Source organism: Alosa alosa, unplaced genomic scaffold, assembly GCF_017589495.1.
Source record: "Alosa alosa isolate M-15738 ecotype Scorff River unplaced genomic scaffold, AALO_Geno_1.1 AALO_1.0_unplaced_3, whole genome shotgun sequence".
NCBI classification, from domain to species: domain Eukaryota; kingdom Metazoa; phylum Chordata; class Actinopteri; order Clupeiformes; family Clupeidae; genus Alosa; species Alosa alosa.
The window spans coordinates 482,479-554,567 of NW_025962432.1; the positions used below are offsets into that span (position 1 = coordinate 482,479).

The 72,089-nt window shown below is 15.5% G+C and overlaps 1 protein-coding gene across 1 annotated transcript; it reads right to left on the reverse strand.

The window, feature by feature from the left end:
* Nucleotides 1–38,933: 38,933 nt before the first annotated feature.
* On the reverse strand, nucleotides 38,934–39,137 carry LOC125290252 (40S ribosomal protein S28-like; the record flags this gene model as incomplete). The annotated part of the gene is made up of 1 exon (XM_048237146.1): nucleotides 38,934–39,137. A coding segment is annotated over one exon (204 nt), but the record flags the coding sequence as incomplete, so codon positions are not given.
* Between the last annotated feature and the right edge of the window lie 32,952 nt (nucleotides 39,138–72,089).

Genomic DNA, 72,089 nt, shown 5'->3' on the forward strand with positions numbered 1-72,089 from the left:
TAATATAATTAAATAATTAATTTTAATTCTCTCTTATATATATTATTAAATAAAAAAATTAAGTATTTATAAATAAATATACTTATTTATATAAAGTTAATTTTTAAATTTGTTATATAAATATTATATATCTTTTTACTAAACAAATATATTGATTTATAAATATAAAAAATAAAAATAAAATCTCAAAAATAGTTAAAGTTACATATCGTTTGAATTATTTAATATTGGGTTATCATTCTAATAAAATCTTGATTTTTCATTACCTAAATAATAAAATGTCAAATAATTTGTTATAATTTTGTCGTTAATATATATTGAAATCATTATTCCATAATAATAACATATTTGAATTCTCATTGAAATCTTCTATATAATAAAATCTGAACATTTTTCTATTTTTATTGTTAATTCATTTATATCTATTATATCTATATATTCTTCATTAAATATTTTAAATGAATGATCATTATTAGACTTTATTCCTGAATAATATTCAATATTTGAATAAAAGTCTTTACCAGAAAATTTTTTAGTACTAAAACTAGATTTTCCTATATTTATATTTTTTATATGAATATAATTATTTGTGCGATGGTTAAAATCACTTAAAAAATAAATAGTATAATTGTTAATTTTTTCATCGTCTTCTATATATTGTATCTATTGTGGTTCTGCCATATTATCATCGTATTTTTTGATTATAAAATGATGAGAAAATACATTGTTAGTATCTATATCTACTTTAGTCATCTTTATGTTAAATTTATAATTTATTGAATTACTATATAATATATCTAAATCTATAGAATTCTACTCATTATTTTGATTATGAAAAAAAAAATTTGTTGTTTTATGTCAGACTTTTTTATAGTAAATAGTATTATTTATATTTTGATTTTTATATAGTAAAATATAACCACATGCGTTTTTATAATAAATACATATAATATATTCATTTATTCCTCCTTTATTATAAAAAACAATATTAAAATCTATATAAAATCTATATCCTTTTTTCCAAAATACTCTCTTAAAATTAGATCTATTTCAACTTATTCAACTATTTTCATATATATTCATTGGATTATTTATTTCATATAAAGAATCTTGATATATACTTAATATTAACGAATTTTCTTTTATTATATATTTATCATAAAATGATTGTATTTCTAATATCGCATCAGTTAATATAATCTAATATCTAACAAGAAAGACTTCTTTAAAATGACTTTTTTCTTTCGTTTTCTTCTTCTATAATATAATAAATATTTTTTCTTTATTTTTTTTATATTCTAATATGTCATAAATATTTATATCAGTTACTATTGTAATTTTATCATTATTTAATAATTTTATATAATTATTTATATATTTTTTCTATTTATACACAATTATAATTATTTTTCCTATATAATTATTTCAATTTTCAGGATTTTCCAATATATCTGTTATTTTTTTCAACTCTCTAAATATATAACATTTATTTATTATATTATCTCTTATAATTTTAACTTGAATAATACTATAAGTATTTCCATATTTTATGGCTTGGCCACCCGCGTTATAATCTACATTATTATTTAATTTAACTTTATGTGTTGTTTTGATTGTAAAAATATTAAATTCATTATATATTTTTTTTGCTTGAATATCAGAAGTTGAAGGTAATATAATATGATTTATTACAAAAACATTATCTATTTTTTCTATAAAATATTTTACGCATAAATATCTTAATGTTTTAATAATATTAAAATCTAATAAAGAAAATCCAATTGTAACAGGAATATAATTATTTTGAAAATTATCATCTATTTTCATAAAATATTTTTTTATATTTTTATTATATTTAAAAATAAACCTTTTTTCTTTATCTGATGTAATAAATTCCAAAATTTTTTCATCTTCATTACTACCATGTATATGTACCTAACAATAATAATCAGATTTATATAATTTCAATTTATTCATATATGATAAGGCCTCTAAACCTTCATAGTATACTACTATTATATTATTAATCTATACATTTTTAATATAATATATACTATCATATAATATACATATATTTTCCATAGTTATATCTTCATCAATATATTTGTTTAATATTTTATCATAATAAAATATTGTATATACCTAAAAAAATAAAAAAAACAGCATAATGATATTTATAATATATTCGTTAAAAAAGAATAATAAAAAATAGCATATATTTTATTTAGTTATTTTTTTAATTAGTGTAGAAGTCTTTTCTAAAAATCTTTAACTAAAAAATATGCTCATATCTTTTTATTCATTTCTAAAATCTTTTTATTTTTTTATTATATAATAAAGTAATATATCATATTTTTACAGTACTTCATTTAAAAATTTAATTTTTTATATAATTTTTATATTTTATTTATTTTATAAATAATATTTTAGAAATTTAACTTAAATCATTATGGGATCCACATCTATTTTGGTCCAGATCCATTCCGGGCTATAAATAATATTATCATGATATTTTTTTATTATTTAAATTGAAATAAATAATTAATTATATTATTTTTTATTAATTTTAAAAATCTAATCATCGGTTTGAATTTTAAAAATCTAATTATCAATAGATATTATAATGCCTTTTTCATATCTTTCATCTAAACTTAATAAATATCTCTTTTTATTGTATTGATAAATTATCTGGAATATTATTGTTTTTTAAATAATTAATATATTCTTCTATTTGTTTTTTATTTAATTTTATTATTATTTTTTTAAATTCATGTAAAATAATTAATAATTTATATATATATAAATAATTAATTATAAAAATATATAATATTATCAATATTTAATTAGTATTTAATTTTATTATGTTTTTTTTTCAATTTATATAGAATGAGATGAATGTGGACCACTACTAAAATAAACTCTAATATTTTCTATATTTTCATTAAAAATATTTATAAATTTTAAATAATAACTAAATATTTCCATTGGGTTTTTAATAAATATTATTTTTTTGTAATATTTATATGATTTTGATATAATATTTTACCCAGGATGGATCTGACCCCAGGATTATACACAAAAATAAATTTTAACCATAAAAAATAAATTAAAAATTAATTATTTTTAATTTTAAAAAATATATTATATAAAACTTTTCATATATTTTTATAATTAATTTGATTATAATCTTATAATCTTAATATTATTAAAAATATAACCCCGGATGGATGTGGAACCCACCAGTTATAATAATAAAATAATATTAAATGAAAAATATATAAATATATGATATTATAATGTTATACAGTGAGAAATTAAAGAATATTTTTTTGAATTAGATATAGAAATACTAAATATAATAAAAATATTTTATTAGAAAATTTTAAAATACTTAATATATTAAATATAAAAAAAATTAATTCTTTTAATGATTTTGAAAATATGCAAAATATAAAATAAAATATATTAATTATAAAAAATTAGTATATTGGAAAATAATTGATAATTTTTATTAGGCCAAATTTTGAAAATAGTTAAATTTTTTTGTTAAAATATTAAAAATAAATTATTTTAGCATTTAAAATATATAGAAAAAATTGTTAATATAATAAAATCAAATATAGAAAAAAAAATTTTATTTAGTATGAAGAACTTATTTATTATTTAAAATAAAATATCAATTAAAATATTTTCAATATTATTATAAAACTTATTGTATAACTCAAAATAAAATAAATAAACATATAATAGTAAATATAATAAAAATATAGATAGATTTAATATATTATCTATTTGAATTACATATGTTTTATATAGAATTAATTTAAGTATCTATTCTAATAGTGAAAATCTTTTATTATCTATTTTAAAATAAAATAATAAAATATTTGTAGTTTCAGAAAAATCAAAATTAACATATAAACAAACAATATCTAAATTATATTATATATAAAAAACTTAGAAAATAAATTAAAAAAATTTAATGATTCTTTTATTAAAAAATATATTGAAAAATATAAAATTTTTGAAAATAAACTAGATTTAGATTTACTTATAAACATATATAATAATGAATCTATATCAGAATTCAATATATTATTAGATAATACAAAATCTGAAATAAAGAATTTTATTATATAGATTAATTTAGAAATTAATTAGAAATATATTTTTATATCAAAAAATAATAATAAAAAAGAAATGGAAAAAATATTAACTGCTATTAGAAATAAATCAGAAATAAATAAAGAATTATCAGAATATATTAATAATAATAAAATAAATAATATATACGTATTTAAAAATTAAAAAATATTTAATATTAAATAAATTTATTATATTTTCTGATTTTTATTATTTCATATTTGTGTTAAATATAAAATATATAAAATTATATAAAAAATGATAGAAAAAAATATTCATAATAATTATATTCATAAACAAATATCAGATATAGATAATGAAATATTAATATCATGTAAAAATATGTTAAAATATATTTTAAGAACATTTTATAGTTGAGAATATATAATTGTTTTAGAATATATACTACAATATAATGAATATGAACCTATATTAGAAAAAACTATATTAGAAAATACTAATATAGGTTCTAAAATTATTAAAAAAATTTTATTTGAATTTAAAAAAACAGGTATTTTATAGTTTAAAAATACAAAAGATTTAACATAGTGTTATATAGATTACGAAATGGTATTTCTTAAATTTAAATATAAAATATATAAAATATTAAACTCTTTTACTAATAAAAAGGAAAAATCTGATTTTATAAAAATTAAATGTAGTAATAATAAATGTTCATAGAACATATCTTATGGTAATGAATTTGATTTACTTATGGAATATAATATAATTAATAATAATTAGTTTATATGTAAAAAATGTAATAAAAAAGCAGAAGTCATTACATTTTAGAATAAACAAAATAAAAATGAAATATTGTTAAGAAAAAAATTTATAGATGATATGGAATTTATTATAAATATACTAAATAATATAGAAAAATTATTTTTAAAAAAATTTTCTTTAGAAAATTTATATAGTAAAAATGAAAATTCTAATATAAATTCAACTAATATATTAAATAATTCTATAATAATACCGTGATATAAAAGTACTATAAATATAGATGATATTCAAAATAAATTTAATGAATTACCGCAATATAAAATAGATGAATTAAATGATAATGAATATAATATATATGTAAAAAATATAGAAAAATATAATAATGAATAAAAAATAATTATTTTCTTAAAATACTAAAATCATATACTTAATTATATTTATTTTTTATATATTTTTCTAAATACTACTATACTGAAATTAAATGTTTTGCTCCTATCAAAAATTTTTTTAGTGTTTCTTTTTCAATTTTCTATTTTTCCTATCCTAATGTTCTCTATATTCTATCAACAATAGTTATAATATCTTCATCTTTTATTTTTCAATATATTTTATTTTCTTGAATCATATTATTCCACTATTTTTTTATATTAGTATCATTATTATTTTCTTCTATTTTCTTAAGTGAATTATATAATTTCATTTCTTCATACAAATTATTTGAATCAAGTGAAACATCAACTATAAAATGACAAAAATCCCCAATTCAAAACTTATTTATCATATTTGATAAACACATCAATAACATTCCTGTGGCAATAACACCGTCACCATATTTTATCATATTTTCGGGTAAAACTGATATATTATCTTTTTTATTTGTTAATAACTATTTAAATATCTGTGTAAGAGATTTATCATCACTGTTTTCATATCCTATTTTACAAAAAATAAAAAATATTAATGATCAAAATCTACATAGATTTTTTGTATTATCAATTTTATAATAATCATCATCTAAGTCATTTATATTATCTACACTATTTCAATTCTATATATAATTTTGTTTTTTATTATTATTTATTTCATCTTTTAATCTAATTAAACAATATTTAACAAAATCTATTTCACTAGTTTCATTTTTATATAAATCGAATCCATTCTATAGATACTATATAAATTCATTATTCTATATTTTTTTATTTAAAATATTTTGATAATCATTCTCATTTGTAGATTTAAAACTATTTGTAAATATATTAGTCTAAACTAATTTTTTTATAGAACATTCTTTATTAATTAAATCTATAATATAAAATATATTACCTATTTCTCTAGAAATCTAAAATATTCTATCACATATATCTTTATATTCTGTTAAAAATTTTAATTTTAATTCAAAATAACCATAATAAATATAAACATTATATAATAACTATGGCATTGATATAGAATAACTTACTTTTAATATTTCTACTATAAATTTATTCAATTCTGGTAAAACATTTATAATATTATTAATTAAATATTCTATTAATAAATATCTTTCACTTTCACTTAATATTTCTAATATTATATCAACATGTTCTATTCCAAAATAATTACACTATTCTTTAATTAAATTTTTATATATTTTACAATATCTACCAAATGAATAATAAGAACTTAAAGACATATTCTACTAATCTTTATTTATATTTTTATTAATAGTTGTATCATAATTTTCACCCGTATTTCTATATCTCTATACAAATCTCTATGTTATATTGTTATATGAAAAATTCTATATTATTTTATCTATTATTTTATAACATATTATATTATACATTCTACTATAGTTCATATTTTTATTAAAATTAATATTATCATATAAATCCTCAAAATATGGAAAATTTAACTCTTCTGATATTTTATTATATGATTTTTTAATTATTTTAATATTATAATAATATTCTAATAATTTTTTAATACTTGCTATATTATTTTCTTCAAATTCTGTTATTAATAGATTTATATTAATTTTATAATGCTATAATAACTATTCTCTTATTAATTTTTCTAAATTTATATTTTTTCCTATTAAATTTATTATTTTATTTTTTAAAATAATTTTTAAATCTGTACTTTTTACATTTTTTAAAGGTTCCTGATTAATTAAAATTTCATCTGCTTTTTTATCTCCATATATACATGGTGCATATTGATATAATAATAATTCAGCAGATATATCTTTATAATATTTATATATTTGAATACTTATATAAAAAATAAACTACTCTAATGCTAAATCATATTCAGCTTTTATTTCTTCATAAAGATATTTTCTTTTATATACTTCTATTGATGTATTTATTGCATTGTTATATATTTCAAATGGAATAAATATATATTCATGTCACTGTGGATTATTTATTATATGTAAAATTAATATTCATGGCAATGAACTATCGATTGTAAAAGATAATGCTCTTGTTAAATCTAAATAATATTCTCTATATCATAAGTTTGAAAAATCAGATATATTATTTATTATTTTTATATAATCTAATAATAAAAATAAATCATCAATTAATCTATAATATGTTTTAATTTCATTTTTCTTATTAGTATTAATTAACCTATTACTAAAAATAAATTTACCAGATATTATATTATTGTCATTTAATATATGTTCTATAGTTGATTTAATAAGTATTATATGATTTTCATTTATAAAAAATATATCATCAAATTCAGTTTTGAGTAAATCTTTAAATAAATTTATTGTAAAATCTAATAAATCAATTGTATTTTTACTAAATTTATTATTTTTTGTCTATTGTATTGATATAAAAATTTTATTTATATTTTTTAATAAATAATAAATATATTTATTTGTATCTTTTTTATTTTTAATATAAAAATAAATACATCTGTTCTATATATTTTTAATATATATCATTGTCTATATTATAGCATTAAGTTCTTTATTATTTATATTATATTTTATAACAGATTCATATTGTTTCTATTCAAATGCTTTATACTAACTTTTATTTTTTTCTCTTTTTTCATATACTTCACTACTTATAGGTGTTGTATATTTATATATTAACATTCATTTAATACTATTATTACAAATATTAATAAAATTATAACAATTTTTATATAAAGATATCATGTTTTCTATATTAGTATCTACATTACTATATAATTCATTATAAATATTATTATATTTAGAAGTTAAAGTTTCTATTTTATATAAAATATTATATTCTTTACTTAATTTGTTTACAGGTACAATTCAATCATCATTATATTCATTTTTAAAACCAGGAAACTAATTGAAAAAATATAATATATTTCAACATAAATCACCAAATATAGGTTGTATAGAATTTTTCTTAACAAAAAATTTTGTTATTTTTAAATTAATTTTTCTATTATTAAAAAAAGATTTTGAAGTTATAGATTCACATAATCCCATTAAATAAATACATACTCTTGTATATGCAATATAAGTTGATTGAGATTTTAATAACTATTTTGTATCTAAATCAATAATAAAATTTATTAGTTTTATTATAATATCTACAGAATTTTCATTTTTCTTTAATTTTTTTGATAATTTATATAATACATAATTAGTCTAACAATTAGGATTATTAAAAAAATTTTCTATACGGCCAATATTTTTTTCTAATAATCTGCAATCCATTCTTTTAGATAATACGCTAATGTTTCTTTTATAAGTAACAAAATCATTTTTTGTATTTTTATAATCTTTTAATATGTCTATTACACATAGAGCATCTGTAAGTAATATAATTTTTTTAAATAAATCTTCCTACTCATATTTTTTATTTAATTCTATAAAATTAAACGAATCATTTATAACATCTATTGCTTCATTAATATAATCATCTATTTTTAAAATAAAATCAAATAAAGGCTCCAATATTTGTTGTATTGCTTGATATAATTCTGTTTTTTTATTTTCATCCATTTCAGGGGTAGTAGCAGGTAAACATTTTGCTATTAATCTCTATGTATAAAATTTATTTTGTATACATTTTCCTTCTTTAATAAAATCATTCATTTTTGATATTAATATTATTAATTTCTATAAATTGCAATTTTCATATAAAAAATCTTCTTTTACATCTAATTCAATAATATTATGTGAAAAATCTATATTTTCAAAATTATTTATATTTATATCTATTTGATTTTCTTTTAATTTTGCTATATTTTTTTCATATATTAATTTTAATTTTTCCAACATTTTGTGTTATTAAAATAATAAACTTATGATAATATTATTATTATAAAAAATGTATTAAAGAAAAATAAATATACAATAATATTATTCTTAAAATTATTATCTTGAAGAAATCCATATTCATTTTTATTAGTACTTCCTAAAGGACAAAATCAATTATCTTCGCATTTATTTTTACATTCAATAACTCTTCCAGTTTCATTACTTCATGTTCCGTTTTTACATTTTTTACAATTTTCAATATTATTTAATTTAGAATTAGAATATGTTCCAACTGGACATTTTTTACATATATTATTTTTATTTGTAAAAGGTGTTATTATTAAATTTTTCTAAACATAATAACCATCAGGACATTTTTTACAATTTCTTATATTATCATTACCTCTTATTTTAGATCAGGTATTAGAAGGACAACTATTACAATTATTAATTGATGCACTAGCTAATAAATTTGATCAAGTATTTTCTGGACATTTTTTACATTGAGAAAATTTATAAGAACCATATATATTATTATATGTTCCTTTTGGACATTTTTTACACTATTCATCATATTTATTTGATTGATTTAAATATATATATTTTCAATTACCTCTTGGACATTTATTACAAAATAATAGTTCATTATTAAATCAATCTAATGATTTATTTTTTATATTAATATGCTATTTAATATAAATATGAGATATATGTGTTCACGCACCTCCACAATTTATACAGTTATTCATTTCTTTATTATAATTTCCAGGATTACATTTATAACAATAGCTACTTCTATTACTTGAATAATAACCATTATTACAAATATTTTCTCTAGGTAAAATACTTGATTGTAAACAATAATGATTTGGAGAACATTCTCCATCACATTTTTCATTTATATTACCTCTTTTAAATCCGAAATATCCTTCTGAACATAGTTTTTCTTTACTACTAGTAGATCCTTCTGGACAGTAATAACCAGGCTAACAAAATCCTGAACATTGTTTTATAGTTAATCCAAATTCGGATCCATATGTACCTTCTGAACATGGTTTTTCTTTACTACTAGTAGATCCTTCTGGACAGTAATAACCAGGCCAACAAAATCCTGAACATTGTTTTATAGTTAATCCAAATTCGGATCCATATGTACCTTCTGGACATGGTTTACATATTTTACCATCATTCGAATATGTTCCCGGTTTACACTATGTACAATCACTATTATCTATATTAGTTTCATAACCAGGTGAACATATCAAACATTTATTACTTTCTTTTTTAGAATATGTTCCTTTTGGACATTTTTGCATTATACCAAATCCTAAACAAATAAAACCAGCTTGACATGAATAACAATCATTTTTAATTATAGATTTTTTATTAGATCATGTTTTTATAGGACATCATTTTATATCACTTTTTAACATACCTTCATTTGGACAATAAGATCCTTCTGGACATGAATAACAATAACTAGTTCCATTATTAAAAAATTTCTAATAAGATCCAGCTTTACATGTTAAACAATAATCTATTTTTTCAATATTATTTTCTTGATTAAGACCATAATATAATTTTTTATTTTTCATTCTTGGTATACATTTCAAAAACGGAACATAAAAAAACTCTATACGCATATTAGTATTATTAGATATACTTTCAAATCATTCTTCTTTTATTATTGAGAAATAATTATTAGATAAAATTAATGTTTTCAATTTTTTTAGATCTTTTAATATATTATTATCTCAAGACATTATTTTATTATTTGACAAGTTTATTACTTCAATATTTGTTAATAATTTAAATAAATTAACATCTATTCTTTTTAACTTATTATTAGATAAATCTATTTCTTTCAAATTTATAATATGTGAAAAAATACCAATTTCATTTTCTATAATAAAATCTTCTATATCGTTATTAGATAAATCCAATTTTTTAATTTCATTAAATCCCTATAAAAATAATTCAATACCAAAATTACAATTAAATATAACTTTTAATTCATCTAACTATTCTATATGAAAAAACATATCAAAATTAAATTCTATTATAAAAAATATATCGACTTCTATTATTAATTTTTTTAAATTAGATAAATATTTTAAAGTATTTCTATTTATTACATCTTGATTTTGTTTTGTCAATGTAATAGAAAATGAAATTAATTTTTTTACATTATTCATTCAATTAAGAAAATTTATATTTTTAAATTTATTTCCTAATAAATATAATTGATTTATTTCAGATAATCTAGAAAAAATAGTATCAGGTAATTCTTCAAATTTATTATATGATAAATCTAATTTTTTTAGAGTATCAAATGAATATAGAAATATATCTTCATGTAAATATGTTAATTTATTATATTGTAAAAAAACATATTCTAATTTTGCATTTGATATATTATTATTTTCAAAAGTAGTTATTTGATTATAGCTTAAGTTTAAGTATTTTAAATTTTTTAAATTTTTAAATGTATTTGATCCAATTTTTTTTATATTATTATTAGAAAAATCTATATATTCTAATTCTTTAAATTCTTTATAAAATGTTTCAATTAATATATCTTCTATCTAATTATAGCTTAAATTCATTGATTTTAATCCTATATTTCCTATTGTAAATCTATTATTTATAGTTTTTATACTTGTATTTGATATAGTTATATTTTTAATATCTACTAAATTTCCCATATTAACATCTTTTTTCATATTTTCATCATTTAAGTCAATATTATTTACAAATCTTTTTTCATATTTTTCATTTTTAAAATTTCCTGAAAAATCATTTTTTATTATATTATTATTCTAATTACTTATTTTATTTAAAGATTTTAATCTAATATCGCTTCTATTATTAAATTCCAAACTATAATTTATATTATCATAATTTATTGCAGTTATTTTTCATTGAGAGCATATGATATTTCAATTAATAACATTTATATATCTTTTTGAAAAAAATTCAATTAATCTCAATTGATTTTTAAATATATAAGGATCAGAATTCTATCATAATTCTCTAATAGCATATAATCGTCTTGGACAATGATATTTCATAACATTATTCAATAATAAAATAATATATTTTTCATCTTCAGGAGCATAATTAAATATTTGTATAATGATTACTACTAGTATAATGATTAAAATGTACATATTTTATTTTTTATATATTATTTAAAAATATTCCAAAATTAATTTATTTATTATAATAATTTTCTTTTAATATGTGATTTAAATAAAACTATTTATTATTATATAAAGGATAAACATTTTCTTCTATTAAATCTATATTTTTAAAAATTTCCTTTAATTCAATTCTTAATAAATTTGTTGCTTTATCATTGTTATTATTTATTTTAGGAGGATGAAAAAAATTTAAATATTTCTTTTTATCTTCTTCATTTTTATTAAGAAAATATTCTATTCATAAATTTTTTATTTCTTCATTCATTATTTTACTCAAATTTATTTTTATATTTTTAATATGATATTAAAACATGATAAATTCAAATGGAATACAATAAAAGAAGAAATATTAAAAATAAAAAACAAAAAAAATACAATAATCTTTCTATAGAATAATATAAAAAACGTTATAGATGAAAAATATGAAAAAATAACAAAATGATATGAAAATTATATTATTTTATGGGATGTTAATAAATCATATATATTAATAATAAATTTAATAGATAAAAATTATAATGAAAAAATAATATTTGATAAAATGGAAATTAATAATGAAACAATAGATATAAAAATTAAAAAATTAAAAACTTATAAAAATAAGATTTTTATTCTTTCTACTAAAAATTTATTATTTTATATAGATGATTTTATTTTAAAATATTTAGCAATAAAAGATTCTGTTTTAAGTATTGAATCATCTATTGATTTATTTATTATTTTAAAAGAAACAGGACGAGTAACTATATATCATGATTTTGAAGAAATACAAATAAAAGAATTAAATTTAATAAGTATAATAGAAATTAAAGCATCAAAAAATAAAAATTATTTTTTATTAAAAACAAAAAATAATTTTCTTGTTATTTTAAAATTTTTAAAAAATTTAACATATAAAATTAAAATTGTAAAATTTACAAAAAATATATATAAATTAGATTCTTTTGATAATTTCTTTTATATAATTACATATGATAAATAGTTATATTTATTTGGTAAATGTAATAAATTTTTTTTAGAAATACAAAATAAATTTAATATTGTTCCCATATTATATGAAGAATTATATGATTATAAAATAGAAAATATATTTTTTAATAATGATAGAATATTTTTCTTCTGTATTAAAAATAATGAAGAAATAGAAAATAATTATTTTCTATATTATATAAATAAATATTCTGGTTGAAATGCAGAACCTAAATTAATATTAGAAACAAAAAATATAATAAATAATATAATAATGTTTGATTATAATATAATAATATTAATTAATAAAAAGATACAATAATAATTGATAGTGAAATAATAGAATTAAATGATAAAACAATAGAAAAATATATAAATAATGATGAAATATTAATAAATTATTTATCTAAATGTTATAATAATATTAATATTATAAATCATTCGTTTATAGATTAGAATAATATTATTAGTTTAAATTTATTACAAAAGTATAATAATTATATAGACAATTGTCAAGAAATATATAATTCTATAAATATAAATTTATATTCTTTATCTACTTTATATTTTGAAGATTTGGATATTAATATAGATGAAATAACTGGAAATATAAAAGATTATTATTATTTTCAAATGAATTTTTATTTTTTTGCATTTTTTAATAAATATTTAAATAAAAAATAGATATTTTAGTTATTAAAAAATTATTTGCATATTTTAAATAAACTAAAAGAAAAATCTTTATTAATAGAATATTTAAATTCATTTTCAATAGAATTATATGAAAAATGTATTGAAAAATTTATTATATTAATTGAAGATAATCCATTACCTAAAATATCATTATTTTTACTTAATAATTATGATATATTAATATTAAATTTAATAAAAAATTATAGTTATATTATGGATTTTAAGAAATATAAAATTTTTTATGTTAATTATTATGAAAATTATAGATTTGATTTTAAATATTTATATAAATACTGAATAACTAGATATAGCGAAAATAATATATTAAATTTTATAGTAATATTACCAATTTATTTAAAATATTAGTTTATTTAGGCTGAAATTTAGTATACAAAAGATCAAATAAATAATAATACTAAAACAAAGGTTATTATAAGAAGAAATTTTTTATTATATGATTTAATAAAGTGAATTAAAAATGAAAAAAATTTAATAAATGATTTAGAAATTGGATTTTGAGATGAGATAGGTGAAGATTATGGAGGGATTAAAAGAGAATTTTTTACATTAGCATTTGAAGAATTTATTAAAACAAAACATTTTATAAAAAATAATGAAAATTATTTAATATTTAATAATTCGAATGATAATATATTTTATTATTTTGGTGTATTTGTTGCATTATCAGTATCTAATAATGTCTTGTTAGGATTAGATTTTCCTTTATATTTTTATAATATAATGTCAGATAAGAAATTAACAATAGATGATTTATATTATTATGATAAAGATGTTTATTATAGTATAAATAATTTATTAAATTTTAAAGGCACAATAGATGAATTTAATTAGATTTATAATGATATAAATTTTACTACTATAATAAATGATAAAGTTGTTTTATTAAAAGAAAATGGTGATAATGAATTTTTAACATATTTTAATAGACATGAATATATAGATCTATTTATTAAAAATAAATTATATAATTCTATAAAATCATCTATAGATCTATTTATCAATGGATTTTTTAAAATATTAAATTTGCCTTTATTTAAATTAATATTTAAAAATAATATGTATGAATCAGAAATATTAATTTGTGGAGAATATAAAACAAATTTTGATATTTTAGAAAGAAATACAATATATATAAATTATAAAAGAGATTCAAAATAGATTATATGATTTTGAGAAATTTTATTTTCATTTAATGAAGAATAGAAAAGAAAATTTTTATTTTTTATAACAGGTAGTGAAAGAACGCCTTTATCTACAAATATTTTAAAATTAACTATATAGAAAACTACCGATATTAGATTATTACCAACAGCTAATACATGTTTTAATATATTAAATATTCCTGTTTATGATAATAAAGAAATATTATATAAAAATTTAATTTTATGTTTAGAACATAATAAAGGATTTGGATTTATTTAAATAAAGGATAATTATTCGTAATGGGTAGAAAAAAAATAATTATACAACAATAGGAAAATATAAAAGATAAAAAACAAATATTTGATAGAAGGTTATTAACTTTGTTTAGAAAAGTCAATGATTTAGCTAATTACGATAATGATTGTTTAAGCTTTTTTATAGTAAAAAATAAAGAATTAGATAGAATAGTTTGTTATTCTTCTGATAATATTAATGAAATTCTTGGTCAATTTTTATCAGATACTAATGAAATTATTATGTGTAATAAAAGAGAAAGGGCTAATTCTAAAATTTAGTTTTGTCATAATTTATATTCAAAATCAAACATATGAACAAAATAGGGATTATATAATTTATATCAAAAAATTGATGAAAATAACAATGAAAATATATTAGAAAAAATAAACTGTACAAAATAGAAATTTATGTATAAAAATAAAGAAGAAATAAATGAAGCTGAAAAAACAGTATTACAATTTTTTAAATAAATTAGTTATTATATTTTTATTAATCATGAAAATTATTATAATATTTAATAATATTTCTTTTTTTGATTATAGTTGAAGTATTTTGCATAAATGTTTAATAAATATATGTGATTCATTAGTTTTTAAGAAAAAAGTAATTAAATATATATTCTTAATAACAAAAAATAGTATATATGAAATGAACATAAAAATAAAAATTCCAAGAACAGAAGAATGATTTTATAATGCAATAATAATAAAATTATTAGAAAATAAAAAATTAATAAATATTAAAAAAATAAATTATTAGAAATTATTAGAAAAAATAAATAATTATAAAATATATGGAATAAAAAATTCAAATAGTATACCTTGTTATGATTTAAATAAATTTAATAAAATTATTAAAAATAAAATAGGATTCTTTATAAATATAAATCAATCAAATTTTAAAAATAATTTAATTAGTGAATATATATAGATAAATAAAGAAAATAAAATAAAATACACATATTCTATTTTTAAAATATTGTTATTTATAGAAGAATTTTTAGAATTAAATGCATAATTTTAATATTTTTAAAACCTGTGTTTAATTAATTTATGAATAAATTTAATAACTCGAATATATTATTAAATAGTTTATTTAATATAGAATTACTTAAAAATTTAACAATAAATCAAAAATAGAATTTATTATCAGAGTCAGAAATAATTAAATTTAAAAAGAATGATATAATTGTTGAAAAGGAAAGTACTAATAATATATTTTATATAATATTAGAGGGTAACATAAATATTAATATAATAGATAAAAAATAGAATAAATAGAAAATATATATATTTGGAAAGGGTTACTATTTTGGTCAAAAATAGATTTTACTTAAAGAAAAAAAATATCCTGTTACAGTTATAGCGGATACAAATAATTTTTCATGTTTAAATATAAAAAGAAATATTTTTGAAAAACTTATTGATTTAAATTATGATTTAAGTTTTTCAAAGAATTTTGATGTATTTTCTCTTATTAAAAATCAAAAAAATAAAAATTATGAAAAAGATTATGATCAAATAGAAGATTTAATAAATATAATACCTTGAAAAAGATTTTTTAATATTTATTCATATACTCTTAATAGATTAAAATATTTTATTAAAACAGAAATATATATAAAAATAATACCTAAGAATACTATTATAATTAAACAAGGAGATTATGGAGATAAAATGTATGTAATTAAAGAAGGAAAAGTTAAAGTAGAAATAAAAAATGAAAAAAATCAAATAATAAAAACTAAAGTAATATCTAAAAAAAATTATTTTGGAGAATTAGCATTACTATATAATAGAAAACGAAGTGCTACTATAATAGCATATGAAGAAAGTGTTGAAGTTTTTGTATTAAAATATAATTCATTAAAGAAATTTTTATACTCATTAAATATATATTCTTTAAAAAATAAAATATTCTTTTTAAAATAGATACCTTTTTTAATAGATTATCAAATTAATAATATTAATAAAAATTATAGGTAAAAATGAAAACAAAGTAATTAAGTAAGTACAGATTTTTAAAACACAAATTAGATTAAATTATTAAAATTAAAAAATGTTAAAAGAAAATTTTTTGTCAATACAAACTATAATTTTTTAGTTATCTAAAAATGATATAGAATCTATAAAAGAATCAATGAAATCCCTTCTTTTCCATGTTTAGAATAATCAAGATTTAACAAAATTAGAAAAAAATACTATATTTTTTTCAATTACTAAACTTTTATCTATAAATAGAATTAAATTAAGAAGATTAATTCTTATTCTTATAGAAAAATATTATTTAAATAAAGAAGAAAATTTTATTATAATGAATACACTTTATAATTATACAAATAATGGTACATTACTTCATTATTATGCTTCTCGTTTATTATCAAAATTAGGAAAATATGAAACAAATATAACTCAAAATAATATAAATCAAAAATTAAATTTAATATTATGAAATGATAAAATAGAAATTACAAAATTTAAAAAACTATTGCAAAAATATCATACAGAAAATAATGATATGTTAATATATATTATACTAGATTTGCTATTTAAAAATAATAAAATAGAATTAATTATACAATTTATATTAAATACAAATATTAATCATACATTTTTATTTACAATTTCTATTATTTTAGATATATTATACCATATAATAAAAAAAGATTTTAATTTAACATTAAAAAATAAAATATTAAATATAATAATAAGCTATTGTAATATAGATGTTTCTTTTATATAGTATAAAATATTAAAATTATTTTTACATGAAAATATAATGAATGATTTAATAAAAAATATGAAAATAATAAATTTAATTAGAAATTTTATTAAAAATAATTTTGATACTATTACAGTACAGTTTATTGTAAAGAAAAATTTATTAAGTGATAATCAAAAATTTATAGAAATTATTAAAGATATTATTCCTGAACATCTTTTGATATATAATATAAATACTAAAATAACATCAAAAAATATAAAAAATATATCTATTAATAATAAAATAAATTTTTTGAATGATATTAAAAAAATAAATTTAACAGATATGAGACTTATTAATATATTAAAATTATTTTTTAAAGAAGATAATAAAAAAATAATAAAGATAATATATAATATTTTATTGAAATTATATGAAGAAAATAAAGAAAATAATATTATAGAAATATTATTAGTTGCTATAAAAGAAAATAATATTTTTCTATAGTTATCTTTAGAAAATATAAATTTATTTTTAAATTTAAAAAGTGATAATTTATTAATATATATAAAATATTTGACAAAAATATATTTTTTTTCTTCTTATGATATTAAATTATAGATAATAGATTTTATTTTAAATTCTGGTATAAAAGATAATAGTATTAAAAAATATTCATATAATTTTTTCTTTTCATTATATAAAAATAATAAAAATTCATTATAGAAATCAATGTTTTTTTCTTTAATATAGTTAGTTAAATAAATAAAATTATTTTATTATAAAAATTTTAATATTATATTTATTTATTTTTAATTTTTAAGTAATTTTCATATACCATCACCTAATATCATTATAATATTTATATATGATCCTTGATTAATATTTTTCATTTCTGTATGAGAAAGTAAAGTTTTACATATAGCAAAAGGTAACTATTTTTTACATCCTATAATTTGTAAATATTCATCTTTATTAAAATCATCTGAATTTTCAAAATCAATTCCAGGAACCATTAATTTAGCTCCTGATAATAATGGTTTTATAGCACCGTCATGTACAAATATTTTATTTAATATATTTAAATTATTGTATAATGTATTTAATGTAGGAATAAAATCATTCTATAACTAAATAAAATATGGAATTTTTTTAGTATTTAATATTAATAAATCCTTCTTATGTAATTTAACCTAAAATATATCTTCAAAAACAATAATATTATATTTTTCCTTTATTTTATTTATAAAATTTCTATATGACTAATTATTAAGTTTGTTATACTATGAATTATTTATTAATTTATTTAAAAACATTAGTTAATTTATAATGAAATAACACTAATTAAATTTATATTTATTTAATATTGGTTGTTGAATTTGTATATTTCTATAAAATAACTTTGCATATATCAATATTCTAATTTAATAAATATATATCTTGATCCGTTTCTTCTATTGTGTATTTTGTCTATTCTATTTTTTCTCTTATTTCATATAATTGCTGTTTTCTTTTTTCTCTATATCTTCTTGCACTTTTTCTATTTGCCTCTCTTCTTTTTTCATTCATTATATACTTAATTGTATGCATTTCTTTAAAATCTGATTCCTAAATATCTATATAACCCGGCTAATTAATATATTGTATAACTTGTGGCAATGGTTCTAACTATTCTATTTGTTGATTCAAAATATACTATGAAAAATATGGATCAATCTAATAATTAATATTTTCTTCATCAATTTTTATTTCTTTTGTAAATTTTTCAAATATTCTTTCCTCAGTATTATTCTATTCTTTATTTAAACCTTCTTTATTTAACATAATACTAATAGCGTAATTATGATAAAAATTAAAAAATGTTACTCTAATTAATTATGTGTTAAATATCATATAATTTAATTAGATAATGCAACAATACATGTATCAATAATAATCTAATTATTATTTTTTAAATTTTTATTTAAACATTCTCTAATATTTTTTTGATTCGTTTCACTTAAAATTGTACCTAAAGAAGCTGCAGCTTCATGTCTTATAATATCATCTTCTAATTTATTATCTAAAATTTTTATTAAAATTTCTACCTATTCATAATTTGGTATCTAACCTAAAATAAAACATATTTCATGTTTTAATAAAATATAATTTTTTAATTTTTCATTTATTAACCCATTAGCTATAATTTTAATTATTTCTATATTATTATTTTTTATATATAAATCTCTTAATCTTATAAGAGATGCATATTTATTACATAAATCTTCATTATTTATATATATATTTTCTAATTCGGATATATTATTATTATTTATATATTTATTATCTATTGGATCACTACCTCTAGTATTACTAAAACAATTTATACCGTTTTCTTTATAAATGTTTAAACATCTAATAGCTAATATAGCACTATCTCTTATTATTTCTATATCATGTTCAGTGTATTTTTTTAAAAAATCTATCTAATCTATCTATTTTAATGCTGCAATTGCTTCAATACCTTCATGTCTTGTTATAGAAGAAACTGATTCATCTTCTATCTATTTTATAATAAAATCTAAGGCTTCTTTATTTTTTAACTAACCTAAAACATATAATGCTTCATGTCTTACTAATATTGATTTATTATTTTCATAAATTTTAATGATTTTTTTAATATCTTTAAGTTTAAATAAACTATCAATATCTTTTATTATTTGCATAATTTATGATAATTTTAAATAAAAAATATAAAACTTAATTAATATAACATTCTCTTAACTAAACTATCTATTTCGTTTTCTCTATTACCATATGCTCCTCTTCCTGATACATAACTTTTTTTAGTACTTCCATTTCATCCACCTTTAGGTGCAGGTAATAAAAACGGTCATAATTTATTATTTATTTCTTTAAACTTTTTTTCAACATAATATATAGCATTTACCAAATCTTCTTTATTATTAATTACATATTTCTAAAATATCATTTTAACTTGTTCATTATTTTTTATTTTTATTCTATAAAATTTATTTTTTCTTGTATAATTAATTTTTACTGATATATTAAAAAATCCTTTTTGTTCAATTAAATTTTTTATAGTTTCTTTACTAGGATACCCCCATACAATACAATGCTCTATCTTCTTTATCATATTTAATGTAGATTTATTTATTTTAACAAATGTTGCACTACATACTTGTCTTAATCTAAATAATCTTAATATTTTTCTAACATCAGGTGATTTTTTAGTTATACCTTTTAATCTTATTACTAAAGCTAATCTTGGTTCTTCTTTTACTAATAATAAACTATTTTCATTACATGTTTTCTATGTTTCTTCTATTAAATTGTCTATTTCTTCTTTAATACAATACTTTTTTCTTAGTTTATTTATTTTTAAATTTAGTTTCTCTTCACTTATCATTTTTTGATATTTTTAAAAAATTAAAAATTAAATTAATTCTTTTATTTTATTATACTATGTTATTAAATTTTCCTACATTTTATGATTATTTGTTATATCTATTAATGTATTTATAGATATATTATTTTCATAATATAATATATAATTTTTATTAATTATAGAATCGATTAATTCTTTCATTTCAATTAATATTTTTATTTTATTTTTTGATTTTTTTATATTATTAATTATATTATTATATAAAATTATGTCATTATCTATTCAAATATATTTTTTAATAATATTATAACTTCTAATAATTTCTCTTTTATTATAATTTTTATTAAGTATATAATATAAATTAATATTTTTTGTAAATTTTCAATATGAATAAACATATCCTACTTGAATTTCTATACTTAAAACACCTTTTTCTTTATAATTTTTTATATAATTTTTTTCATTATCTAATTCTGTTAATTTATTCTATAACTAATTTTTTATATTATTTAATTCATCATTTTTTTTATTTATATCTATTTCATTATTATTATTATATAATTTTTCTTTTATCATTAATTCTCTATTTTTCTTTTCTAAATTATATTTTTCATTATTTATTTTTTCTTGTTCTTTTAATAATTCTTCTCTATAATTTTTCAACTCATCATATTGTTTCTTATTTATTTTTTCTTTATTTTCATAATATTTTTTTAAAAACAATAACTATTCATCAATATTATTTTTATCAGTTTCACATTTTAAATTATTTAAAATATTATTTAAATTCTGTTTTAACTATTCAACATTTTTTAATTCTTCTTGTATTTTATTTTCATTTTTTATATCTTTATCAAAATTAGATTCAACTATATTAATTTTATTCTCTTTTTCTTTTAATATTTTTTCAAGTTTTAATAATTTTTGTTCTCATTCATTTAAATAATTTATTTTATTCTAATCTATTATATTATTAGTATTAGTATAATTACTATTATTTAATTTTTTAAAATCTTGTATTTTTAATCATTCTTTTTCTATAAACTATGACTATGCCATTAATTCCTATTTCTATGTTTTTATTATTTCTAACTATATATTAATTTTCTATTCTTTTTCTCTTATTTCATTATTTTTATTTGTTATTTCTTCTAATGTTTTTTTAATTTTTTCAGATTTTATTTCTAATTTATATTCAATATCTTTTCAATCTTTTAATAATCTTTCATTTTTTGATATTTTTTCATTAATTAATTTCTCCTATTCTCTTATTTCTTTTTGTTTTAATGTTAATTTTATTTTTTCTTCATTAAAATTATTTGATATTTTATTTTTATTCATATAATTTTCAATATTTACATTTTTTCTATCTATCTATTTATTTTTTATATTGTTAATTAAATATTTTAATTCATTAGTAGCTTTATTAAATTTTATTTTTTCTTCATCAAATAATTTTTTATCATAATTTAACTATTCTATTTTATTTTGTAATTCTCTATTTATTTTATTTTGTTCTTCTAATTTTTTATTTAAATCAATCTACTAATTATATAATTGCTTATTATAATACTATTTATTCTATTTTTTATCATAATTTTTTGTATCTAAATTATCGTTATTATTTAATATATTTTCTATTTTATTTGTCAATGTATCTAAATCTTTCATTTTTTTATCTATTTCTATTTTTTTATTATTTTGTAAATTTTTATTTTCAATAAAAGATGGTTTTGGTTTTGGAGATACTCTTAATGTCTATGGTGTATAAAAACTTGTATTTATTTGTCCATTTGAAAAATTAGATTCTAAAATAGGTGATGAAAGTATATCTTTATTCATTTATTAAAAAATATTGATGTTTAAAAATAATATTATTTATTTTTATATAATTAAAAAATATTTAATATTAAATTAAAAAATTATTAATTAATAAATATAATTAAAAAATATTTAATATAATATACTTAATATTTTATTTAAAAAAATTAAATAAATTTGATAAAAATATAATTTATATTTTTATGTTTAAAAGAATAACAAATTTAATACTTGCTTTTTTAATAGTATTTAATAGTTTTTTTGGGTTTTTACCTCAAATATTTAATACAAATAATGAAACATCATGTAAAGATAATATAAAATGATGTACTAAACCTAAGTTTGATAAAATAATAGTTTTATTAATAGATGGTATTAGATATGATTATATACATGCAACTAAAATAAAACATAATTTTTAGAATAAATTAAATATAATAAAAAATCTAATTAATAAAAATCCAAAAAATACATATTTTACAAAATTACTAGCAACAAAACCTACATAGACACAAACATCACTTAAATGTGTATTAACAGGTGCAATCCCAAATTTAATAGAACTTATATATATAAATAATAATATTTATATAGATCATATTGGGAAGAAAATAAAAAATATTAATATTAATATAGGTGTATGTGGATGTGGTTTTTGAAAAGAATATATAGGTGAAAGTAAAAATATAGAATATGCTATTTCTAATTCATTTGATATTACAAATTCATATCTTACTGATGAAAAATGTGAAAAAAATATAGAAAGATTTATAGATGAAAAGGATTTTGTAATAGCACATTATGTTAGCGTAGATTCTCTATCACATTTATATACTCCTAAAGATCAATTAACAATAGAAAGAATTACTTGATTTAATAGTTTAATAAATAGAATATTAAAAAAATTAAAAAAAGATTATAATAATAAAAAATATTTGTTTATGGCATTTAGTGATCATGGTATGACAGATGATGGTATACATGGAGGTATTACAAAAGAAGAAATAGAAACTTTTTTATTCGCATATTCTAATAAACATATATTTAATATAGAAAAAAATAATTGAGAAAATAATATATAGAGAATAAATGATATATGTCCTACTTTATCATATATTTTAGGAATTCCTATACCTAATTTGAATATAGGATATATAATAGAAGAATTTATTAATTTAAAAGATAAAGAAGAATTTATTGATTATAATAAAAATCAAATAATTAATTCATTAAAAACATCTATATATAATAATAAAATATATAATTTAAAAGAATTAATAAATAAATTTGAAGTTACAAAGAAATATAAAGATTATTTAAATATAATAAATGAATTACATGAATCTTTATTATATAGAATTGATATTATAATTTTTACAATAATATTATCTTTAATTTATTTAATAATAAATTGAGATAAAAATTTACAAAATTTAAAATTATTAGATTATATTTGTTTAATATTTTATTTTGTTTATCCTTCTTCATTACATTTAATGAGGGAAGAGAAATTAACCTTATTTTTATATATAACAATATTGTTTTTAATTATTAAAGCTGAAATAAAAAATTTTATTATGTTATTTTTTACTTTTATATATGTTAAAATAACTAAAAAAATAAAATATATTTTAAATATATTTTTATTTGCATGATAGTATTATAAAAATATATATAAAATACATTTTTTAATATTTATTATAAATTCCATTCTTAAATCATTTAATTTATTTTGAAAAATTATATTTGATAAAGGTTGAGAAAATATTTACTGATATAAATCTATATTAAATATAAATTGATATGTATCATTATTTCATACAATTATTACATATAAAGATAATAAAAATTTATTAATATAGATTATATTAGAAGCTTATTTAAAAGTATTACTTGGTAAAACATCATAGGTATTAAATTTTTGTATAAAATACTTATTTACATCATATAAAAATACCGATAATTATAGAGAAAGAATATTTATTTATATTTTAATAACTTTCAATTATAAATTATTAGAAACAACAGGAGATATGACACATATAAATATAAAATCAATATTTTAGATATTTAATGCAGAAAATATTATTTCATTTATTTTTTTACTAGTTATAAAAATGTATGGTCCTTATTTATATTATATAATTTTATATAAAAAGATATATTTATATAAAAAAGATATTAATATGATTAATACTATCAATATATTAAAATTAATATTTTTATAGATTATAGTATTAATTAAAAAAGACTCTCCATATATATATGTTTATTTTTACCTTATTTATTACATGAAAATGTGCGATTTCTATTAATTAATATAATAAATATTTTCATATAAAATTATATATAATATAATTTATTTTAATTATTTAAAATTTTTTTTATTATTTTTAATTTTATTAATATAATATTTTTAATTTTAGAACCTAAAATATTATATATTATTTTACTAAATATATTATTTTCAATATCTTTTTTTATTTTATTTTTTACTTCATTTATTATTTTCAAAAATTCTTTAGATTTTATATATTCTTCATTTATGTTTATTTTATTAAATTTATTATTATTCTAATTTAACATATTTGTTTTAAACTATAAATATGAAGTTTTTAATTTTTCTAATAGTATATTATATTCATTTTCTATTAAACTTTTCATTTCTTTATATTTTTTCCTTCTTGAAAATAATACATTTTCATCACCTTTAAATATTATGCCTTCTTTATCTATTTTCTAAATTTTTCTTTTTTTATTTATACATGATTCATCTATAATATCTTTTAATTCATTTTCTATAAATTCTCTACTAAACCCATATATTTTATTTTTCTATTTTTTATCTTCTAAATCATCTTTTTTTATTATATTTGTTAAATTTTCATATTTAATAAAATTTGTATCTTGATTTTTTTCAAAATATTCTAATAAATTTTGTCAATTTATTATTATTGGATTTTTTATAAAATCGGGTAATTCAACAAAATAAGTTTCTTTAATAATAAATTCATCACTATATTCATCTTCATCTTCTTTAATAATAATTTCTTCTTCTGATTTATTATTTTCATTCATTTGTGTTATGTTAATATAATTTATAATAAATTTATTTTAATGAAATCTAATATAGTATATTTAGATGAATATAATGATTTTGAAGAACCTGAATGTAAATTAACAAAAATAGATTTAAATAAAAAATAGAGTTTTAGTGAATGTCTTAGTTGTTCTGCATGTTTATCTGTTGATAAACTAATTAAATTAGAAAATAGTTTTGAAATTATAGAAAATATTATTAAATAGAATTTTTTTGATAAGATATATGTTAATATAATGCCGCAAGTTTGTTCATCATTTGCTTTAAAATATAATATTGATTATTGAGAATGTTATAAAAAACTATATTTATTTTTTAAAAATAAAGGATTTATTGTAGAATCTTTTACAAATGCTATAAAAATTTAGATTCATACATTATTAAATGAAATAAATAATAAAAAATTTGTTATATTAACTGAATGTCCAGGATGAGAATTATATTCTAATAAAAATTTATTTAAAAAAATAAATGATCATTTATCAAAAATATTATCTATAAATGAAATATAGATTAAAATAATAGAAAATTATTATAAAACTAAAAAATATCTTAATATTTAGTTAGTACAATGTTTTGATAAAAAAATAAAATTAAAAAGAAATAAAAATTTATTTATAATAACAGCTAAAGAATTAGATATTTATTTTAAAAATAATAAAATAAATATTTTAAAATTTGATATTAAAAATTTAAATATTACAATGATAAATAATAATATATTATATAAAGATTATTTAGGATCAAATGGTTATATAGAATAGATTATATGTTGTTTATTAAAAAATAAAAAAAATAAAATAAAATATATTGAAGAAGAAATAAAAATAAATAGTACTACTACTAAAATATTTAATTATAGTATAGAATCAGATAATAAAAAATATAATTTTTATAGAATAAATGGATTTAATAATATATAGAAATTTATAGATATGTATAAAAATAATAAATTTAACGATAATAATTATTATTTTATAGAAATTATGAGTTGTTTAAATGGTTGTTTAAATGGACCAGGACTATTATCTAATAAAAATTATAATGAAATAGAATATTTAAAAAAAATTAAAGAAAAATATAATGAATATATTAATTTTAAAAAAGAAAATTATTATAATGATTTATTAGATTATTTTAAAATAAATAGTCAACTTTTATATAAAAAAGAAAATGAAAAAATAAAAATGAAAAATAAAATAACATTAAATGACTGATAAAAAATTAATTAGTTATTTTTTATTTTTTGTTCTATCTTGTTACTTTAGGTCTCGTTGAAGCAGAAGAAGGTTTAGTAGATGTTTTTGTTTCTGTTCTTGTTATAGGTCTTTTAGTTTGAGTAGTGGGTGGATTCTACTATTTACTCTACGATCTAGTCTCTCTTTTTATTGCTGTTTCTTTTACTTTAGGTCTCGTTGAAGCAGAAGAAGGTTTATTAGATGTTTTTGTTTCTGTTCTTGTTATAGGTCTTTTAGTTTGAGTAGTGGGTGGATTCTACTATTTACTCTACGATCTAGTCTCTCTTTTTATTGCTGTTTCTTTTACTGGTGGTGTTGAAATAGAAAGTTTAGATATTTTTGATTCTGTTGTTGATAAAGGAGTTTTGGATTTAACAATTTTTTGATTCTACTACGCAGGTTTCTAATTACTTATTGGTTTTGTAATTTTTACTTTTTCTTTTATTTGAGGGTTCTTATTTGTTTCAGATATAGTCATATTATTTTCTTCTAAATTAATATTTTCTAAATTAATCAACTCTAATTTTAATAATATTTTTGATTTTAAATCCTGTATAACCATTTCTTGTTCTTGTATTTTCTATAATAATACCGTAATTTTATTATCATAATTATCTATTTTTTTATCATGATTATCAATAAAAGATACATAAAAATCAATAATTTCAGATGAGAAATTATTTAATTCTTTAATATGTAAATTCAATTCTTCATCCTTATTTATTAATTCTTCATCTTTATTTTCTTCATTTTCTTCTATAAATTGTTCTTGTAAAAAGAATATTATATCATCTGCTAATTCTATTAATTTTTCACCAGACTAAGATACTAAATCTTCTCATTTTTTTATATTTTTTTCATGTTCATCTCTTTCTTTTATTATTATTTCAATCTAATTAATATATTTAGTCTATATATTATCTAAATTATCTTTTTTATCTTTTTTAAAATCATTTATTTCCTATAATATTTTCAAATCTTCTAACTTTAAATTTATATTTTCTAAAGTATTTTCTAAAAATTTATAATTTGTTTCCTTTTCAATCTATAATTTATTTAATATATTTAAATATTTTTCTTTTTCAGAATCTAAATTTTCACAGCTTTCTGATAACTATTTTTTATAATCTTTATATTCTTCTTCAAACTATAATTTTTTATCTTTTAAATTTTGTTCTATATTTTGAGCATTATTTTCTTCAGATATAACTAATATAAAACAACATATTAACAAAATATAATACATAATTATTTTTTATATAAAAATATTTAAAATAAAATAATTTTAAATATTTTAAAATATATAATGTTAATTTAAATTATTTATACGGAATATATATTTTTAAAATAATTTAAATTAATTACCGAAAATTAATATTAAATAATAAATTATTTAATTTAAAAACAATTAAAATATTTTATATATGATATGTCATTTATTAATATATTTTTATATAATTTTTTATTTAAATGTTTAATAATAATTTTCTGGAATATATTAATAAATTCTTCAATTTCCATTAAACTTTTAATTTTTAAAAAATAATAAAAAATAAAATCCTTTTCTTTAGTTTTATTTAATATATTTAAAGTTAAAAATAATAAATCGTTATTATTCAAATTAAAACAATCTAATAATTCTATAAAATCAAAATTAATATTATTTTTTATATTAATTTTTTCAATTTCTTCTAATAAAATATTATATGTTGTAAAATCTTTTAATAAATTATATAAAATTTTTTTTATTTTAATATTTTCTATTTTATTTTTTACATAATATAATATTTTATCTGTTATATTCATATTATATCTATCATTATTATTTTTATATTCTATTATATTTCATATAGGAATTTCTAAAATAATTATTAATTCCTATATTAAATTATTTTTTAATATATAATCTATTTTATCTGAAATAAATTGATTAAAAAAATCTTTTATTAATATATTTTCATTTTTTATTTCAATATTAAAAATAATATATAAAATAATAACATTTCATTTTAATAATATAATATTATTTTCATTTTTTGTAATATTTATATAATCTAATAAAATATTTATTAGATTATCATCTAATTTATTTAATTCTTTTAATAATAAATGTAAATAAAATAAAATAATATCTATTTTATATATATCTTTCTACTATTCTATATTTTTTATTAAAAATTCAATAATAATTTTTTGAGTATATTCATTTTGTTATATATAAACTAATCAAATAAATTATATGAATTTTTTTATTAAATTTTATTCTATAATTAAAATAAATATTTTTTATTAGAATCATAAACATATTATTATATTTTATATTATCTAATTTTAATATTTTTCTTCTTTTAATTATTTTATTTAAATATATATCTTGAATAAAATATTCATTTACATAATATATAGTTTTATTTTCTAATTTTAAAAAAGATAATATTATCTAATAAATATTAGATGAATTATAATTAATTTTTTTCATTATATTATCAAAATAATAATATTCTTTATAATATTTTGTATTTAAATAATCTAATAAATCGTTTATACTCTTATTTTCATTATTTTTAAAATATTCATTAACTATATTATTATAAAAATTATTTTCTTTTTCTACTAATTTTTTATAAAATAAATACTAATAAAATTCATTATATTTAAAATAATAATCTTCATTTCAAATATAATAAAAAATATTATATAATCAAAAAAGTATAATGTTTTTTTATATCTAATTTTTTATTAAGCATTTCTGGAGTTATATTGATTAAATTAAATATATTATTATAATATTTATAAAATTTAATTATATGTTTATTTATTATTGTTATAGGATAAATAAAAGATATATCTATTATATATAAATTTAAATAATTATCTACTAATATATTATTTAAATTAAGATTAGTAAAAATAATTCTCTAATTTATTAATTTTTCTATTAATTTTATCAATTTATAAATTAAATATATTTTATATGGTTTTAATAATTTTTTCTTATTTATTTTTTCTTCTAATGTTTCACTGTTGTAATACTACCTTTTTAATAAAATCATATTATTCTAAATAGAATAATGAAATAAATCTATAATACGTATATTTCTTTTTATTGGATCACAATAATATGTATTGTATCTATTTATAATTTTATAAACTTCTTCTTTTCTATCAAAAAATCAAAATTTTAAAACATATGGTGAATCTTTTATAATAACATAATATACTACTTTATTAATGGTTTGATATAATAATTTAATATCTCTTGCTTTATAATGAATTAATATTAATTCTAATTCTTTCAAATTATATAATAAAAATTCTTTATTAAAACTCATAAAAATAAAATTATAAATATAATTAATGGTAATAAAATTAATATCTTTAGGATACAATATACAAGAATATAATAATTTTAATAATTTAAATATAGAAACAAATAATATATTAAAGAATTATAAAAGAAATATTTATATTTTTTTAGATACAATTATTGGATTATCATATAAAGATATAAATTTTATAAAAAATATTAAAATAATACCTATAAATTTTAAAGATATAAATATAATAAAAGATGATTGTATATTACTTTTTTGTTTTAATTTATTTGATTTTTATGAAACATATTTATTAATAAAAAATTTAATAGAAAAATAGATAAAATTTTAGATTATATAGAATAGTTCTTTATAGACATTATCTGCTAATTTCGGAATTTCTTTATCAAATGTAGGTAATTTTTTATATGAAAATAATATAGAAATAATTAAAAAAAATTATAATAATCAATTATATACAATTATTAATAGTAGAAATATAGAAATAATAAAAGATTTAAATTATTTTATTATTGTTGTTGAAAAAAATAAAATAAAAATAAGAAAATATAATAATAATAATATAAACTCTAAAAATATTTTATTATTTATTATATTAAATAAAAATATACATTTTTTAGAAAAAGAAATAATAGATAGGTTTTGTTTAATATAATTTTTTGATATTTATATCATTTAAATTATGTTGTGAAATTTTTGCAAAATACTTTTAATACATTTGTATAAAACATTTTTATTTTCATTCTCTTGTAATCATTTTCCATTTTCTAGTTATACTTCATTGTTAAAAAATCATCTTGGATTTAGTTCATTTAATATTAATATATTTAATGCACTTGGATAGTATTCATTTCTCATAATAGGATTATCTGCAGGTATATTATATGATAAAGTAGGACCAAGTATTTTACATAGTTTTTCTTCCATATTATGTTTTTGAGGTATAATGTTATTAGTTACACATTTTAATGGTCTTATAAATGTAAATTTTTGAACAATAGCAATTAGTTTTATATTAATGGGTATTGGTAGTGGATTTAGTTTTATTTCATCTATTCTTTATTTTATTAAATTAACTAAAAGAAATAATAGAGGATTATTAATTTCAACACCATTTGCACTTTTCATTTCAGGTACTTTTATTAGATTTGAATTAGGAAAATTATTATATAATTATTTAATAGGTGGAAATTATGGTTATGAAAATGAAAGTAATCAAGATATTACATATTATTTACAATTAGAATCATTAATATTATTTTTTATATATACATTAGCTCCATTTATATTAAATGTAATAGGTAAATTTGATTATAAAGAAGAAATAAAAAAATATAAAGAAGAAATAAAAAATACAACATAGCAATTAGTATATAATAATTATAATATAATTAAAACAGAAGATGAATATGCCGGTTGAAAAATTATTTATAATAAATCATATTAGATATTAACTATTACATTTATAATAACAATATCTTCTATAACATTATATTGTTCATAGCTTTATATGATTTTAGAATCTTTTTATTTAGTACATACATATAGAAAAAATTTATATTTATTTACAGTATCTGGTATAATATCATGTTATATATTTGGTATATTTTATTGATTATTTAGATCAACTATAAGCGCTTTTTTATGAACAAAAATATCTATATTATCTACAATGTTATGTTTTTTGCTTATATTAATATTTAATAAAAATCATGATTATTTATTTAAAATATATTCTTCTATATTAGGAGCATCTTTTTCAATAGCATTATCTTCTATTACAATAGAAACAGTAGAAAGATTTGGTAAATATAATTTAGGCATGTATATAGGATTTATGGTAAGCTTATCAGGAATTTTTTCTTTTTTTATTAGATTAATAGGAGTTATAATTTATTGTTTTAATATAAAAGAGGAATATATGGGAATATGTGAAAATATGGATTGTTATAAATAGAATTTTATTATAGCATTTATTTCTTTATGTTTTAATTTTGTTATTGCATTTAAATTTATGCCAGCTCGTAAAAAACAAACAATAGGTGTTTTATTAAGAACTTCAATTAAATCTTCAAATCATTTTATTACAAATATATTAAATCAAAATAGAAAATAGAAAAAACAAGAAGAATTAACAATGTCATCTTCTGACGATGAATTAATAATTAAAGAAAGAAAAATTAAAAAAATTAGTTCAAAAATAATATTCAGTGATGAAATTGCTAAATAGACGTATGATAATAGTAACATAAATAAGAATAATTAATGAAATTTAAAATTTTAAAAATAAAATTATTTTTTATCTACCATTATATAGTTATCTATTAAATTTATATTTGTTAAATGATGAGCCTTTCCTTTTACATTTTTATATGATTTATATAAAAATCCGGATTTTTTTTTAATTATTATTGAAGTACTTAATAAAACTTCTCTTTGCTATGAATTTAATTCTATTTTTTCATAATAAATTATAATTAATTCATCTGTTATAGGTATATGATATTCTAAAATTATTCTTTCCTCATCAAAATCAACACATTCTATTCTTTCATTATTTGTTTTATATGCATGTAACATCTATCTTAAATATAATTTACTTTTTAATATATCAGATATAGATGTTATTAATATATCATCTTCTGATAATGTATAAAATATTATATCATTATTAAATGTACATTTCTACATGTTTTTTATTTCATTAGTTTGATATATTTTATTTCTTTCATAATAATATTTTAAATATTCAAATGAATTAAAGCTATTACCATCACCAAAATATCTAAAATCCTTGTTATTAAAAGTAATTATTTTATTTAATAAATGCTTGGTTTTATTAAATAAAATATCACTAAATACTATATGATGTTTAGTATTATTATACTCATAATCTTCATATATATGTTCAAAAAAATCTAATTTCTATTTACCTACATTTAATGTACCAAATATTCCATATATCATATTTAAAAAATCATCTTTTGCATAAAAATACATGTCATATAAAGTATGGTATATTGACATAAAGTGAGGAAAAAAATTTTTAGCTAATATAAATGGTATTTTAAATTTTTCACATAATAAATTAATAAAATATAATTTTAAAACATCTACATGCTATACTGATAAATAAAATAACTATTCCTAATTAATAACTGACTAACCAGAATTATAATACTATATTTTACCTTCATCATTTTTATTATTTTCTTCTGGATTTTTATCATCCTCTTTTACACTATTATTAATTTCTTCTTTATTAGGCAATCCTATTGTATTCTTATCTTTTTTCATTTCATTATTTGAAATCTAAGGCTCTGTATATTTTAAAAATAAAAAAATTCCAATTAATCCGGATATTATTAATATAGATAAAATAAATATACATATTATAATCCACTTTGTGTTATTATCATTCTTATTTTCTTCCATAATATTTTATGTATTAGTGTTTGTAAATTACATTATAAAAAATAAAAAATGGAAACAAAAGATAGTTATGATTCAGATGATGCTGATTACAGATTAAGTGTTGATAGTATGCATAGTATAACATAGAATAAAAATTAGAAAAAGGTTAATAAAAATAGCCCAAAGAAAAAAAACGAAGTTAAATCAAAAAATAGTACTATTAAAGATAAAAAAGAAGATTCTAATAATAATAATAATAATGTAATATCTGGAGAATATATTTATTCAAATGAAGATATTGCTGAAGAAATAAAAAGTTTAAGACATAAAGAATCAATAATTTCAGCATGATGTTATTTGTGAATTTTTGGTGGACCTATATTACCAGTTTTTATTTCTTTATTTTTTAAATTACCTAAAAGATTTATTTTTTTTCATGGTATAAGATCATTTATTATTTTAATAATATATTATATTATTAAAATAATATTACTTACTACCGGAAAAATAATACTTTTAATTATACTTTTTTCTATTTCATTAATATTAAATTTTATAGCAGCATATTTTGCTTATTAGTCAACAATGAAAAGCGAAAGAAATTATATGCCATATTTATCTGAAGGAACTAAACATATAATTGAAAAATTTTAGATTTTACAGGATGAAAAAAAAGAATAGGAAAAAGAGAAAATATAATTTATTATTTTTACAATACACTTTTATTTTTTTCTTTTTTTAAAAACACAATTATTTTTTTACATAAATATTGTAAAATAAAAATGGAAAAAGACAAAAATATAAATATAGAAGATTATTATGAAAAACCATTCTCATAGAATTGAAATGATTATTAGTTAAAAGCAATGATAGGTGAAGGAACACATTCAAAGGTATATATGGGAATATATAAACCATATAAATTAAAAGTCTCATTAAAAATAATAGATTTAGATGATTAGTATATAACTATAGAAAGAATAAATAAAGAAATACATATATTATCTAGTATAAGACATCCTAATATAATTAGACCTTATATAATATTTTCAAAAAGTTGTTATATAATAGTTGTATTACCATTTTGTTGCTATGGTTCATTATAGGATTTACTTAATTTAAAAAATAATAAAGGAATAAAAGATGAAAAATTTATAGCAACTATAATTTATCATATATTACTAGCATTGTAGTATTTACATAAAAACGATAAAATTCATAGAGATATTAAATCTGGAAATATACTTATAGATAGTACAGGTAGAGTATTATTAACAGATTTTGGCGTAGCAGCTATAGCTATTGATAATATAACAGAATCTAAAGGTTAGAAATCTATTATAGGAACACCTTGTTGAATGGCTCCTGAAATTGTAGATAATAATTTTAAAACATATGATTATAGAGTAGATATATGATCTCTTGGTATTACATTATTGGAATTAGCTTTTGGTTATCCTCCTTATGCAAAATATAAAACTCCTGCTAAAATATTAGCTGAAATAGTAAATGGTGAACCTCCTAGTTGTAATACATATCCAGATAAATGTAATAAATTTAGTAATAGTTTTAAAAATTTTATAAAATATACATTATAGAAAGATCCAAAAAATAGATACTCAATTGATAAATTATTAAAAACTAATTTTATATCATAGAAAGAAGATACTGAATATATTTTAAATTATTTAAGTGATATTGATTCTAATTATATGACTACAATAAAGTAGTTAGATTATATTCATTATATGAAATTAACTGATAATATAATAAGTAATAGTAGATTTGAAGATCGTACAGGATTATCTCCACAAGTTAAATTTGAATATGATAATGAATTAAAAACAAAAAAAGATAGAGAAAGTAGATTTTCTATAGAAACATATGAACTAAATAATGATAAAACAGATATACTTGATGATACTAATGTTGTATAGAATACTATGTAGGGATTATCTATTACATATGATATTATAGAAAAAAGTAAATCATATGATAAAAAAAGAATAGAAATGGAAATGATGTTTAAAATAGAAGCAGATAGAATAATGAAAGAACAAGAAAAAAATCAATGTAATAATAATATTTCAAATGAAGAAAATAATAATAGTGTAAATGATGAATAATTTTATAAATATAAAAAACTCAATTAAATTATTTTATTTATTTTTCATTATTGTATATAGTTTTTAATTCATTTATATTTTCTAAAATAGAATCATATTTTTTTATATTATTTTTATATTCTTTTATTTTCTTATTATATATTTCTTCTTCTTTTTTATTATTCATTAAATTATTTTCATTTTTTATTTCATTTTCTATCTATTGTTTTATTTCATTTTCTATTTTTATATTAATTCCTTCTATTTTATATATTAATTTATTTTTACATATATCTTTTATTGTTTCATTAAATAATATTATAGCTTGTTTATATTTATTTTTTGCTATTTTATTTACATTCTAAACAAAATTATTTTTATTTCCTATATCTCTTAAATTAATATTTTCTTCTGAAGTTATTAATAATTTACTATATCAAATATTATTTATTTCATTAGTAATAATTTTTTCAAAATTAGGTGTATAAATAATAATTAATATACTATCTAAAATTTTATATAATTCAAATATTGTATTATTAATTAACTATTCTGTTTTATCTAATAAATTCTATAAAATTATATCAGATATTTCTTTAAATATTTCTAATCCGTATATTGATTCTTTTAATTTATCTAATATAATTTTATATATTCTTTTTATACTATATAAAAATAATTTCTATAGTAGTATCATCTATTCTTTTATATTACTATAAATAGAAGTAGTAGAACATTCATATACTGCTTTATTAAAATTCATACTTTGTCCCGCACTACTTAATATAGAATTTATTGTTTTATCATCATATTCTTTCATATAAATTTTTGTTCTTATAAAATCTATTATTCTAATAAGTTGATAAGATCCTATTAATTTACTTTCAAATAAATATTCTATAAACTCTTTTCATTCTTTACTATTTTTATTACTATCTTTAATATTAGCAAATAAACTATTAAATATTTTCTCATATTCATCATTTTTTATATTAATTCCTATACACTCCGATTTTAATGTTATACCATATAGATCCATATTATATTTCTAATGTGCTTTTGAACTATATTCTAATAACATTTTTATTTCTTTCATTATATCTACTATATATTCATTAATAACTTTATTATATTTTTCTTTATCTATTATAATATTATATTCATATTCTAATTTTTTTAATATATTTTCTTCTTTATTTTTATTTTCCTATAAACTTTTTATTATCTAAATTAATGAAGATTTAAATGTATTATATCACATATTTTCTATACTATCTTTTATTTGATTTATTCCTATATTATTTCAATATTCATAATAGTAATTTGGATATAATACATCGCTTGTATTATTTTCATTATTTATACATAATTTATATCATTTCTATATCATATGTTTTTCTTCATTTATTATTATATTACTAAAACTTGTATCACTTAATTTTGACATGCTTTCATTATCATCATTAAAACCATGAGGTTTTAAACTTGTATAATATAGATATTCTTTATTAATATTATTAGGAACTGAATCAAAATATTCCTATACTAAACTAATATTATTATATTTTCTAATTATTTCATCTAAATGTGTAACTATAAATAAATAATTTTTATATCAACAATTTTCGTCATTTTTATTTCTATATTTTTTAGTTAATTTTTCAAATATATTTAATACTACAGTTGATTTATAATCTTCTGCTTTTATAACATAAATAAGTCTAACATATTTATGTAATTGAATATAATATCCTATAATCTATTCTACATATTTTTGTTCATTTTCATTTTCACTACCAGGTATAAGACCAGGTGTATCTATTATTACAATATTTTTACTTTTAGGTGATTTTATAGTTATTTCAATTTCTGTATTACTATAACCATATTTATCTTCTCTTTCAATTGTATACATTCTATCTATTAATTTATTTATTAACTATTTTACAGGCATCTAAATTCCATTATAATATGTTTCTATTTTATTATTTGAATTTTTATTATTCATTATTCTATAAATAATTGGACATCTGGTACAAGTTCCAGGTCTTGTATATGTTAATGGTATTGGTAAATACTATTTTAATAAACTTGATTTACCATGACTCTAAAGTCCAACTAAAATAATATAAGGTAATGGTAATTTAATAAAATTATATTTTTTCTAAAATTCATGTAATTTTAAATATTGATCAAATATATAATCTCTTTTCTATTCCTATTTCTTCTATCAAATTCTATAATTAATATTATTATTTGACAAATCATTTTCTTTATTTGATCTGTTTTTCTTTTTTGATTTAATACTTTTATATATTTTCTAAGTTCATGATCACATTTTTTATTAAATTTAATTTTAAGAAATATATAAAAATTTTTATAAAAATAAATTAATTATCTTGTTTTTCTTGCTTCTCTTTCTGATTCTAATAATACTATAATATCACCTTCTCTAACTGGTCCTTTAACATTTCTTAATAATACTCTTTTATTTGATTCATTTAATATTTCAACTTTAACTTGAGTAATTTGACCACCTGATCCTGTTCTACCCAAAACATTTAATACTTTTGCTTTTTTAATATTTTCACTTATCATTTTATTTTTATCATTTTTATTAATTTTTGAAAATATAATTAATAAAGATAATTAAATAAAAATAATAAATAAGTGATGAAAATATGTCTTTATTGATTAAATATGATAAAAACTAGGAAGGTCTGATATTTATTATTAAATTTTGTTATCTTTAATATAATTAATTAGTTAATATTTTTGATTTAATATGTTTTTCTATTTATTATTGTAATTTCATAAAATTTCTTTTGATTCATCTAAACTTAAAAATGATTCTATTATTTTTTTTTCTGAGTAATTTTCAATACAATTTTTTTTTCATTCTTCTAAATATTCCTAAAATTTTTTATTATTTTTTAGCATATTATATGTTAACTATTTTCTTTTATATGGTATATAATCTAAAAAATAATATAATCATATAAATCCTATTGCTTCCATATGAGATATTCTTAATCCTACTCTTCCTTTAATAATCATCGGTATTATATTTAATACTAAACTAATTAATAAATTTGCAAATATAATTTTACATAAATGTTTTACATACGGAACATATGTAAAAAAATACAATAAAATTGTCAATAAAAATTCTATTAATAAAACAAACTATAATAAAGATGACATTCATGCTAATCTATTTGAACTTAATATATAAATATTTTTAGTTTTATTATATTTTAAAACAATACTTTTGATTCTGAAAAAAAGATAAAAAAAAGAATATATTGACGGTAAAATAAATATGAGAATAAATTTTATTATTTTAGATATTTTTTTAGCTAATATATCTATAAAAATTTTTAGAACATAACTATTCGTAAAAAATAATCCTAATATAGAAGAAATGATAAATGAAAAATATATTTTATATAAATAATAATTTTGTTTTATCTATTTTTCATAAAGATAATCTATAAAATAAAATATTGGTCTTATACTATTAAAAAGTATACATAACATAACTAGTACATGATTATAGGTTCATATACATTCATTAAAAAGTAAATATAGAATAAAAATTATACTTATTAATGTGAAAGAGAAAATTAAAATAACACCAACTCCTATAATATCTATCATTTTATTATTATCATTTCATATTTCAGTTAATATATAATGTAATTTTAATTAAAATAAAATTAATTATTTTGTAAAAATAGTAATTTTAATTAAAATAAAATTAATTATTTTGTAAAAATATTTAATTGAATGTGCCCTTCCGAACCAGAATTAATTAAAAGATATGTATTTTTGTCTATGTCAAATAATTTAATTGCTGTTATATACTGCTAGTTAAATTTATTATTTAAAACTGGCAACTCATATAAACATTCATCTTTTTCTCATATTCTGATACTAGGTTCATTTGATACACTTACTATAATATTATTTAATATAGATAACTATGTTATACAATCACCATCACCTATATTTATTTTGTTAATATTTTTATTTTCTATTTCATTAATATTAATTTTTTTATTATTAAAATAAGTTTGTATATTTTCTATTTTATAAATAAATTTTTCTTGTGTATAATATAATATATTATTATCAATATATATATTTTCTATAGAACTATTATTAAATTCTCCAGTAAATTCAAAAAATAAATCGAATATTTCTTCATTTTTCCTATATACATATATATTTCCTTTAATTGTTGATAATACAATATAAATTCTATTATCTTTTATTAACTAAAAATTTAATACTCTTTCTTCTATATCTAATTTCTAATCTAAAATATGTGATAATTTATTTTCTATTATATCATATACTAAAATAACATTATCTATAGTTAATAAATATATTATATCATCAATAGTTCCTAAATGTCATGAAATATTATATATTTCTAAATAATCTATCTAATTCAATAATATATCATTTTCTTCTTCATCTACTATTATATTTCATAATTTTATTGTTTTATCTATACATATAGATACTAAATAATTATCATTTAAAAAAAGACAATTTAATATTTTATCTTCATGTGCATATATAGTTGTTATTGGATTAAAAAACTAATTATCTTCTATTTTTTGATTATTTATTATAACATTTCCATTAAAGTATTTTACTGATAATATCTTTATTGTTGAATCAAAAGAAGGTAATACAATAACATAATTATCTCTAATTTTTCTTGTAACAATATTATAGATTGAATCTAATGAACCTTGTATATTTATTGTATTAAGAAAATTTATTTCTTTATTTTCTATTTCTATTTCTATTTTTTCTTCACTTTTAATTTTTTCTGTTTCTGGACTTGTTTTTATTTTATTTTCTTCATTTGATTTTTCCAATATATTATTTAATATTTTTTGTTTCTAAGAAGTATAAGCTTCTTTAAATTTCTTTTTTTCTAATTTTATTTGATCATCTATTTCTTTTATTATTGTCTATGATTCAGATGATTTAGAAAGAGTTTCTTTCAATTCTTTATTTTCTTTTACAAGATCTAAAATTTTTATTTTAAGTTTCTATATCTATTCTTTATATATATTACAATCTTCTATTAATTCTATTTTTTCATATTCCCATTGTTCTTTTGATTTTTCAAATTGTCTAAATTCACAAAATAAATCATCCATTATACGACAAAATTTTTCATTTACTTCTTTATTATCTATAAATGATGGATTATCTATACTTGAATTACTCTAATTTTTACTTTCTGATGATATTGATTTATAATACATTTGTGTTTTAAAATTTTATATAACGTTAAGAAAATAAAATTAATTTATAATATATTTTTTATTAATATAATTAAATATAATATTTTCAAATATTTTATTTGTATTTTTCATAAAATAATATGGAGGTAATTTTATAATAAGAATTATAAGATTATATTTATATGAATAACGATATAATTTTTTAATAAAATTTATAAATTTATGTGAAACAATTTTGTATGATATATTAAGTAAATTATTTATAATTATTATATTATAATTTTTTAATTTATTCCAATTAATATAATTATTCTAATTTATAATTTTATTATTAATCTTTTTATACAAATATAAAAAATTATTATTATTAACAATAAATATTTTTTTATCTTCATTTATTTTAATAAAAATTTTTAAAAATTTACAAATATATTTATTAAATTTAAAATCTATACAATAAATATTATAATTTGAATTAATTATACTATTTTTAAGATTTTTTATAAGATTTTCTATATCTTTTATATAAAAACAAAAATTTTTATTATTTGTTTCATAAATAATTATTTCCTTCTTATTATTTTCTTTATTGAATTTATTATTAAACTTTTTATTTAATTTTTTATTTGATATAAATGGTAACTTTATATCTTTTATTTCTATTTCATTTATTTCCAGCATAAATAAATCCTGAATTAATTTTTTCATATTTTTATAATTTAATTTTAATCAAGTTTTAAATTATTTAAAAAATTGGATAATGATATAAGAATATTTATCTTATCAGAATGCTTTTGATTTTTTAAGTTAGTATTATCAAAATACTATTTAATAAATAAATCTGGATTTTTTCCATTATCTATTAATTTAATTATTTCTAATGGTATATCTATTTTATCTATAAAATTAGAATTAATTTCATTATTTTCTAATATTTCATCTATTTTTTTATATAAATTCTATACATTATTTGTTAAATATATTGTTTTTGTATTATGATCTGGTTCTTTAATATTTTTCATTATTTTCTATAAATCTTTTAGAATTTCTGATAATAATTTTGAATTCAAATCATATATATTAATATTTGTCATAAATAATTATATATTTTATATTCAAAATTGAAATTAAAAATAATTAATTTTTTGTGTTATTAAAATAAAGAATTTAATTTATAAAAATAAATATATGTTTAATAATATATGAAAAAATAATAAAAATATATCAAATTATAAAAATATAAATTATTTTCAAGTTATATTTTCAGATGGTTATATATTAACTCCACTTGTAACAAAATTTAATAAAAACAACGTAAATTTTAATAATTATATATTATATACTTTTAATTCATCTATATTTAAAATACATAATTTAAAATGAGAAAATGTTAATAATATAAATTTTTTAGAAGAAGAAAATCAATATATTACATGTGGTTAGTGAATGGGAAAATACGGAGATGTTATATTAGGTACATAGTCAGGTTATATAAATATATGAGATAGTATAAAAGCTAATACAAAATAGAAATATAAAATAAATGATCATTCAATATATTCTTTAAATAATAAAGGTGATAATATGTTTATTTCATCTTCATCTAATATTAAAATATGAGATCAACGTATATCTAAAAATCCTGTTCTTACTATTAAAAATGTTCATAAAAATTCTAATATAATTAATAATGTAGAATTTATTAATGATACTTTATTATTTTATACAACTTCTATGAAAGATAATGAATTAAAATTATGAGATATTAGATACATATATAATAATAGTATAAATTTAGATTCTAAATGTTTAGAATCTATTTATTTTAAAAATAATATAAAAAATAGTATATTATCTAATCGAGAGCATCTTATTTCTATTATAGATTCAAATGATTAGATTATTATTTTTGATTTATATAAAAATAAATGTATAAAAAATATAGAAAATGAAGAAGAAATACTAATTTCTCAAGGATTTTCTTATGATGATAAATATTTGATATATAATACAACTAATAAAATAACATATGTATGAAATATATTTGATAAATCAGTATGCGTTTTTTATTATTCTACATAGTCTGATGTTATTTCTATTGATTCACATAAAGAAAATAATACATTTTCTTCATGTATGATTGATGGAAATTGTTCTTTATATTTATATTTTTAAAATAATAAATTAATTTTAATTTTATGATTTTATTTTTTATTTTATTATAGTAGTTATTATGTTATATGAATGGAATATTTTAGAAATATGAAAAATTTTATAAAAATTATAAAGGAAATAGTGAATTTTATGGTTTAGGTTTTCCTTTACCTCAGTTTTTAGTAGAAACATTATGAGAAATTATATTAAATAAAGATGGATTTGATATGTATTTATATGGAGATTATATTAATTTTTTATCTTATTTATCTAATGTAATTAATATATAGTTTTATATAGGTGATATGCATATTGGAAGTAAAAATTTAGATTTAATAAAATTACAAAAATGATATTATGATAATAAAAATAATGATATTTTAGATTTAAAAATAATAATAAATTATAAAAATTGAAATTACAAAAATGATATTATGTATTTTGAATATACTAACGGTGAAGCATTATTTTGAAATATTTATAAATACTGTAATATTGATTTTTATGAAGATAAAACATTCGCTAGTTATAGATATAATATTAATGATTATTTATATTTAAAATATATTCATATTTCTAATATAAATAAATATAATAAATTAAAATATACAGATAAAAAAAGATTATTAGAAAAAAATTAGAAAAATATAAAAAAATTAATATATCTTCCTGTATTAGATATATCATGAGAAAAATCATATCCAACTAATATATGAAATACTCCTAATAAAATCCCAGCTACATTATATAAAGAAATGATACGATTAAAAGTATCCGAAGAAGAAATTTATATTTTATATGAACTTAAAAATATACCAAATAGAAATTTTTTTGAACCAAATGTATTAGATCAATTACCTAAACCATTTTCTACATTTAATTTATCTATAGATTTATTATATAATAATAGTTGATATGAAATTTTATTATTAAAATCTAATAATACTCCTAAATTATTAAAAAGTTTAACAAAATTTCATGGAGAATATTTAAAAAATGAATTTTATAAAAAACAATTTTTTAATCCCTTAAAAAGACATTATTTATGATTACTAGATAAATATTTTCATAAATTATCTTATTGAGTTATAATAATTCTAATAGGATTTTCTATTAAATTATTACATCAATTATTAAGAATTATAATATTTATCTTTAAAGTTATTAAAAAACATTTATTTAATTAATTTTTTAAATCAGAATTAAAATTATAAAATTTAAAATTATTTTAATTAATTACGGTAATATAACACAATTTTTATATATTGATGAATAATAAATTAGACATTAATATAATGTTTTATTTGAGTTTAATTTTTAATATTCTTTTAACTATACTTATTATATATTTAATATTAAATTGAAAAACTTTTAATAGTATTAATAAAAATAAATATGAAAATATTGAAATAACTTCATTAATAAATAAAAATAAAGAAAATATAAATATTTTAGATAAAAACAATCTTAATTTAGAAAATAAAGTTAATAATATAACAAATGAAAAAATAATAAATAAAGAAAATAATATAGTTTTAGATGATGTTGATGATAATAGTAATAAAAATTATTTAGAAAAAAAATTTAATTCTTTTCAAATTAAATTAAATAAAATAGAAAATAAATATAAAAGAACATTTCTATAGAAAGTTAAATTAAAAAATGATATTAAAATATATTTAAATACTATTAAAATTTTAAATAAAAAATTATATGATTCAGATTCTTATATTGTATATTTAAAACAAATAAATGAAGAATTGACTTTAAAAATTAAAGAAAATAATAATTTACATATTAAAAAATTGATAAATTGATAAATCAATTAAAAAAATATTAGAAATTCCATGGAAGTAATTTTATAATTGAAGATTATTAGGATTAAATTTTATAAAAAAATTAATTTACACAAAATATTTATAAAACTTGTATATATTTTAAAAACATAAAAATAAATATTATGGTATATTTAAATAAAATAGTAAGACAATTTTTTATGGGGGTTGGTATTGGACTTATTTTTTCAACAATATTTTATATGACAATAAAGCAATATTTTCTTTCAATTTGACCAAGTTTTTTAATGATGATTTTTATGATAATAGTTGTAGAATCTTTAATAGAAGAAAATGAAGAACATCATGAAATAAAAAAACTTGTTAAAAAATTATATTCTTTTAACTCTCAAACTGCAAAATGATCAATGGAAGAATTAAGAACAAAAAATTTAATATGTGGAGAAAATAGTATATTAAAAAATAGAAAATATTCTGGTGTTAACTGAAAAGATATTAATTTGTATAAAGCCGATGTTTCCGGTTCTGATTTTCATGGATCTATATTAGATAATGCAGATTTAGAATAGGCAAATTTACATAATTGTATAGTCCCTTATGATTTTTTTAAAAAAGTAAAATGTTTGTATTTAGCTATAATGCCAGATGGTACAATATATAATGGAAAATTTAAATTAAAAAACGATTTATTAAAAGCTAAAAAATAGGGAATTGATATAAAAGATGACATACAAATGGCTAAATGATATCAAGTTAGTATTAATGAATATTTAGAGAAATAAATAATGTTTTTATTTTTTAAGATAAAGAATTATAATAATAATAGTAAAATATAATTTATTTTAATTAAAATTCATAATGTTGCTAACCTTTTATTTCTTCCTATTCTTTTTTAGATTTTCTTTTATTAATATTTTCATATTCTTTATTTTTTTTATTCATTTCATTCTAATTTTTTTGGTAGAAATATGCTCCTCCTATTAAGAATAAAATTATAAAAAATCCTAATTCAAATTTGTATTTAATATAAAAAGGTTCTTCTTCCTATTCAGGGGTTAAATTTTCTTCTTCTTGAACTTCTGGAGTATATTCTGGAATATCCTATTGCTACTACTAATTTTTTTCATCTTGATTACTTTTATTCATTTCATATACTCCATCTGAACATATTTCAAGACCGATTTCTTTATTTCTATTAGTAAAATTTCTATTTATAATAAATTCTATTCTTGGTATATCTAATTCAACCTATACAGTTGCTCCTTTTGTAAGTTTTACAAATAATTTTGTATTAAAACTTCAAGTTTTCTTTCCACCATCCTATTCATTAATTTCCTTTTTTATATCATAAATAGCTAAACAAAATTCAACTTTTTTTAATTTTTTTATAGTAAAACATGATGTTTTTTTACCTTCTATATTTTGATTATCTACTACTTTATTCATATTTAATGGAAGATATTTTGATGTGGTAAAACTACCTTGAAATCCTGTATCCTCAGAATCTTCATCATCCTATCCTAATATATTTAAAGTCAATTTATTACCAATAAATCCATTCTACCTACATAATATAATAGCAAAACATAATTCTATTTTTACTCCACATGCATCTGTTAATTTCTAATTTGATATACATTTCTATCCTCCAGGGTATTTTGCCATATCTTTAATTATATCTTCATCAGAAGTTAAATCAGTCTAAAGACTAACAAAAACTAAAATTAATAATAATATTGATTTCTTAATGACATTTAAATAACTCACATAATAGTTCATAATTATTTGTGTTTATTAACTGACTAGGACATAAATATTTCGTAACTAGTTTTGAAAAGGAAATAAAATTTTCATAAAAACATAAATTTTTATAATTAATTTTAAAAATAATTTTTTAAATTTATTTAAAAATAAATAGATATTTATTTTATAATAATAGTATGAATAATTCTTCTTTAATAGATAAAATAATTAGTAAACTATTAATAAGAACAAAAAATAAAGAAAATATATTGTTTATTTTAATTAAATATTGAAATAATTATTTATCTTAGTATGTACCATCTAAAGTAATAAATAATAGTCTTAATAGTAGTAGTTTCAAAATAAAACAAGAACTAATAAATATTAAAAAAGGAAAATTACCTACATAGTATGATATTTTTCAAGAATGAAGTCAAATAGAATATAAAAAACTTATAAATGAACTAAAAAATTCAGAAGAAAAAATAGAAGAAATTTCTAATGAAATATCACAGCCATTTTTATTAACTACATACGATAAAATAAATAATATTCAAAGTAGAAAAAAAATTAAATTATATAATTGTTTATTAAATATAAATAAATAGACAATATATATTAAATATTTAATTATATTAATTGTTTAAATTTTATAATAACTTATAACATAAAAAATAAATTTATCATTAATTTAATTTAGAAAAATACATGACTGAAGAAAATTTAGATATAAAAAATAAAGAAATAACAGAAGATTTAAATAAAACAAAAGAATAGGAGGAAGAAGAATTATTAACATTACAAGAAAATGGAAAATTAATATAGAATCTTGAAAAAAATTTAGAAAAGTTACAAGAATAGACCAATAAAATGTCAGAAACTATTTTATCTAGAATAGAGTAGATTGCTGGTTATATATCAGAAGTAGAATCTAAATTCCAAGAACATATTAAATAGTTAGATGGTAAGTTGGATTTAGAAGAATTAGATAATGAAGAAGAAAAAGTAGAATTAAATAATGAAACAGTATAATAATTAATTAAATTTATCTATTGAATTTATTTAAAATTTTAATTGACATAGTATTTTTAGTGTTTATTATTACAAAGTATTTTTATAAAAATGAATGTTTTCAGAATATTAGGTGATTTTATGCATTTAATAAGTGTTATATTATTATTATTAAAAATATATGCAACAAAAAACTGTAAAGGTATTAGTTTAGAAACTCAAAAACTTTATTTATTAATTTTCATTACAAGATATCATGATTTTTTATATACATTTGGTACATTTTATAATTTCATTTTTAAAATAATATTTCTTACATCTTCTTCTTTAATATTATATTTAATGACAAAAGTTAAACCATATTCTTCTACATATGAAGCAAATAAAGATAAAGTTAACTGATATTATATAGTTATTTTGCCATTTTTCTTAACTCTAATATATCCTAAAGAAAGAAAATTAGATTCATATTTAAGAATATTTTCTTTATATTTAGAATCATTAGCAATACTTCCATAGCTATATATTATTCATTTATATTGTAAAGAAAATGAAGGAGAAATAGAATCATTATCTACGCATTATATTTTTTCATTAGGTATATATAGAATTTTTTATATTTTAAATTGAATAGAAAAAGCTATATTTATTGAACATTATTATGATCCATGAAGTTGAATTTCAGGAGTTGTTTAGACATTATTATACGTAGATTTCTTTTATTATTATTTTAAAACAAAAATTCAAGGAGAATCGATATCATTACCTATTTAATTATGTTTATTATTAATTAATTAGTTTATTATTTCTTTATAAAAATATACCAAATGGAAATAATTTATCATATTTGTTATTCATAGATTTACTTTTATTTTCTAATATGGTCTTATATGTATCATCATAATATGGATTTTCTAATGGTATTCTTAATGCTTCTCCTGGATGAACATAACTACATTTATCTTCAAATGAACATTTATTTCCAGTAGCTATATCACAACATGGTTTTGTTTTATAATTTTGTATTCTTAATCTAGGTTTTATTTCCTATAATCCATGAGCAAATTTGCATTTATACTTATATTCACATATTCCTTTATTTTTTCAATTTTTACATATCTATGTTTTATAAAAAAAATCTTTATTTTCTTGTTTTAATATATATTGGTTATTTGAAGTTGTATCATTTTCAATACTTGATTTTATTATATTTTTCATATTTTTAATAGCAACATGTTCTAAATTTATTGTTTCTCTTAATTTTTCATAGATTTTACTTGTATTAATATTATTTTTCTTTCTCATAATTTTTATTAAACTGTACGGTATAATATTTTTGTGTTATTCGACTTTATTATTTAAAATAATAAAAACATTTTCTAATAATTAAAACAGTTTATTTTAATTATTAAATAATTAAACTTCAGTATCTTAATGAATAATCTTCAAAAGAACCAATAAAACTATTATAAATAGGGTTATATGCAAGATCATATATAGTATTTGATATTCTTTCTCCAGTATATTCAATAATACCCGTTAAACTATCTATTAAATTAACACTATCGTTTATATAACAAATAATTTTATTATTAAAATTTGTAAACTATGAAAAATATATATAACTATTTTGTTGAAAATCTAATCTACATATAATTTTTGACTAAAAAATATCTAATATACTAATATGTGTACTTGATGTTATTAACAAATATTTTCCATCTCATGAAATATCTACAAAATCTATAATTTCATCTAATTCTATTTCTTTAATTAATGATATATTTTTTGAATCATATATTTTTATTTTATTATATGAATGAATAAAAACTAATATATTTCCTAATGTAGAAACTAATATTTTATCAATATTAATAATCTATTTTTTATTATTTTTATTAAAATTTTTTATCATAAATAATTCCTATCTTTCTATATTATATATTCTAGGAAAATTATTTCAACATATATCAGATTCACCTATTGCTATAATATGATTTCCATCAGGATGAAATTTTATTTGTTTAAAATTAAATTCATCTTTAATATACTAATAGAATTTCTTGCCTTTTATATTAGTATTTATATCATAAAATTTTATAATTTTTTCTTCAGTACTACATGCAAATATACGAGATAAATTTGGATGAAAATCTATGTCTGTTATTTGATATTTATTATCATAATATATTTTTTGTATAGGTTTAGAAGAATATAATTCCTATATATCATAATTCTATGTTTTTTGTTGTGATAAATTATGATTTCATTCTATTTTACTAACATCTAATACTTTAATTGTTGAATCTAATGAAGTAGAAATGATATTTTCAAAATTTTTAGAAAATTTACAATATAATGGTATATCTTTATAATATGTAACAAATTTCTATGTAAAATACATTTCATGTTCTTTATTATATTTTACATTTAAACTTTCTATTTTATTACTAGATAAATATAATTTATTCATTAAATAAAAATTTTTAATTAATTAAAACACGAATTATTAAATTTATAAAATGGAAATATTTATTAATAATATAATAACAGCTACAAATGAAATGAGAAATATTATATTATTAAAAGATGATATAATATTAGTTTCTTATAGATAGCCTATAGTTTTTATTATATATGAAAAATAGAATTCAGAATTTTGGGAAAAAATAGAACTTGACTGTCCTTTTTACAATAATAACAATAAAGAAATTATTTTATCATTAGAATTAGTAGAAGTAAAATCTAATTCTTGAATAATTTCTAGCGGAGATGTTAGTGGAAATTGTTATATATTTGAGATTACAAATAATTATAAAATTTTAGAAAAATATTTTATTTTACCTAATGGATCTAGTATAAACTATATAAAATATTTAAATGAATATGATTTTTATTTTTTAGGATTATTTGATGGTTCTTTTAATTTATGAAAAGATTTTAATTTAATATAGACAGAAAAATTTGATAATAAATCCTCTATATATTGTTCGAATTATAAAAATTATTTTATAATATCTAATATGGATTCTATTTTTTTATATATATTAAATGAAGATAAATTAATTTACAAAAATAAGATAAATAATTTACATTAGAAAAGTGTTATAAAATTTATTAATAATATTATTTTTAATGATTTAATATATTTTATAACATGTGGAACAGATGGGAAAATTTTTCTTATTTTATTAGATATAGAAAATAATAATATATATAAGATATCAATGTTGGATTTAAATTTATATAAAGTAAATAATAAAACCAATATAATATATAAAGTTGTTATAATAAATGATATTATAATTAGTATATCAGAAAATGATATTTTATCAATAATAAAAATAAAAAATAATAAATTAGTATTATAGAATCAATATGAATAGAATGATTATATTATAGATATATGTATTTAGAATAATAATTTATATACTATTAGTGGAACACTTATATATCGATATATTTTATTTGATGTAGATAATAAATTAGAATATAAATTAGTATAGGATAAATTATATTGTAAAAATAATATTTATAATTTATATAATGAGTTAATAAAAACTAAAAAAAATAAAGAATAGAAAGTAGTATCAGAATATAATATAAAAGTTGAATTACCTGGAGGTAAAGGAGAATTTATTAATATATCATATAATAGTTGAGAAGATCCTTATACTGTAGCTGAAAATATTTGTAAAGAACATAATATAAGTATTGAATATTTAGATGAAATTAAAAATTATTTATTATAGTATCATAAACCTAAAAAAGTAGAATTTATACCTTTATATCAAAAGAAAATATTTTTTATAAAAAATAATTAGAATAATAATATGAAAAATAAATTAAATGAAATATTTAATAAATATTATGAATAGAATATAGTAAAATCATTAATAAATTTTTTAGATAATCAAAAAATAGATGATATTTTATATAAAATAGATTGAACTAAAATAGAAATAACAGATTTATTATTTTTATTAGATTATTTTAGATTGTTTATTTTATTTTGTGATATTAAAAAAATTAATCTTAATTTTTTATATAATAATATTTTATATATTTGTGACATAGAAGATAATTAGAAAATAATAAGATTTTTTATATATTTTTGTATAAATTACATTACTAAATTAGAAGATAATGAAGAAATTATAAATATATTATAGAAAATAATAAAATATATTCCAAATAATACAGAATATTTTTACGATTTTTTAGAAAATTTAATATTATAGAAATATTTATATAATAAAAAATAGAATTTAATATTTATAGTAGATAAAATAAAAGAAAATATAACAGATAGATGCAGTGAAATAATATTAAATTTAGCTTATTTAGACAATGATATAAAAGAATATATAAAAAATGATATTATATTATATGAAAAATTATATGGAAAAATTAATTAATTTTAAATTTATGAAAATTATTCATAAATTTAACAATGAATATAGATTTAGAAAGAGTTATTTTATTATCAATTGGAATTACAAAATTTTTTATAGGAATAGGAATATATCTTTATTTTATTCAATTTCATTTAGTTAAAATATATAAATTTGAAAGAATATTAAACCAAGATATTTTAAATTCTATAAAAAATTATGATATTATTTTTGCTATAAATTACATTTTATGAGAAACATATTTGATTTCTTTATATTTAATATTTTCTTCTATAATAAATTTTTATATTTATTATATTGGTAAAGATAAAGAGGCTACAAATATATTATTGAATTTTAATTTATTATTTTATATTATAATATTAGTTGTTCTTTTATATTCATTTAATATAAAATTTTTAACAATAATAAACGATACGATTTTATCACACAATTTTTTAAAAGCTATAGAAAGAAATAATTATTATAAAATAATAGAAGAAAATTTTAATTGTAAATTTTTTAAAACTAATAAAAAAATAAATTTATTAGATGTACATTGTTTTACTATAATATTAGAAGAATTACATATTTATAATGGAGCATTTTATAGTTTTTTTAAATATTTAATGTATTATATAACAATACCATTATTATTAACTATAGAGCATAATTTATTATATATAATTTTAATAAAATTAAAAAGAGAAAGATTAATAAATAATTCTTAGAGTCAACATAATAATTAATTTTTTATTTTTCTTAACCACAAAAATAATAAACATATGGAATCAGAAAAAGAGCAAATAAATGATGAATAGAAAGTAAAAAATGAAAATAAAGAATAGGAACAAAAAAATAATGATACTAAATAGGAAATAGAAGAAGAAAATATAAAAAAAGATAGAAGAGAAGAAAGTATTTTAATAGATATAAAAAAAGAAAATAAATATAAAAAATCAGTATTGATAGAAAAATTAGAAACAGATGATATACAAAAAACAGAATTATAGGATGAAAATAATAAAGATGATATTGATGGTGAAAATGTAATGGATATGAATAATATATATAATGAAGAAGAATCTGAAAGAAAAATAGATTATAAATTTAGATTAAGAAATAGAATATTTGGTCCAATGCAACCTAAATAGAGATTTGGACCTAAAATGTTAGTAGATATTCCTAAATTTAGAGGAAAAATACCTAGAATGAGACCTCCTAGAGATAAATATGTTAAATCTGCATTAAAATATTTAAATAATAGATTGGATTTATATGATTTAAAATCACTTTTAACTGTAGAAATAAGTAGAAATAGTGCTAGAGGTTGTATATGTGAATGTTTATGTGGTGCTTTACCGAGAACATTAGACGATCTAAAAATTAATACAATAAATTTATATAAAACAGATATTGTATAGTAGAATGAGTTATAGGAAGAATTATTTAATGCATTAAAATTAATATTATAGGAATATAAAATATAGGAAAATACTATAGAATGAATAGTTGATTATACTTTATGAGGTCCTGATATGAATTCTGTTAAATCAATAATGGAAGGTTTAAAATCAGATATTGATCAATCTCAACAACCATCAATATTTCCTCCACGTAAATATAATAGAAAACATTGTATATGTATATGTACATGTGATGGTGTTCCTATAAAAGGAAAACCATCTGCTCCTAATATAACTATTGTAGACCCATATGATTCTTATATAGTTGTTCATTTTGAAAAACCTTTAAGTGATGGTAATTCTGAAATTTTAATATATGAATTATTATGTATATAGACAGGATTAAAACTTAATAGTAAAACAAGTCCTTTTAAAATATATAATGTATATCAAGATAAATGATATTCTTTTATTATAAGAGCTCGAAATGAATATGGATTAGGAGTACCATCTTTATAGTCAGATCCTGTATGTCCATAGAATATTAATTGTATTAATGCTCTTCATAAAATAATAGAATTTAGTAGTTAGAAATTAAAAATAAAAGATAATAAAGGAACATTAAAATATCAGCCAATAACAAAAGATTTTATTTCAGATTATGCTAATAAATATACAATTAAATCATATACAAAATTAAGAAAATTAGGTAATTATGCAAAACATAATTATTTTTATAAAACTAGTATAAAAGATTCAATGTTAGTTTATTAGGCAAAAGGAAATTTAATACCGAGATCATTATCTGCGTATAATAAAGAATCATGTTTAGATAAATTACATTATGAAATGATAAAAACTAAAAGTATTACTATATTTGAAAAAATACAAGAATTTTAGGTATGTGAAAAATATGATATCAAAATTATAGAATATATAATAAAAGAAGGATTAATAGAACCATTATTAAGAGATGAAATAATTCTTTAGATTATAAAATAGACTACAAATTGTCCAGATTAGAATATAGAATAGAGATTATTTATTTTATTATCGATTATTTTATTTTCATTTTTACCATCATATGAACTTTAGTTAATTTGTTTATCTCATCTTTGTAATAAAATATTAAATGCTCAAGTAACTAATAAAAATATGGAAAATAAATGTAGATATATTATTTCATTAATTAGAAATAATAAACCTATTAATCATATACCTACTAAAAGAGAAATAAATAGAATAATATATTATTTAGAAGAAACTGATATAGAAATATGTATATATTTACCAGATTATACAAAAATAATAATAACTACATTAACATTAGCATATCCTATAGAAATAGGAAAAATAATATCTTAGAAAATAGGAATTTAGTCTTCAAATTTTAATAGATATACTATAGTAGTTTAGAATAATTAGAAAAATATTATTAAATCAATATGTTATATAAAAGATTATAGTATAAAAGAAATATTATTATCTTAGAATTCTATAATAAAAGAAAATCCATTATATAAATATTATTTATTATATGAAAATTATAAAATAGATATAGAAAATATAGAAAATCTAAATAATTCTGAAACTAGAATATTATTTTATTAGTATATAAATGATTATATGAATAAATATAAATATACAATAATATAGCAATATATAGAAGATATAGATTTAATAGCAATGTTATCTTCTATATATTATTTAGTTAGAGAAGGATTAAATATCGAATTATAGGAATTTTCTGAAAAATTATTAACAACAATAATACCGATGTGTTTATTTGAAAAAATACCTATATAGGATTGAATAACTAGAATAGTCAAAAATTTTAAAATTTTATTAGATACATTAAATGATATATTTAAAGAAAATGAAGCTGATACTAGAAGAGCAACAATAAAATAGATAATAAATTTAAAAGATCTTAAATCAATACATATGGAAAAAATTATATATCTATAGAAACATTTTTTACTTTTATTAAGAGATAATTATAAATATTTTGGTTCATCTTGTTTTATAGGAAATTTAAAAATATTATATCTTAATAGTGAACTATAGTTAGAAGAATTAGATAATATAGTATTTTATATTAATAATAATTGAATATTAATAACAAATAATGAAAATAAAAAAATATTAGAAATATCAATGTTTCTTATGACAAATGTAGAATCAGATTAGAATAATACATATATTAAATTCATTGTTAAAAATATTTATAATATAGAATGTACATTTATCAGTAATAGTTGTAAAAAAGTAATAGAAATATTAAATAAATATTATTAATTTATTTTTTGATAATTCCACCAGAAACAGGTATTCATTCTTTTTTACCTAGTAAAATAATTAATTTTTTATAATTATTTTGTATATATGTATCATACTAATTTATCTAATTTTCAAATGAATTTTGATATTTAATTTTAATATAATTCAATAATTTATAATATTGATATAAATAAATTTTACTCATTCTATATCCACATATTTCTAATATAGGTATTATTAATAATTTATGATGTATCTATAAATTATTATTATTTATAATTTGAGAAATAATTTTTCATATTTTTTTCATACCTATAGGATGATATGGTAAAGGTATATTAATAAAAGAACAATAAATCTATGTTAGATTTATCTATGTATTTAATGTATTTTCATTTCAAATTAATTTTATATTATAATTTAATAATATTAATTTCTATTTTAATATATAAATAAAAAGATATAGAAATATTTTATTATAAAAACATAATTTTAATAATAAATATAAATATGGATATAGTAATTCATTTTTTAATTTATTTTTATTTATACATACATCTATAAATTTTATCATAAAGTTATAATGAATATATTTTATTTCATTAAAATTATTATCAAAAATAATTAATAAATTTTTATATATTTTATTAATTTGATTTTTAATACATGTTATTTGACTTAAGTATTTACTAATTAATATATTTACTTTTAATAAATCACCTTGCATATTAGTTGAATTAAATATATTTTCATAATTTTTACATTCATTTTCAATATTTTTATTATATGATTCTATAATAATATAATCTTTTTCTGTTTTTTTATTTAAACTATTTTTTAAATTATTTCATATATCATCAATATCTAGTCAAATATTATTAATTTTATTTTGTATATTTTTTGTAATTTTATTATTAATTTTATTTTGTATATTTATTATTTTATTATAATTTATTGGAATATAACAAGGTATTTTTATTAATTCTTTTTTTAATTTATATTCTATATTTTTCTATTTCTATTTACAAGATATATCAATATTTAATAATTTATCTATTCAATTTTCTATTTTTTCTTTATTTTTTACTTCATTTATATGCGACTATGGAATATTTATATAATTATTATCTATGTATTTTTCTATTTCTTCATCTTCAAATGATATTAATATATTTTTCATATTTTTCATTTAAATTTTTATAAAACACAAATATGAAAAAATATATAAGTTATATAATACAATCATATAAAAATTCAACTATACAAAGATATTTATATGGATTAACAGAATTAATGTCAACGTATTGTAATGTTATATTATTATGAAAAATAATTAGTATATTATTAAATACATAGATGCCAATTGTTGTTGTTCTTACAGGATCTATGGAACCTGCATATTTTAGAGGCGATTTGTTAGTTTTATATAATGATAATAAAGAATTTTAGATAGGAGATTAGATTTGTTTTTCAGTTCCATCTGAGGATAAAATACCTATAATTCATAGAATAATTAAAATAATAAATAAAAAAAACAAAAGATAGTATTTAACAAAAGGAGATAATAATAAATGATCAGATGAATTTTTATATAGAAACAAAACAGGATTATTAGAAGAGGGATAGATTATAGCAAAAGTATTAGGAAAATATCCATATGTAGGATATGCTAGTATAATATTATAGTAGCCGATAATTAAAAAAATAGTACTTTCATTTTTAACTATTTCTATTTTTTATAATTAATTATTTTTTAATATAAAGATAATAAAAACACAAAAAAAAATAAAAATGGATTCAACAGTAGCTATTAAAGGTGAAAATTTTATTGTATTTGCTACTGACAATAATGTTTGTACTAGTATAGTAAAACTAAAAGATAATTAGAATAAAATATTCAAATTAACTAATACTTGCATGATAGCTGTATCTGCACAAGATTTTGGTGATATAGAAAGGCTTGTTAATGATATTAAATATTTTATAAATAATAATAAATTTTTATATGGAATAGAAACAAATTTACAAACAATAATAAAATATACAAGAAATATTCTAGCTAAAAAATTAAGATCACCATCACCATATACAGTAGAATTATTAATGGGTGGAATATCAAAGAACAAAACATATTTATATTATTTAGATTATACGGGCGCATTAGCTGAAGTTGATTATTGTGCTACAGGACATACTATGTATTTTTTACATGGATTTTTAGATAATAAATACAATAAAAATTATACAGAGGAACAAATGTTAGAATTAATAAAAGGAGGATTTAAAATATTAAATAAACGTTTTGTATTAGATAAGGAGAATTATTTATTTACTATATTAAAATAACTATTTTTAAAAAATTTATAATAATAATTTAATATTTAATATAATTTAATTCTTATTTTTGGATTGTATTTAAAATTTAAATTGCAAATATATTCATTATTAATTTCAATATTTTTTCAAGGACTATTATATTGTAATATAAATTTTTGATTAATATTTTCTTTATTTAATAAAAATTTTATATGAGAATATAAATCCATACATGTAGTGTTATTAGGAAATTTATATTCTATTCTTTTACTATTAGGAAATATAAGTAGTATATTTATACCATTATTTGACTATTCTATAAATTTTTCTTTTATAATAGGATCAATATAATCATTTTTATATATTATTTTTTCTTCCTTTTCTTTATAAATTTCATCAACTTCTAATATAGCAAATTGTAATGTTTGATTTTTTGTTAATTTTTCACCGTGTATTTTCATTAGTTCTATCTCTATTATTCTAGGAACTATTCCATTTTTTATATCATCATTTATTTCTTTTATTTTATCATTATCAGAAATAAATATATTGTAATTTTCTATAAATATTCCATTTTTATATATTATAAGTTTAATTTTAGGAATATTATCGTACATTGCTATATTTGTATTTTTATCACTATCTATTAAATATTCTTCATCTTCATCATCTTCATCATTTAAAGTATTAATTTTTACCATTTTATTAATATAGTTTTGTGTTGAAATTTTAAAATATTTTCAAGGATATATTTTAAAATATAAAATTATTATAAATTTTTTATTATATTTTCAAATTATGAAAAAAATAATATAAAATTATTATAGATTATTAATTTTTTTAGGATAATTAAAACACGTTTTATTTCAAAAATGTAGTATTTAAATTATAAAATTTTTTTATTTGTATCAATTACTATAACATTTATTTTATCAACTTCAAATAATAAAATCGATAAATATAAAATTTTATTAACTGAATTAGAATTTTTATTAACTAAAATAAAAAATGATAATTCGATATTTATTAATTAGCAAAAAATTATAGAAAAAATTATCAATACAGAAGAATATAATCTATTTTTAGAATATAAAAAAGCTATAAAAGAATAGATATCTATATATGGAAAAATGGAATCAGAATTAGAATCAGAAATGGATAAGATATCAAATGATAATTCATTAACATAGGTAAATAATACAAATTTATATATAGATGAATGAAAACTTTTATTAAAAAATATAAAAAATATATTAGATGTTAAATTTGAATTAGATATTAAAAAAGAAATAGAATCAAATATTAGATTATATGATGAATATTTTGAAACATTAATAGATTTATGAAACGAAACAATAGAAACTCATTATATAGAAGAAATTTATTTTTTAAAGATAGAAAAAAATATGGAATTTCAGAATTAGTTTAATTGGTTGGATTATTTTAAATCAAAATATATAAATTTAGAATCTCAACAAAATAAATTTAAACAAACATTTAAAAAAATAATAAATAAAAATGGAGAAGAATATATATTAAAACTAATTGATTTTAAAAAAAAAATTTATATCAAATATTATCGATCAAGATTTATTAGGAAAATTATATATAGAAATTAAAGAAGAAGAAAATAATTTGAATAAATTATTAGATAAACTAAGGTTATTAGAAGAATATACTGAACAAATTATATCAAACATATTAAGAACATAGATTATAGAGATTACAATATAAATAAATTTTATTTTTATTTTATATTATTTTATCATATATCACATATATTATTCAATTTCTACAAATTCCATCTTCATTTTTTTATTCATCTTTTTTTAATTTATTCTAAAATATTTACACTATTGAATAAATTTTTATTGTTAAGATATCAAATATATATAACAATGCTTATCTATATTAATTGATATATTATATAATACTAATATATCTTAAATATAACTTTATAATTGAAAATACAAATATTATTGTTAATTAATAGAATAATAAATATAGATATAAATTTATTGTTACTACATATCTATAATTATTTTATATTAGATTTTATACTATTATACTATATAATCTAAAAATAGTTGAAAAGTAGAAATTTAAATTTAAGAAAAAATATTTTAATTATTATTTTAGTATATAATATTCTTATATAATACTATTATTTAGTAATTCATCTTTTAATTCTAATATTCTACTATAATAATGCAATGTAATATATAAATAAATATAGTTAGTATGTTTATTTTGGTTCATAATATAATTTATCATAAATTTAATATCTTCTATTATCTACTAATTAGTTTTAATATTTTTTATTTTTTCAAATATTACTTTTAATTTTGATATATTATATTTTATCTAATTTTCATTAGTATTAATAAAACCAAATATTTTATTTCATAATTCTATATTAAAATATATATTAAATTTAGAATTTAATTTCATTGTATTATTTTGATAATATACTGAAATATTTGATTGTACTTCTCATAAAAATGATTTTATTTTTATTATTTTATTTTTATTATAATATATTTTTAAATTTTCTATTATATTGTCAAAATTTATTTCTAATTTTTCTATATCTTTTATTTCACATCTATTTTTTAAATATTCTAATAAAGTAATATTGTCACTTGATTTATCTATAGGATAATATAAATCTTCGTTAAAAATATTTATCATAAAATCTATATTATTTTTTATTTTTTGTTCATCATTACAATTAATTATAATATCTATATATTTATAAAGTAAAATTAATTTTTCAAAAATTATCATTTCATTATTATTTTCTACTATACTTAAATGATTTTGTTTTATTTTCTATTATATTATTTATAATTTTTTATTTCAATATAATCTATTACATAAAAATAAAATATAATATAGTATTATATAATACATAAAAAATATTTCAAAAAACATAAACTTATAAAATATATTTTATATTTAACACAAAATATATAAAAAATATAAAGATTATGTTAAGTTAAGAGAAAGAAATACAAGTAACGACATTATATAGAATCCAAACAATGGTATTATTACTAATGCAAGTTTAATTAAAAATATGTATATAATGTTTTTAAAACATTTATTAAAATTCACTCTATGAATTATTTTGGCAATATATATAGATTCAAAAGTATATACAAATTATATTATATACTATATAGAGGAATAGATGTTAAAATGGAATAAGTATGAATGAGATAGAATAACTTAGAATATGCCATTAGATATAGAAGAATGAATAAGACAACGTAGTGATTATTATATAAAGAATGACAATATAACTATAGATAAACAAATAAATAAAAAATGATTAGATATAGAATAGAAATATAATATAGATAGAAATATAGTAATTGACAATTATAATAATAATAAAATTAATGATGATATTAATTTAGATAAGATTAATGATAAGATATATACTAATAATAAAATAAAAAAATTTTTAAATATTAAAAATAATATATAGTCAAGATATAATACTGTTAGTATGATGAATAAAAATAATATAAAGAATATTATAAATAAAAAGAAGAGAATTAATAATATTAATAATACTAATGATAAAAATAATACTAATAATAGAAATATAATTAACTATAGTAATAGATTAAAAAATAAAATGAATAAAAATATTAATAGAATGAATACTGTATCATGGCCTATAATTGAAGAAATAGATAAATTTATTAAAATTGATATGGAAAGATAGTTATTAGCATATACAATATTATTTAGAATGTAGAATACTAAAATGAGAAATGAATATAATGTTAATAAACATATATATAATACTAATGAAAATAATGTTACTAACAATATTAATAATAATAATAATAATAACAATACTGATAATGATACTAATGATTATGATTATATAAATAAAAATAATTATAAGTATAGAAATTTAATTAATAATTATGGTATATCATATAGTGATGAAATAGATGATATTATTGAAAATAGAAACATTATGAATAATATATTTAATTAGAAATCAATTAAAGAAACTGTAGAGAGATAGGATATTACTATATATTATGATCACAGGATTCTTGATAAAGAATATATGGAAGAAATAAATAAAAATATTAATTCTAATGTTATTAATGATAATAAAATATATGATGATATTAAAAATAATACATGTTTAAATATTCCATATATTAGATCTGTAGGTTTAGAATTAGAAGTTTGAAATATAATGACAATATATGTATAAAATAATAATTTAATAAAAAAAATCTATATCCATATCTATATCTATTCTATATGTATATAATATAATAAAATAAAAAAGAAAACAAAAAGAAAGAAAGAAGAAAAAGAAAATAAATAAAATAATTTAGAATTTATTTTTTATATATTTTTATTCATTTTATAAATAATTTAATTTAATTTAATTTAATTTAATTTTTTTTAATAAATATAAATTACATAAAAATATAATGGAAAAAATAAATTTATGAAAATTTTTATTTTATGTATAATTCAAAGTATATAAAAAATATGAAGAAGAACATAAGAAGTATATTGATCTATATAGGAATTACAATAGGTATGAATATAAGAATATATTCTTTACCTATTGAGAACAACAGATGTTATGTATATAATAATGAATAGATTGAAGATAAACAAGCTACTATTAAAAAAGAAGATAACAATGATAATGCATATTTTATTAATATATTAGGTAATAATAATGTTAAATTTGATTTAGTATTAAATGATATTAATAATACTAATACTAATAATACTACTATTGCTAGTAATAATACTACTGTTACTGATAGTGATTATAATATAAATAAAGATGTAATTAGTAAATTTAATATAAGTAGAGATAGAATGTAGAAAAAATATTCACTTGATTTTATTAAAATTATATATAGTACTCCTAGTGAATTTATAACTATATTAGAAAATGTACCTTATTAGTATAATACATGTGAAGAATATATAGATAAATTCTGTCCTAGTAAAATAGGTACATGTTGTTCATGTAATAATGCAATTAATTTATATGGTACTTATGATGTATGTAAAAGATCTAATTTAATTAATCCTAATAAAAAAGTATAGATAAATAAAGATTATTTTAATAATTGATATATAGATAATAGAGATGTTATATCTATACATTGCTATCAAGATAATGATGTAGAAGAATCTTATTATATGTTTGATATTAAATTAGATAGTATTAAAGATGATATTAAAATAGAATATAATAATATTAAAGAAAATAAAATTATGAAAAATATATTAAATATAAATAATGATAAATTGAAAATATCTCATGATTATATAATTAATAACAATAATAATAATAATAATAAAACACCTAATCATTTATTTTTAACATTATATTTTGAATTAAATTGTTTAGAATATACTATTAATCCAATAGATAAATATGAATCTTATTATTTATTTATACCTGTTAAATATATATTGAATAATGATTATAGTAAGTCTAGTTAGAAACATTGAATATTACTTAAGAAAAAATATGTAGAATTATATAATGATAATGTTAGTAACAGTGATATAGGTAAAGAAGAATTTATAAATAGATTAGAATGTAATAGAGTACCCAATGATTTAAAAAATAAAAGATTATATGAGAGAATATTAGAACATGGTGTTAGTATGAATACAATAGATAGTGAAATTATATATGATAATGATTTAGATACATTAATATTTTATACATATGAAGTTGATAGAATGGTATCTATAATTAAATTTAATAGTAATGTTAATATTTTAGAAATAGTAAATAATGATAAAGATAAAGATAGTATTAATATAGATAAAGATAAAAAAGAAAATAATAATATTATAAATTATAATATAGAAAATATATAGTATACAAATTTAATACCTAAATTAGAAATGTTAGATATTGATTATTATACTACATTTAAAAATATGTTTATATTAGATAGAATTGATGATATGTATACTCATTTATAGATTGAAATAAATGGAAATGGTTTTATATAGATAGAAGATAATTGTTGTTTTTTAACATTTAATAATTGTAGATCATGAGAAATAAATAATAAATTAATTGTTAAATTAAAAAAATATACTATTACAACAGATAGTATTAAATCTAATAATTGTAAATTTGAAATATATAATGAAATTAATAATTTAATACATACACATGAATTAAATATAATATTATATTCAAATAATGAATTAAATAAATATTTAGATAAATATAAAAAATATAATGTATAGGTTACATGAATGTATAGAGAAATATTTAGTAAAGCTGAATATTAGTCTTTTTGATATATGACATGAATATTTGTTAAATTGATATTATGAGTATTATGAGGAATTATACGTCTAATAATTTATTTGATTAAATGTTTATTAAAATTTATATTTAGAAAAATAATAGATTATTTTAATACTAAGATAGAAGATTTATTAAAAAAATTAAGAGCTATACCATCTGAATGATTAGAAAATCAATGAAGTAAAATAAAATTTGCAATATATATTATAAAATATGCATTATTAATAAGTATTTATATATACATACAATATAGCGTATATGTAGAATATACATAGATAATAGAATGTATATATTAGATTAAAAAAAATATTATATAATATAATAATATATAATAATCTTCAATCTATTCATTAATTGTAAATAAATAAATATTTTAATTTCATTTTATATTTTTCATTCCATTATTTATTATATTTCTATTTACAATATATAAAAATAATATTTAATTATTGAAATGTATTTTTATATAATAGATATAGTATTTATATTATTAGTATCATTATCATTACTATTATTGTTATTGTTATTAATACTATTACTATTATTACTACTATTTAATATTAATCATATTTTATTTAATATTATTTTTATATGTGATTTTATTAAATTAATTCTATTTATAATAATATAATTTATCTTATCAAAGAAATTCTATATTTTATTATTATTTTCATATCCTGCTTCTTTTCTTAATTCCATATATACATTCTATCTAAACATATTATATAATGTATATAATATAAGTATAATATAATAATATAATATTGTATCATTGATATTTTTTAATATTTTTAATCCTATCTTTTCTTCTATTTCTATAAATTTATTACATTCCATATTAATATATTTTTTATCATTTTTTATTTTATTTATAACTAAATCTTTATAATTTAATAATTTATTATTATAAAATTTAAAATCATATATTCAATATATTAAAAACATTATTAAATATATAATAGTTAATATATAAGATACTTGATATAAATTATAATTGAAATTTACTATTATATAAGTTACTATATAACATATTGATATTAATTTTATTAATCTCATTATATATTCTGTTATTTCTGGTAATATTATATCTTCTACTTTCTTATATATATTAATATTATTAATATTGTTATTAATATTAATATTTGAATTTAATTTATTTCTACATATTATAATACCTTCTAATAGTTTAAATTCTTTTGATAATATAAATATAACGAAAGTTATTACATATATATTATATGTTAATAATCATAAGTTAATTATTAATCTTAATAATTTTATTATATAATATTTAATATATTCTATTATTTCTCTTTTTATATTCTACATTATTCTTTTATTTTGTATTGATATGTTTATGTATATAGTATATAGTGTTTTCATATATAATTTTTATATCTATATATAAATTATTTAATTATTGAAATATATCTATTATACTTATAATATAGTATAGTATATCTATTCTATATTATTATATTAATTTATAAATACTTATTATAAAAATGTATTTAATTGTTTTTATTTTTAAATAAATTAATATAATTATATACGATATATATAATATAAAGATAATAGATATATTTCAATAATTAAATAATTTATATATAGATATAATAATAATAAAATATTAACAATTAATAAACATTAAAATAATAAAATTAAATTTAAGTAAATATTTTATGAAATATATTATAATTAATTAAATAATATTTTTATATTTTATATAACTACATATATTATACATATATATATAAACAAATAGTTTTTTTATCTTTTTATATATTATATTAACACAATAATAAAATGACAGATAAAAATTATATTAATAATATAAATAAAGAAATAAAAGAGTTATTTAATAATAAATAGAATAATAATGATAACAACAACAATAATAATAAAAATATTATAATATATGATAATGAAATTATATTAGATGATATTGTAATTAATGATAGTTGTAATTGTAATTATAATAATAATAATAATTCTAAATTTAATTTAAATAATAAATAGAAAAAATAGAAAATGAATAATGATATTAATGATAATAAATATAGAGAAATATTTAAACTTAATTATGATATGTTAGATAGTAAAAATATGATAAATAATAATATAACAAGAAGTAGAAATAAAAATATATATAAAAATTATTATAGCGATTGTTCTTCTTCTGATTTAGATATGTATTATGATATTATTGATAATATAGATATTGATATAGGTATTAAAAATTTAGAAGATGATAAGAATGTAAATATAAAATTAACTAAATGATATAATGATATTATATATTCTATAGATATACCTAATACAATATATTCATCTAAAATGAAACATATACAAAATTTTATAAATAATCTTTATATGAAAATAATTGAATATAATAATAATAAAAGTAAAAATAAAAGAAGAAAAGGAAAAAGAATCTTATTCCTATATATAAAAATAAAAAAATAATGAAAAAAATAAAATAGGAAATAATTGAATTAAATAATATAGAAGAGAATGAAGAATTATTATATGAATGCATTAATATACCAACTATAGATGAACTTTTAAATAGTATAAATAAATAAATTTTTAAATATTAATTAAGTAATATATCATATATATATTATCTATTTCTACAAATTTCATCTTCATTTTTTTATTCATCTTTTTTTAATTTATTCTAAAATATTTACACTATTGAATAAATTTTTATTGTTAAGATATCAAATATATATAACAATGCTTATCTATATTAATTGATATATTCTATAATACTAATATATCTTAAATATAACTTTATAATTGAAAATACAAATATTATTGTTAATTAATAGAATAATAAATATAGATATAAATTTATTGTTACTACATATCTATAATTATTTTATATTAGATTTTATACTATTATACTATATAATCTAAAAATAGTTGAAAAGTAGAAATTTAAATTTAAGAAAAAATATATTTTAATTATTATATAAAACTGATATGTTTTTAATATATTAATATATTATTAGTATAATAAATAATATTTTAAATATAGATAAAAAATTAATAAATAATAAAATAGTTTTTATATTTAAAAAGTAGTTGATATTATATATAATAAGTTAATAAATAAATAGATATAAATAAATAATTAATTATAGTTTAAATAATTTTTTATCATTATATATAATAACTATTCCATCTTTATCATTCTATATATTACCAAATATATCTTTGCATGTTTTATTATATAATTCTGTTAATATATTTATTTTTATATTTTTATTTGTAGTTTTAACTGTTTTTATTGTTTTTAAACAATATTCTTTTTCTATTTCTAAATAATATATATCTTGTACACTTAAATCCTATTCTTGTTTATTATGAAATTTTTTTATTAATAAAGTAATATCCCTAGTATATTTATAGACTTTATTATTATTTTTAAATATACATAGATATATATAACTTTTATCATTTTTAAATAATATATAATAATGAACATCATTAGTTTTATAGTAATAAGAGTTAGGGAATTCTACATCTATACTTATACTTTCTGATATAATTAAATCTTCAAAAAATATTTTGTTATTTTCATCTTTTATAAGTTTATTAATAGTTATATTTTCCATATTCAAATTTAAATTCTAATTATATATATCAGAATTTAAACTTATAATTGATTTTATATCTATAGGTAAATTATTTATATTTAAATCAAAACTATCTATATTTAAATTCTAAAAATAAAATGAAAAATCTTTTATTATTTTATTTTCAGGTTTTAAAATAATATATAATATTTTGTATATTCTTAATAACTATATTATAATATTTTGAAATACCTAATTTTTAATATTATTATTTTTATATTCAAAAAACAAACTATAATTTGAAATATAATTTTTATTTATTGTAGTTAAAGATATAGGCTCAATAAAATTTTCTATAGGCAATGGTGAAAATGCTTTTTTAAAATGTATTGTCTATATAAAAGGTAGTTGATATATGAAATCATCATTTAAAATTAATGAATCATCTGAATTTAAAAATTTTGTATAATTTTTATTTAAGATATAAATACTAGTATGTATATATTCTGTATATAATATTAATATATTTTTTGAATTTTTATATATATCTTTTATTCAATTTTTATCTTTACTAATATATTTTCATATAATATTAGATTGTATTATTGTAAATAATATATATAATGATATAAAAAAATATAATAATACATGTAATCAATAAAAAATATTTTTTATTGATGTAATAAATTTTAATTCATTATAATAATTTTCAGGATCTTTTTTAAATAATTTTCTTAAGATTCTCATATTCTTATTTTTAAGTAATAAAAATTTCTTAAATTTAAATGTATATAAAAATTTTATAACAAAATAACAAAATAATGTATATTAAATATAATATATTTATATCGGAATATATATTTATTAAATAAAAACCTATTTATATATAGTTTATAATTTCTTATGTTGATTTTATAATATAATATTATTCTAAATACATATAATAATTAATTAGTAATAAAAAATAAAATAAAAATGGGACACATATAGTTTAGATTTTTTATTAGTTTATTTGGTCTATATTTTAAAAAATTTGGTGTTTGATTTTATTTATTATGTAGTATAATAGGTTTATTATTTATTGATTACAATTATATTTATACTCTAAGTCAAAATAAAAAAATTTACAATAACAAGATAGAATTTCAAAATACATATGAAAAAAAGCAATTAGATAAAGATAATATTTTGAAAAGAATTTATTATGAATTTAATTCTAACATATAGTGTGTGAATTATTTTGTAATATTAAAATCTAAAACTCCGGAAAATCAAAAAAAAGATACAGAGTTTATATCATGAATCTCTTATATGAACACAGAAAAAATAATACCTAATTTTATATTTAAAACAATAGATGATATTAAAAAACATGTTAATATGTAGTGCTGGGGAATTGTTAGTATAAATTGAGAAACATCACCTATAACATTTAATTATTATTTATAGGAAAATATTTATCCTAATATTACAGGTATTTTTTTAAATTATTATTTAGATCATATAAATACAAATAATGAAGAAGAGGGGATATTAAGAAATTGTCATATTAATATTTTATATTTTGTAAATTATTTTTTAACATAGTTTTAGTTTAATGATTATTTATAGGAAGAAAATAGTAAAATAGAAATAGTAAATGAATTCGATGTAATTTATGATTTAATAAAAGAAAATAGTGAAACAAATACTAATTCTAATGATTATTATAAACCAATTAATTTAAAAACATCCTTATTATTAGAAGCATTATATATAATATCATTTATGTTATATCCTTATTATTTAATTTTAATACCGCATAATATTAAAGATACGTTTTTATAGGTTTATTTTAATGCATAGTATTATATAAATATGATACATTTATTTATACTTATTATTTATACTATTTTAACATCATTATTTAGAACAGTATTATATAATTTTTTTATGGATGTAAATTTTTCATTAACATTTTTACATTTTTTTATTTCTGATTTATATTTATTAGCAGGTTTATTTCCTATATTATCTATTCATACATATGCTTTTAGAATTATTTTTTTAATAATATGAACATTAATAGTATTTATAGGTATTATTTTATGATTAAAGAAAACTGAATATTCATTTTTAATATATTTATTACCCGGATTTATAAGAGGAATAAATAATAAATTATTTAATTTATTCATATTAAAAAATATTAATTATGATAAACATGATAAATTTTTATGAGATAGAAAAATATTATCATTTACTTATAATGATTTTAAAGAAACTATAGATGGTTTTAGTATGAAAAATAATGTATTTATTCTTATTATTTAGATTTTATTATTTATAGGATATAGTATTATACCTCCATATTTTTTTATATCTAAATGAAAAATAATAAAAAAAATATTATATAATAATAAAAAACCAACAATATATTCAATAGAAAATACTTCGGATTTAGATAAATTAAGTTATACAAGTGATAATGATAATGATTTTAATAGTATTATAGATAAAAATGAAAATAGTAAAATAACCCTAACTGTTAAAGATTTAGAAAAAATATATTATACAAATGATAAAGCAAATTTAGTATTAGATAAAGTATCCTTTACATTAAAAGAAGGTGATTTATGTATTTTAGTCGGTCTTAATGGTGCTGGTAAAAGTACATTATTTAATATTATAAGTGGATTAAAGAAAAAAACAGGTGGTAAAATAATAATAAATGATGAAGTTATGAAAATAAATGATAAAAAATTACATGAATATGTAGGATATTTACCCGAAAGAAGAGAATATTTATTATAGAATTTTACAGTTAGATAGTATATAGAATTAATATGTGGATTTAAAGGAATAGATATAGATCATGGTAAATATATAACTAAAAAATTATTAAATAAAATAGAAATAGATCTTAATATACTTAATAAACTCATTTCTAATTTATCTGTAGGAGAAAATAAAATATTTGGATTTGTATTAATTTATTTAATAAAACCAAATATTGTAATATTAGATGAAATAACTGAAGGATTAGATGCAAAAACTAAAAAAAATTTAACAGAAGTTATATTATCACATAGTAGAAATAGAATAACAATATTTTCTACACATACATTATCTGAAGTTACGATGGGAAATAAAATAGCTATTATATCAAAAGGTAAATTAATAGAATGTGATTATATTAAAAATATATAGAAAAAATATAAAATGGGTTATAAAATTAAATTAAAATTTGATAATGAAAAAGATAGAGAAAAAT